We start from the raw sequence: 66,845 nt of genomic DNA on the forward strand, positions 1-66,845 counted from the left end.
TATAAGAACTAATTGAAACATGATTAAAGAATATCCTAATGGAAGTGCTTACTATTTCTTGCAACTTTCTGTCAACAATCCACAAATTGACTATACAGAAAAGAAAATCAATACCTGAACCATACCGCCAAGACCTTGCTTTTCGGCTTCTCAATGCTGTAAGCAGTAGGCCAAAGGACAGAACCAAAGCAAACATGCCATTTCCAGATCTCCATGAGGGTTGAAACTCAGGTGATGCTGGATTTGCTCTTTCCGGTACATTAAACTCATTTATGAGTCCCTATTAAGCCAAATTAGACAGCATCTTGAATCAATTGCCATCCAAATACATATGTATCACATAGCATGTTATTTTCCATTACTATACTCAACAAGTACATAATCATTAGACCTCAAAAATTTTATTTGAGATACTGAGAAAGCAGAAAAGTTATGCCTCTTACCCTAATAGCCTCTTGCATGAAGAGCATTGCCCGGCTATGCGCGTAAACCTGTTGATGATGGAGCAAGCTCCCAAGATAGCCAACAGGAACAAGAAAACTGCTGTCCACAAGCATACCCTGCACATACAATGAATTCACCAGGCAAATAAGCTTAAGAGTGTTTGCGGGAAAAGTTAAAACAAAGAGCATAAATGATTGACGAGAACCTGAAAAGGTACAGCTCAAATCTTCCATATGATTGAAAAAGCCGAAAACTTATTTTTTCGTGCAAAAGAAGCTGAAAGATTTTTCTTTTCCTAGCTCAATATTTTTTGAAGAAAGAAAATCATCCAAACATGTGAAAACAAACTTCTTTTAGCTAAAGAAAGTGATTTTATGACAAAATGAGTTAAACAAACACTTTTGAATCACAAAGTAAGAAGTCTATACCATCCACTCCACGCCAGAAAGAGCAAAGAACCCAAATCCGGTCTACTTTTAGCGAAATTGAACATGAATGTACACATAATCACAGTTGGTTCCGCAACTCCGAGAATCAACAGAGGCTGGCCTCCATCTGGAAATTGTTGGAACAATGCACATGATCACACTTGAGGCTTACAGCTTACCGCATTAATCTTTCTTAATTAATCCATTCAGCTATCATTAAACAAGACTCCACACTTGGATCAAATCCAACAAACATATGAGATCAGTAAGAAAATCAATAGAAACGTAACTAGGACTTTCATGTACCTGTATCTCTTTCCAATTGTTCTCCAAATGAAATATCTGGAATTGCTGAAGCAAAAAATATGTATGTAGTACCAAGTTAACATTCCATTTTTGTCCCAGAAAAAATATCAAAGTATAATAAATAAATAAAATAAAATAAAATAAAATAAAATAAAAGCGAGAATCTTTATATTACAAGAAAGAAGCACCTGAAACCAGCATTGAGACCACCAATCCAATCTTGCTTGTAACCCATGAATCTTCCTTGAAGATCATTCTTTATTCCACGAAATGGAACAAATATCTCTTCCATGGCTTAATAATAACCAAAGAAGCTAAATTTCCTTTGATGCTTTAATAGTTTCACAAGAACAAATTATGGGGTCATTCAACAGAACCAAAATGAAAACTGTGTTATCTCAATCAAGTGCAATGAGATTAACACTGAACAATGAATGGACAAGTAGAACACCAAACACTTCAACAGGAAAATGAACACAGCAACAGAAAAGAAGAAAAAGAGAGAAACTTTGAGACAGAGTTTGAGGGGGAAACTTCAAATATATAGAGGGTAATGCGCGACACAGAATTTCAAAAGGGATGGAAAGAAATGCAGTTAAACATTGCAAAACGAACCAACTTTGAGGAAAAGGAAAAAAAATGAAGAAACAATAAAACAGAAAAAGAAAGAGTTAACAACATTTTCACCAAGGACAGGCAGTCAATCATAAAAAATTAGGGTAAACTAAGAAAATGATAACCAAAAGTTTATTTTGCTAATAAAAATAACTTCTAAAAGGAATAGAATTTGTCTCCTCTAAAGCATTGTTAGCAAAATCGGATCGGACCGACCGATTCGACCAAAAAACTGATGAACCGAATTTTAAACCGATTCGATTCGATGATTTGACCGGATGAGATAATGAATCGGTGCAAATCGATCAAACAAACTGGGATTCGAACCCCCTTCATCAAGAAAAAACATGATACTCACAACCACCAGGCTGTTAAACTTGTTATCAATATATATGCAAATTAAAATATATATAAATATCTTTCAGCAAATAATTTATTTTTATTTAATTTATTTTAATTTTAGTTATAAACTCATTCATTCTTAAATTAATTATATTTTTATTTAACAATAATTATAAATTCATTTATTTTTTTTATAATTATATAATATCTATTAATGTTATTTTTCAATAAATACTTGTAGTATATAATAGTATAATAGATATAAACTAATTAATAAATTATTAAAATTCGAAAATAATAGTTATTTTAATATAAAAAAAATAAAAATATTTATGGTAGAGTAAAATTAACAAAATACTTATTGTTTCTGTTTTATATTATTTTAAAATAGTTAGATATTTTAAAAATGATAGTGAAAATATGTATTTTAATTTTTTTATTATATTTTATTTTTTATTTACATAGGACCGGGTCAATCGGTTCAACCAGTAACCTACCGATTAAATCAATAATCCAGTAACTCAGTAACCTGATCGATTTGATCACCGGTTCGGTTCTAACAACTATACTCTAAAGTTTGAATTTCAAGTGTGAGATTTCATAGGTGAGACCAACAACACTCTACCGTTAAGTTACCCTGGCCGCGGCCCCTTATCCAGTTTTGAGTTTTTCACAAAGGCAAACTAATAATTTTTTGAGAAAAGGACAAATAAGTCCCTGACCTTTTGTCCTGCAAACATTTTTGTCTCTGACCATTGAAAAATACCTTTTAAGTCCCTGACCTTCACAAAACTTGGACAGATCAGTCCCTCCGTCCAAATGCCTCCGTCAGGGACTGATCCGTCCAAGTTTTGTGAAGGTCAGGGACAAAAATGTCCACAGAACAAAAGATCAGGAACCTATTTGTCCTTTTCTCTAATTTTTTTCAATAAAAAATAATATTAGAAAAAGGACAGAAACCACAGACCACACATAAATGAAGTCAAATGAACTCTTCCTTCAACTGATTAAACCCTTCTTCGAGAATACACAGAAGTGAGTTTGATGAGCAGTGGCACGATCTCCGATGGCGAACGAACTGCTAATTTTGTTTCTAGGAACAATACTGTTCCTGTGTGTGGAATCAAAGTACATAGCGTATAACACCTCGCAGGGCGTGGTGCCTGGGAAGCTCAACGTTCATCTCGTTGCTCATACACACGACGATGTTGGTTAGTTGAATACCGTTGATCAGTACTATGTTGGTTCTAACAATTCAATTCAGGTACTTCTATTTTTTTTTATTTTTTTTTTCCAGTGAACTTTTGAAGAATGTGTCTGTTGATTGAAACTGATTTCGCAACAAAAGGAAAGGGAAAAAGAGATCGAATGATTGATTCACCATTGCGAGCGTTAAGGAAAAAAAGTTTATTTCAATTCCGAAGCGAAACCTAGCGTCTCCTGATAACACTCTATCCCTTTAATCCATTCTTTTGAACTGGTACCTTAGCTAGTTGAGCGATTTCTACAAGCTGAACAATTTGAGAAAGTGAAGTATCTGATCCAACATGTGTAGCTTTAATCAGTAAGCACCCATTCTCATTGATTGTTCCATCGATAATCTATTCAGCACATTTCAAGAAATTAAAAATGTTTCCCTAATTTAAAGTACTGGAAGTCTGATTAAAATAATCAAAGGTGCTAGCATATTTCTCTACAGAATGATATCAACCTCAGAATCCAGTGAATATTAAATAAACCTATGGCTAAACTCATCACAGAATGCATTTTATGAATTATCCAGTTATCTAATATCTGGTTTTGTTGTTTAGCCTTTTTATATTTGTTGAAATGAATGCGTATGTGTATGTTAGAATCTTTGCACTAGAGTGGCAGTAACTACTATAGTCTAAAACCAAATGCTTATATTAGAGGATGGTTATTTTGTTTGAATTTAATCTCCTTGATCACTCTGTTGTTCTGAGTAATTTTTTAAACAAATTTTGTGTAGGGGGCTTGTGTGCAAAATGTGTTGGATTCTGTTGTTCAAGCTCTTTTGGCTGATAAGAATCGAAAGTTTATCTACGTTGAGCAAGTAAGCTAATATATATTTTTTTAATTTGTATGTGTGTGTGACTTCATTTCTTGCTCATGTGACTATGTCTTTTTGGATTATATTGCTGCATCTACTTCCTCCTAGAGGAAAATATATAACTGGAAAAAGTTGGTTTTTTAGGTCCAACATAGTGCTGTTACAAGTTTTCTATTCATCCCTTTTTCTGCACTGGCTATATATATAACTTTTATTTCTTATTTTTATTTTGTATGTAGTCTATTCATGCAGGATTATTCAAATTTTGAGAGTCAAGGTTGCTTATCAGTTATCACCTAAACTAAGCCACTGTTTTATACCTGAACATGCCATGTGACTGTATGTTCATGTTCATTTGATGAAATAGACCCTTTTCAAACTTTTTCTTGAAATATTTCTTTCCTCAATGCAGGCCTTTTTCCAGAGATGGTGGAGAGATCAGAATGAGGCTGCTCAGGATAGTGTAAAGAAACTCATTAGTTCGGGTCAACCAGAATTCATGTAAATTCCATTTCTGATGCAAAATTTCGTTAGTTGAGGAAGTGTGACTCGCATTGAAAACTGAAATATACACCTCTCGTCATTTGTACGGTTGTCTCATATTGGAATCCCCTATGGGGAGTGTCCGCAAAAGCATTTCTGTTCTATCAAATGGTTTAAACTTTAAAGTACAAAATACGGTGAAAATTATAAAAGTGCATTCTTTTTCTTGAGTGATACATGGCTCTTCATGGCACTACTATTTCATGGTCACACTGATCCCTACTATTACTCCATGTGATCGATCATATAACTGCACTTATTGACACTAGAAAAAATAGTATACCCTGTCCATACAGCTCAAGAATATATGGATCTCAATATAGTTCTTCAATATCTAGAACACCAAAAAACAATATTAGCACCATCCGCTACCTCATTTGATAGTCTATTAACCAAGGTTATGTTTAACCAACCTCAATTGGGGGTATTCGGTAGCAATTTCAATTGCCATAACTTTGTTGAATTCTACAACACAAGATATAAGAACACAAAAAGTAAAAAAATAAAAAGGATTACTTTGGATTACCAGCATATAGGAAGAATATGAAAAGATAGAATTGCACTCGATCAATGAACTGGAATATTCGGAACCACAGACACAAAAGAAGTTCTAAGTTGAACCTTCATAAATTGGTAGGAACTCAAATTCCACTTCAAGATGATTCATAGTTCTTCAAGCAGATAGGGAAATAGAGAAAAAACACCTATGCAATCAGCACAAATGATTGACAGTACCAACTTAAAGACAATAAACTGTTACTAATCAACTTCCATAAAAATAAGAACTTATTCAATTAGCTTTCATAGCCGAGCTAAAAGACTAAAACACAACTCATCTGTTGATTGATCACAAGCAGCAATATTCATCTTCATCTTGTTCCCCTCCAAGTAGGCCTGCTCTTCCTGGTGCGGGCATTGGTATGAGTTTGCTGGCCTCGACAGGGTAAGCCATCGACATGCCTGATGCCTCTGTAGCACTGAATGCCCACCAACCTCCCCACATCTCTTTCAACACACTTTTTCTGTTGCCAAACAAAAAATGTTAACACTATCTGACTAACAAGAATTCATTTAAATAACTAACAAGTAATAACAAAGATCATTGATTATTGGGTACCAAATCATTCCCAATCAAGTACTTGGAAAGCAATTCGCGAAGGGAGTACAACTCTCTCTTGCTAAGATCTCTAACGTATTTATTTTCGACACCGAGCTCGCAGACAATGTGATGAGCCTTGGAACGCCCAATGCCATGGATATGCTGAAGAGCATACTGGAGGCGATTCTGATCAGGGATTTCACCTCCAACACCACCTCCTATGTTTATATTTTGTGCACGCACGCCCCAAACTTGCACCAACACAAAATTGGCGAAATCGTATTCCAATTGAGAAATTTAGAAGTAGACTCACAAGAACCCTAAACCCTTGAAAAATCATAAGATGGTGAATGTGATTCCGTGGAAGAGCCTTGCGAACTTACGGAAAGGTTTTGACGAAGGCGGAGAACAACATTCGTGGCATTGTGGAGACTCAACATGGTTTGGATTGGGATGGTCGCCAGTGAGGGTTTCCAACTCCACAGTTTGTTCTTTCCAATGGAAATTGACGAGACTGAAGGATGCGGTGACAAAGAAATTCAGAGAGACAAATTTAAATTTTGACGAATATACGATAAATGGTTCAGAGGTTCAACCGGTTTAATTAAATATTTCCCGAGAATCCACAACAAAGATAAGGGGTGTAATCACCTGGAAGATCATATGAGGATCAGATCTCTGGAGTTGTCGCTGGCGAAATCATTGGATTCGACGTTGATGCAGTCACCCACAGCCGGATTAGATCACTGAGATTGTCACTGCAGCAAGAACTCCACTATATACTGTGAGGACCCAGTGCAAAAAATAAATAATCTTCTTGCCTCTAACTAGTTTGTAACAAGCAAGAGCTCTGATTCGTCATCAACACATTGCTGACTAAGGCAGCTATATCGTTTATTTATACTTGTCATTTGACGTGTCAATTCCGCAAGGATCCATAAGTTTCATCTTGCCACAAATGCAATATGCTTCCTGCTGAGAATGTATAAAATTTCTTTCTCACCTCAATCCAACTCTGCCCAGGTGTTTTCTTTAACCCTTTTGATTTTGCTGAGACCCTAACCCTTGCTGAATCCTCCCATCTTCCACTTGCAGCATAAATATTGGAAAGCAGCATGAAGCTGCCAGTTATTTCTGACTTCAGGTTCAGAATGTTTGATTCTGTTTATTCTGCAATGTCTCTGTCTCTGTGTATTCTACATGAGTTTAGAAGAGCTCCCCAAACGCAGTCATTAGGTTCAACTGGCATGTTTCTAACAATGTCGCTTGCTTCTTGCAGAAGTCCAGCGCGACCAAGGAGATCAACCATGCATGCATAGTGCTCTACATTAGGATTTATCCCAAATTCACTGGCCATCCGATTGAAAAGGCCGCGACCTGCATCCAGTAATCCAGCATGGCTGCAATGCAAGCGGATAGAACAGCAACAAAAGAAACGTTATCTGGCTTCATTCCAGCTTCAAGCATCTCATCAAAAGTTCTTAATGATCTCTCGCCAAGTCCATGGATTCCATAACCACCAATCAATGAATTCCATGAGATTATATCTCTACCCTTAATATCATCAAATACCAAATGCCCTTCCTTGAAACCACCACACTTCATATACATGTTAATCAGACCATTTCCCACCAAAATATTGTCATCCATCTGAGTCCTAATAGCATAACCATGGAGCTCCCTGCCAAGATTCAATGCTGCTAACTCTGCACAAACTGATAAAACACTGGAAATCGTCACACAATTGGTGATTACTCTGCAAAGCTGCATTTGCCTAAAATGTTCAAGTGACTCCTCACAACGGCCCTTAGAAGCAAAGCCACAGATTACTGCACTCCAACTTATGACGTTAGGCCTCACTAGCAAATAACTATCCAATTTCTCCATCTTCATAAACAATGCATAGGCCTCATCACACAATCCTGATTCAGCATAAGCTGATATCAAAGCATTCCAGCTTACTAGGTTCCTGGCCTTCATCTCAAAAAACACTTTATGAGCATCCCTAAGATGTTCATGCTTCCCATAACCACCTATCAGTGCATTCTTTACAAACAAATAATCTTCATATCCACCTTTAACAACATACCCGTGGATTTCACTGCCCCTGTCAACATCAACCATATCAGAACACACAGATAACACCACAGCTAATGCTTCAGCACTGATTTCAACCCCCCTTGTTCTCATCAACTTAAACAACTCAAGGGTTTCATCATAAAATCCACATCTAGCATGGCTTGACAACAGTGAAGTCCATGTCACAGAGTTAGGTTGCAAACCTTCCAACTCCATCCTCTTAAAGATCCTAGAAGCACCAACAGGATCGCAACTCAAACCATGGTATTCCAGGAGACAAGGCTTCTCACAAGTATCCTATCAAACAGGTGGCACGCATATTCCATTTTCCCAAGCTTCCCATACATGCTCAAAAGTTCATTAACCACATGAAGATGATTCCAAAAACCCATTTGCAAAACATGACAATGGACAATATTGCAGAGACCAGTGGCACCAACATTGGAACAAGCTCGAATTACCAGAGGAAGAGTAAACCCATCGGGCAAAAATCCAAGCTTTCGCATGGCAACATAAAGCTGAACCGCAAATTCATAATACCCATAAGTGACATTGGCTCTGATGATGGAATTCCATAGAAGAAGGTTCTGGAGTTCGTCAAAAGGGACCAAACTGAACACTTTGCGTGCATCAGAGACAAGCCCAAAGCGTGAATATAGGGATATGAGCCTGGAGGCCAAGAAGGGGGAATGATGAGCATCCGCGACGAAGATTTGGGAGTGGATTTGGCGAGCTTGTTGGAGAGTAAGGGATTGCTGAAGAAGAGAATCGAAATAACCGAGAAGTTCATAGTGGTGGGTGACGCAAGTGTGGAAATGGTGGTAAGATATCAAAGGTTTGAAAAGAAGAATGCGATGGAAACGTGAGGAGCGAGAGAACAAGCAATCAGACACAGCATTGAGCATCACGGACCTAGCCAATGGCAGATGATGCCATCGCAGGTGAAAACAATGAAGGAAGCTGTAGCAACAATCCTATCCTACTATCTTCTTAAGGCCCCTGCTATGGTGATTTATGTGGAGAAAGTAGAAACCAACTTAAGTTTGACGACTAAATCCCAGACTGCTCCCGAGATTCATGTTACGCTATTGGGGCTTTTGTGTTTTTTCATTGTACTTCTGCGAAAGGGAGATGGCATCCAGAGGTTAGTGTCTTTTGCTTGTAGTCTTCTTTCTTTTCTTTTGTGTGTCAAAATGAAAAAACAAGAGGATAAAGTGGTTGAGGTTAAAGATGATCTTTATGAATGGGTTCACGCTGACGTTAAGTGTCATGCGTCTCTTTATCAGAACCTGAAAATGCTTGCTTCACTTAATGCTTCGGACTGAGTTCGCAAGAACGCTGGTTGTGGCATTGAGCTGATTGCTTGTAATGGGGAAGAGAGGGTCTGTGATAAAAAGGGGAAATTGGGCGTATTTTTATGTTTATACTTGTCTGTTTTCTTAGTTGAACTTAAAGCTTCCCTTCACCAACTACGAATGCATGGTTTTGGCTCAGTTGAACTGTGTCCCATCTCAGCTCCATCTTAATTCGTGGGCCTTTTTTTCATGGTTTTGAGGTTCTAATGTCGTTTTTAAATCACATTCCCTCATTGAACTTGTTCTTTTCGCTTTTTCAATTCAAAGGAGTTCGTAGAGGTCTCTAGATAAATTTGAGCAGCTATCCAAGGTGCGCTTTGTTTTTCTTGTTTAAATCTTCTTTCAAAAGTTTTAAAGAAATGTTTGTAAAAAATCATTCTTCTGAGATCGAGTATTCCTTTTTTCTTAATGATGAATTGGGTGAGATGTTTCCTCTTTATTGGTGTCCTGAGTTTATGCAAGTTCTTGATGCCTTTGAAAGATCAGAGGAGGATGATTTGATTTTGGAGTATCTGATTAGTGTGTTTTCTTCTGGGAAGTTACTGTCCATTGCCGAGCTTCTTAGGTTTGAGACGGATTCTGATAGGTTGAGTGAATACATTGGTGAGTGTTTTCGTTGGGTTTGTCCTGTGTTGTTTATTCTTATGTTGTGCTGATGATGTTTTCTACTCTATTTTTGCTGTTAGGTAGAAGGGTTCCGAGCTTGTCCTCGGCGAAGATGAGGTCGTTTTTGGAGAAGAAGGAAGGAAAAGATGCTTCTGCGAGTAAGGTTTTGAAAGAAGATAATGCTGATGTCGCTCAGTCGAGTGGGAAAAGTCCTGAGCCGAAAGGTTCACTGAAAATTCTTTCTGGTTTCGATGTTGCTGCCGGCTCTGGGGTCAGGAGTGGGGTTAGAAGGCAAATGCCACTGCACGGCTTTGCACCCGGGGGTTCCTCGGAATCTGTTTTTAGTGATCAGTTTCCTTTTTCTGCCCTGTCGGATAAGGTCGGCCAGAATGCTCATGATGTTTAGCTTTTGAAAGATGTTGGTAAATAGGTTGTCGGGCAATATATGTAGGTTGGTTTATATTTGATTTTTTTCCTTGGAAAATTTTGGTGTTTTGATGATATTGTTTTTTGGCAGGTTATTGCTACTAGGCTGCTTTGTGTTGGTCGTAGTGATGAGCTCTTGGGTGCTCAGGAAAGGAAAGATGCTGAGAAAATTAAGCGTCTTAAGAAATCGCTTTTTGAGAGAGATGAAGTGATTATTGATTTGACTAAGAGGATGAAAGATTTGGAAAATGGTGTTAGGTGTTTATAGGACCAGATCCGCTCCTTGCAGGAGCAGTCGAAGGAGTTTGACTTGGAAAAAGGTATGCTGACTGCTTGAATTCATGAGTTAGAGGATGGAGGCATAGTAATGTTTGTTGCCGGGTTTGACTGTGCTGTGAGTTAGGTGTCTGCTTTTTGCTCCTGACTTTGATGTCAGTCGATTTGACGTTACAAAAATAGTTGTTCGGGGAAATTTGGTTGATGATGAACATGGGGATGAAGCCCAGGATGAAAATGTAAATGATAAATGAATGTTAGTTTATCTTTGTAGACTTTGTTAAAGCTTTTGGATTGTTCATTTTGTATTTTGGTTATGAGAATGTGTAAGACTTTGTATGCAACATATCTTTCTATTTAGTATGAATGCATGCTTGTTTTGTTTAGATAGCATGTTTAAATGACGTCTAGTAGACTTGTTTCTTTGATTTTGAAGTGATCAGCCTCGTTAAAACCTCCCCGAATAAAACCCTTGTCATGGGAAAAACCTCGATGGTAGGAAAAAGAGTACCTCCCAATCTTCAAAAGGTTACAAATGTTCAAGTGTGATACAATCGTAATGAACCAATATTCCAAGTATTTGGTAGGTCTTCTCCTTCTAGGGTTTGCAACGAATATGCACCTCGGCCATGAACCAGTATAACTTGGAAAGGGCCTTCCCAAGTGGCGGCAAGCTTATCCTCTCCTGGTGGTTTTCAGACGTCTTCTAGGCGTCGGAGAACGAGGTCCCCTTGCTGAAACATCTGAGGTTTGACCTTTGTGTTGTATTTGCGTTGGATCATGAGCTGAATCGCCTCATGTCTTATCCTTGATTCTTCTCGTACTTCACCCAGTGTGTCCAACTCGGTTTTCCTGGTTTGGTTGTTTGTGTCTTCATCAAGATGATTCGTTCTGATTGACCCTTGGGATATTTCGACCGGGATCATTGTGTCGGATCCGAACATTAACCTGAAAGGTGTTTCCTTAGTCGAGCTTTGTGGGGTGGTGTTGTAACCCCAGAGGATTTTCAGTATCAGTTCTGCCCACTGTCCTTTAGCTATTGTCAACTTTTTCCTCAGAGCCTGCAAAATGACTTTATTAGCCGCTTCGGCGAGCCCATTGGATTGTGGGTGCTCAACCGAGGAGAAATGGTGTTTTATGTTTAAATTTTGCAAAAAAAGATGCTATTTTTTTATCAGTGAATTGTCTACCGTTGTCAGTGACAATGTCCATGGCAGTCCATACCGACATATGATAAATTTCCAAACGAAACCTTTTACCTTGTCCAACGTTATTTTGGCTAGTGGTTGGGCCTCTATCCATTTTGTGAAATAGTCGATTGCTACTAACAAAAATTTCACCTGTCCCTTGGCAATTGGGAAAGGGGCCGAGTATATCAAGCCCCCATCTATGGAAGGGCCATCCGATCTCTATGGTATGTAAAGTCTTGGCTGGGTTATGGATAATTGGTGAGCACCTTTGGCAGTTGTCACATTTTCGAACCTTCTCGAGACAGCCAATAGTACCCTGCTCTTAGTATTTTTGTTGCAAGGCTTCAGCCTCCAATATGTGTGCCACAAATCCCTTCGTGTGTTTCTTCCATTGCTAGGGTGGCTTCTTCATCTCCTAGACACTTGAGCAAAGGTCGGGAGAAGCCTCTTCTGTAAAGGTCGTCTCCTATGATGGTGAAGAAACTTGCTTTCCTCTAAAAGAGCCTCGGGCTTTTTCCTTCTCTGGCATTTTCCATGTTTTAAGAATTTGATGTAGGGTGTTCTCCAATTCTGTTCCTGCGACATGCTCATGACAAGGTTGTTGCATATGCTAGGTTGTTCTAATGTTATGTGTGACAAACTAGGTGGTATTCCCACTTTTCTAGATGTAGCTAGTTTAGATAACACATCGGCTCGATTATTGCCATTTCTATTTACATGCATTATTTCTAGATGTTTGAAATGTTGAGCTAAATATTTTACCTGTGAGTAATATTGTTCTAAGGAAGGTTCACATACCTAGAATACGTCGTTTACCTGTTGGACTACCAAAAGAGAGTCGCAGTAGACCTTGATGTTTTGTATTCCGCACTCTTTTGCTAGGTGCATGCCGGCTAGGAGTGCTTCGTATTCAGATTGGTTGTTGTTAACCGGAAACATGTACTTTATTGACTGCTCGGTTGAGATTCCATCTTTATCTTTGAGGACTATACCTGCTCCTTTGTCGTCCTCATTGGCTGCTCCGTCCACATACAGCTCCCATTCTGGGTGTATGTCTTCGTTTGATGTTAGTCCTGCTACGAAGTCAGCCAACGCTTGTGATTTTAGTGAGCTCCAAGTTTGATATTCCATATCATATTCTGACGGCTCGATGGACCATTTGATTAGTCTTCCAGCGAGGTCGGGTTTTATCAGCACCTGCCTTAGTGGTTGGTTTGTCCGTACTATGATCTTGTGGCTTTGAAAATAGTGCCTTAGTCGTCTCGCTGTGATTACTAGGGCGTATGCCAGTTTTTCAATGGACGGATACCGTGTTTCTGCGTTTTGCAGAATCTTGCTAACGAAGTATACTGGATTCTGTTGCCGACTTATTTCTTTTACAAGCACAGATAAAATTGAATTAGCAGATACTGAAAGATACAGATATAACGGGTTACCAGGTTTTGGTTTTGCCAGTATGGGAGGAGATGAGAGTATTTGTTTGAATTCGGCAAATGCGTTTTTGCATTTCTCTGTCCATTCGAACTTCTTTGATTTTCATAGTGTGTTGAAGAAGTGGTCCAATCTTGCTGCCATTGTTGGTAGAAATCTTGACAGGGCGACTAGTCTTCCTGTAAGTTGCTACACCTCTTTGATTGTTGATGGCGACTTCATATCCAAAATTGCCTTACACTTGTCGGGGTTTGCCTCTATGCCTCTGTGTGTTAACATAAATCCTAGAAATTTACCTCATTGAACTCCGAATGCGCATTTTTTTTAATTGAGCCGCATATTGTATTTTCTCAATTGATCGAACACTTCTTTTAGGTCGGCTAGGTGTTCCTCTTTGGTGTTTGACTTGACTACCATGTCATCCACGTACACTCCATGTTCTTTCTGATTTGTCTCTGAAAAACTTTGTCCATTAAACGTTGGTAGGTAGCACCTGTGTTTTTTAGGCCAAATGGCATGACCTTGTAGCAAAAGTTGCCCTGGTCAGTTATGAAGACTGTTTTATCTTCGTCAGTGGGGTGCATGGCCTGAATACGCGTCCATGAAGCTTTGTATTTGATAGCCAGAGGTGTTGTCTATGAGCTTGTCGATGTTCGGCAAGGGATAAGAGTCTTTTGGGCATGCTCGGTTCAAGTCAAGGAAATCCACGCACATTCGCTATTTCTCCGAGTTCTTTTTTACCATTACCACGTTTGCCAACCAAGATGTGAATTGTATTTCCCGATTAAACCCTGCGCTTATCAGTTTTTGTGTTTACTTTGTTGATGCTTTCGTCCTTTCTTTCCCGAGATGCCTTCTCTTTTGTTTCACTGGTCGAGCTTTAGGGTCGAGTGCCAGTCTATGACATATGACCTCCGGGTTTATCCCTAGCATGTCGGCCGGGGTCCATGCGAACAGATCGGCATTGGCTTGGAGTAGGTCTGTCATCTGCTGTTTGTATCCTGCAGGTAGAGTAGAACCAATGTTAGTGGATTGGTTCTTGTCTTCTATCAAGTTTACCTTGTGTAGATCATCTGCCAGTTTTGGTCTTTGTTCATGATTTATTTGAGGGTCCAATTCGACAAAGTCTGGTATATCGCTGGCGTTGTATACTGAGTTTATCCTTCTTGCCGATGTCTGCTGTATTTTGAGACCTGCGTTGTAGCATTGTCTTGCTTCTTTTTCTGTCTGAGTGCACTGTTACTATAGCTCATTTTTCTTAACAAAACTTAACACACAAGTGAATAGTGGAGACTATGGCTCCAAAAGCATTTAAAAATGGTCTTCCTAAAATAATATTATAGGGACTGAAGCAGTCAACAATTAAATATTGGATGTCCAAAGTTTTTGAGTGAGGGGGTTCCCCTAGGGTCTTCCTCATCCAGACATAACTTGTAACAAGGATTCCTTCCCCTGAAAATCCGAATAATTCACCGGAAGATGGTTGTAACACTTTTTCGTTCAGTTGCATCTTTTTAAAGGTTGATAGAAACATGACGTCGGCACTGCTTCCTTGGTCTAATAAGACTTTCTGAATTAGGAGGTCCCCGGTTGTTACCGAGATGATGACAGGGTCGTCGAGGTTAGGAGCTTTAGTCTCGAAGTCTTTGCTTGTGAACGTTATGTCGGGGATTCTGGGTATAGGTACGTCAGGGTGTGTTTCGTCCTGTACTGTTAGCGTAGTCCTGTAGCTTCCTTTCCTGGCCGAGCTTGTTTCTCCACCGCATGTGAACCCTCTTGAAATCTAATTGATGCCTTTTTTGTGGTTGACTATTCTGCCATTGGAATTTTTTGTCGTTTGTCTGTGGGTGTTCTACTTCGGCCGAGGTTGACGGGTCTTTACGTACTTGCCTGCCGATGTATTTGTCTAGCAACCCTTGTCGTGCCAGCCTTTCTAGTGTGTCCTTAGCCACCACGCATTCATCCGTGGTGTGGCCGAACTTTTGGTGAAAGGAACAGTGCTTTATTTTGTCGACATACCTTTGGTCTTGGTATGTACCTGCTCTGCTCGGCGGTTTTATCAGCTTGTTGTGGAGGATTTCTTTGATTATGTCTTCCCTTTTAGTATTAAACTTAGTGTATGAGTCAAACTTCGGGGCTAGTTTGAAAGGTTTCTTAGGGTCTCTGCTCTGGGACCTGTAGGGTTTGTCGTCTTCTTTCCTGAACGGTGGTCGTTCATTTCTCCGAGTTTCGCACAACTCTTCTATCTCGAGTGACCGGTGGCTTTGTCTCGGAATCCCTCCAATGTTTTCGGCTTTGCTATAGCGATGGCTTCTTGGAATTTTCCAGGTTGTAGGCCGCTCTTGATTGCGTGTAACTGCACCTCTGGATTAAGGTCGGGGATCTCCACGGCTGCTGTTGTGAAGCATGTCATGTAGTCTTTTAGGCTTTCGTGCTGTCCTTACTTAATTGTGCTGAGGTAGTCCAAGTCTCTTACATAGATCTTGGATGCTGCAAAATGATTGATGAACATCTTGGCGAATTCGTCAAAGCTGGTTATAGATCCTGTAGGCAGATTAGAAAATCATAATAAGGCAGCTCCATCTAAAAAAGTTGGAAAAGATCGGCATAGTATGGGATCGGAGTCGCTATTGGGAAACATCATAGATTCAAATTTTTTGACATGGACTTTAGGATCTCCGATCCCCTTATACGGTTTTAAAGTCATAGGGAGTGTAAAATTCTTAGGCATTTTGAAGCTCATTATTTCTTCGGAAAACGGGTTTGTTTTTCGTCTTCCGGTTTTGGGGGATGTTTTCCCTGTTTTTCCGTTGGACTCTGAGTGATGCTCTTCGTGATGATCGGCATTTGTTTTTTTGCTGTCGACCTTCCGTTCCCCATTGTTCTGTATTGCTGCTAACAGCTCAGCCATCCGTTGATTTTCTGCTAGGAGGGCGGCGTTAGCGGCCATGAGGTCGGCATTGGTTCATGAGTGTTGTTGAGTCTCTGAGAGATCAGTTATGCTTCCCTTCCTGTAAAGAAAGAAGGAGGTACAAGGCAGATATGGTTATGCTAGGAATTAAAATAATGAGGTGGGTGAAGTTAAACTCTTCGACCCCACGGTGGGCGCCAAATGTTCCTGCCAAGAGCTCGAGCCGAGGTTTAGATCAGTGGTGGCTTCAAGAGGTGCCTACACGGTTGTTCTGGCTAAGGAGCGTACCACCAATTGCAAGCCTCGTCCGAGCAGTCTGGAGTACTTGCAAAAAGGACTCCGATAATAATTAGAGTGGAATGATATATATAATTGATCATCGTGAATTGAAATTATTCTTGAATATGCATGTCCTACCTCTCTAATTATTCTTAAAATTGACAATAACAGAGAACAAATCCCAAAAACAAAGAATACCAAAATGGCAAAATCTGATAATAGCTAGCTAGTCTACAATACAACACGTCTAACATTTTTTGAGGGTAGAGGGGAAATAATTGCACTTTGATCCATTATTTTTTCAAATTAACAAAGGATAGTGAATAGGAGAAATAGTGAGGCGCTATTAGGAAAAGAGAAAGTATATGTAATAGTAAAAGGAAAGGAAAGGAAAGGAAGGGAAATGATGATAGAGAAGTCAAATAAAGCCAAGAGACAATAATAAATGGGAGGAGTTAAGATAAGAGGAACTTGTTAGAAAGCGCTCTTAATGAGATAAGTTTTAAAGTGGTCTCTAAAGTTGCACTCGAGTCTTATAGTAGTCCCTGAACTTAAAAGTTACCCATATTTGTCCTTGAAATTGCACTCCGAAACTCAGATTCGTTCTTCTGGCACATTCCATCCACCTAGCACCACCGGAAAACTGATCTGGACTCCTTCGTGACACGCTGACCATGCACTAAACTCTACTGACTACTCTTCAATGCATATGACCAACAGCAGTATAATCGACCTATCCTACTCCGTTTATAAAGGTATGATATCTCATCCTTAGAACAGATTGAATTCTCAATACTAACTTAAGCTTTGAAGTGTCTTTGCAGGTACACTCCCCCTTGTTTCTTGTTCACACTCTGCACGATGGGACATCTCTCCAGGCGTGAAGCTCGGACTTTCTCAAGTCTCATAGATCGACACCGAAGATAACAACTCGGCGCCGACTCCCAGAAGTCGAGCTCCCCTTCAGGTATCTACACAGGAACAATATTAATATTATGTGAATGACAGTTAAATTAGGAAAAAATAAAGATTCACTATTTATAAATTTAAGGATCAATTTGATTATTTTTGAAAGTCAATGACTATTTTGACAATTACTAAAAATTTTAGTTACAAAACTAAGTATCACTTCTATAATTAAATTGAATAATTTATCTATAATGGCCACTATATATAATTAAAATTATATACATGATCCTAAGTTATTATGTTGTAGCATGGTGCATGGTTATTTTGGAACAGGATTCGAAAGGAAATGTAATGTAGTATATAATAATAACGATGTAACTTTTTAATTTCGTAAATACAAGAGATAGATTTTTGTAAAATCATATAAAAATATAAAATTGAATTTTGTAAAACATTTTAATTAAACTAGAGTTAAATGAGTGCATAAAATGTTAAATACAAACATATAGTATGTGACTTTTAATTAACAAAATATATGCGTGCTTTCAATGAAGTTGTAATTTGTAGTCTCGTTCACATCTTTATGGAGAAGAGAAGAGAAGAGAAGAAAAGAGAGGGGTTACTAATATAGAGAAGAGAATGATAATTAAATTTGGGAATTAAAATTTTTTATTTTGATTTAGGGATAAAATTGTACCATAAAAGTTTACTAATCCACGTCAACTAGCGGTTACCAAGTAGATGGAATGTGCCGGAAGGACAAATCTGAATCTAGGAGTGCAACTTCAAGAATGAATATGAGTAACTATTAATTTCAAGAATTACTATGAGTCTCGAGTATAACTTCAGAGACCACTTTAAGATTTAACTCATTCCGAAATTGAATTGGATTTCATTTTTAAGAGAGAGAAATTGCAAAATGTGCACTGCCATAAATACTAGATTGGTCCAAAGAAATAAATTGACAAGTCAAACTTAAAAATCAAGAAGGGAGTACTTTATAAAAGAAAGTTGATGAAGTATTCAAGGGGACAAGTAATTTAATAATTCATGACATAAATGGTTCAAGCTCTATCTTCCTAGGTGCTTTTTAATTTATTACGTTGGTCCCCAAATTTAATTACAACAATATAAATAAATAAACGACTAATGGCTCAGTGATCCAACATATTTTGGAGCTTGTGATGGTTGGATCGTTGGATGGGTAGCTTCTCCAAAAATAACTTAGAAAGTGACCAGACGAGACAAAAAGCAAATGGTGTGCACCCAAAAGAGAAACTTGAAAAGTGAACCACTAGTGTGTTTGGATTATAGTTTATAAATAGGAGTTTAAATAAAATTGATTTTGCAAACTTGATTTTGATGAAAAGTAAGTTTATGTTAAAGTGATTTATGTTTGGCAATCTTTGCATTAAAATGAATTATAGTAAAATAAATGTTGTTTGGATTATACTACTCAAAATCACTTTTAGATAAAAAATTACTAAAATAGATACCAACTTAAATGATTTTTGTATATTATCTTATCATTTTAATTTAGATAATTGAATAGATCTTATTAATTAATTCTATAATAAAATTAATATTTATACACTAAAATAAAAATAATATATAAAAATTGGCAAAATATATTTTTAACTAAAACTAATAAAATATAAATTTTAGAGAGTACTAAGAATAATTAAAAAAATTAAATATTTATCTTGGTAGTAATTGAAATAAATCAAAAAAAAATTTATGATATTTTTTATATAGTATATTTTAGTACTCTTAGTACTTTTTTTTAGTATGTTATAATTTATTATTATTATTATTATTATTATTTATAATTAATTTTTTGTTTAATTTACTTTACCTAATGGAATAATAAATCATATTATAAAAAGATAATAAAAATAATACAAAAAATTATAATTATAAAAGTGTATAACATTAAATAAATAATTAATAAAAAATAAAAATAATAAATAATAAAAAAAGATAGTTCATGTAAACAAAAATAATAAGAATTTCATAAATAATATAATAACATGCATAAAGGATAAAGTTGGTAAAAGGTAAATAAAGATGGAGTATTGATGGCTAGAAGTCCGTTGATAAAACGCAAAAGCTTAAAATTGTAACTTCTTGAAAACCATAGTTTTGAAAGCAAAATCACTTCTGCGTTCATGAATAAAAAATTTGCCAAACCAAAAATTGAAGCTTTCAAGAAGGTTAAACGTGCTTCTTCTCTTATAACGTGTTTGCCAAACACACCCTTAAGTGAGTCATAAAAAAGGGAGAAAGAAAGTTAAATAAAGATGATATTGATAACAAGATCCCCTCAGCATAAGAAAGATTGGTGTCTATTCCACGTCATTTTTGGCTTTTGCACCTGTTTTTAGTAATGGTTTAGCTAAAAGATATTATAGTATTCAGCTTGGTATTATTATTTACGTGTTAATAGTTAAATGAACTTCTAAAAATTTTTTTATTTTATTTATAATAAATTTTGTTAATTAAATTAGTCTTCAAAAAATTATAAATTAATTATATTTATTCTTTTATTATTCTATTAATAATTTTTTGTTAATTAATAATATAAAACGTCAACTGATAATAGATATATATAATATCTAACATGTTTAGTTAGACATTAATCAAATATGATTATAAAAATATATTAATTTATTAAATTGAGATTAAAATTTATGTAATTAGATAAATGAACTAATTTAATAAATTTTTATAAATATATTTTATCAGCGTCTAGTTCAACTTATTAAAACCAAAGAAGAAAGGAGAATGGAAGTAAAAATTGTATGCTAACAAAATAGTGAGTTTCATTCTAGAAGAATGTATTATGTGAGAATAAGACAAAATAGAATGAATTAACAATTGGTTGGTTGGGCTGATCTTTATATTTTATTTGGACTGTTTGTTGTTTATGTTCGAATAATTAACGCTTCAATCGTGGATAAATTTGAAAAATGATCCACCCTTAAAGGATTAATTTAACTATTAATTTATTATTTTATTTTGTATTATTAGGAAATAATAAGGTAAGTTATACAACACTAGCGATTAACAAATTTTAAGATGATATGGTTCTTCTAAAAATTGAAATACACATTGGGTCTAAAAGCAAGAGACTCTTTTTCGGCTTTCATTCCATGCAAGACATTTGAGTATAATTGCTTGATTGGCGAGGATTTGTGATTTTGAAAGATGCTTGGAATAGTTGAATATAACAGTACTAGTGGAAGTTTTTGGCATAACATGATCAAAAAGGAAAATTTTCTCAAATAAAAAAATTAGTAGAATAAATAAATAAAACATTTAATCAACTGAATTTATAATTTTCATTGTATCTAAATCTTATTATCTTGATTTAAGAATAATCAACAATTAATTTTCTCACTTAGTTTTAGAGAGTCTTTTTTCCAAAATCCAAACACAAGTATTCAAGACCTAAAAGATATTTTTTTTTCCATAATATATTTTGGGCAATAAAAATTACATTACAAATGATAAGGGAAATTGGGTTAATTGCTGGATTAAGATCAAAATGAAACTTATTGCATTTTCGAACTCATGTCTCATGGCTGAGTGATGGAGCTACATTGCCAAAAATAGAGTTAGCACAACCTTGGGTATGTGAGTCAGTTGGTGGGACTGCGGCACATGTTATATTCCCTGCAATTCACAATAATTGTTTGTCCAAATGAACAATTATTTTGAAGCAGAGGTAATATATAACAGTGCAGCTTTGGCTACATATCAACTTGATCAAAGTTAATTGATCTATCATCAAAATCAAAGTCTGATTGATGAAGCCTGCTCCTGGCCAGTCTGCTCATCATTGCAAGACCTACAAAAATGAAAAAGACATGCAATTACATCATCTACACAGTGAGAAGCTACACTTCATCTCCAACCACATTGAAAAACCTGAGATTCTTTAATCTTAGAAATTTAAGCTCATTTAGCTCTGATACCATATCTTCCAGGGTTACCTCTAACTTAGAAATATTAGAGACAACATATATAGGAGAAAAAAAGGAAAGAAAAAGGAGAGGGAGGATAATGCATTCATGGACAAAAAATGAAGTGGTCTCAGAATATAACCTTTCAAAAATTTCATTGCAAGGGAAGGCTATGTAAAAGATGGCACAAAGTTATACATACCTTCAATCATCTTGTAGAGTAATGACCACCAACTGTCCGAGGATATTTGGTATCGGTCTAAAGATTCCTCGATTTCTCTATCATGCTTCCTTTCCAAAACCCCCTGCAAAGTTATCACAGCATCCCTTGTTTTCTTGAGTATGCTATTCTCTTCTTCCACTTCCAATCTTTTCAGGTCATTCTGTGATGAGGTGAGACTGACGGCAAGGGCAAATTGAGCTGCAGCAGCCCAGCGAGACGAAGCAAGCCATTTTTTCTGGCCATCATTATGCTTACTCTCTTCCCTATCTGACTTACTCCTGAATGCTAAGCTGCGTAGATATTGGGCATTTGCGGCTCCTGTACTTTGCACCATCTTAGAGAACGAACTGCCTTCATTTGATAGCAGTTCTTCAGGGGTATCATATTCAAGAACCTTTAAACGTAAGAAGCTAGCATCAGTATTATTTTATGTTGTATAATTAGCATTAGTATTACTTACATTAGTGCCAAAGGATAACCATATTATAAGATTTAACCAGCAGTACCATATAAATACAATGCTTACCTTATCACCATCAAGCAAAAGAATCCGATCACAGTCTATGATGGTGTTAAGACGATGAGCAATGATGATCATGGTGCACGATTTAAATTCCTCTGGAATTGTTTTCTGTATGAGGGCATCTGTTCTAACATCTACTGCTGCAGTGGCTTCATCAAGTACTAATATCTTTGATCTACGCAATAATGCCCGAGAGAGACTCAACAGTTGCCTCTGCCCAACACTGAAGTTCTCGCCTGCCTCAGAGACCTAAACAAAGTACATTTTCATAAATATTATATTGCTTTCAATAAAACATCACTTATTGACCATTGTAAAAATACTCAGCAATAGAAATGGTTCTGTACAAAAAAAACCACTGTGTAATCAAGAAATCATAATTTACCTCAGCATCCAGCCCCAAAGAATTCCTCCGAATGACATCCTTCAAATGTGCCCTCTCCAGAGCCTCCCAGAGGTCAGCATCATTGTGTTCATTAAAAGGGTCAAGATTAAACCTTACAGTTCCTATAAAAAATTAAATTAAGCTTAATATAAATACAATTACATTAATTCAAAGATTAATATGCTTCACAATTTACAGAGTAAAAATTATAAAAATCAACAACACAATCATATATCTAGCAAAGCAAAACATCACTTATTATTGCTTTCCAGTCTTGACATCACAAGTATTCCAATCTTCACTCAAGTAGATCAACGAATTTCTTAACTTTCATGTTAACATATTTATCCTTATTTTCTCATTCGTTTTTTTCCCTTACTGTATTTTATAAAAATCAAATTATCAATAACCTTTAATATGTGGCACTAAAAGGAGTTAGAATTCCCTTCCTGCCAAAACAGATCTCTTAGCTTTAAAAAATTCAAGATCTACAGTCCATTTTACTATAAGTAAAAATAATAATAATAATAATAAAAACAGAAATAAGTCCATTCTTACAACATTATTGTTCAACATACTCTTCCCTCTGGTCAGTTGGTAACTTGGAAACAAAATAACAGAATCCCAGCCTAAGTTGCCAATATGAAAATACGATGGAAAATATTATATCTTAAATATACCTGAAAACAAAACAGGGGACTGTGGTATAATGCCAAGAACTTTACACAAATCAGAGACCCCAAACTTTGCAATAACACAATCATCAATTAATATTCTTCCTCTTTCCAATTCCACAATTCAAAATAAAGCATTAAGCATGCTAGATTTTCCAGCTCCTGTCCTTCCTACAATGCCAACCTTATCGCTTGGAAAAATTGTGAAATTCAAGCCATGAAGGACAGGAGGAAGTTCAGGCCTGTATCGAAGTACAACATCCTCAAATCCGATTGATCCAGATGAGGGCCAGCCTGGAGGGGGGCGACTATCCTCAATGATGGATGGTGCCTCTGAAGGCAAATCTATATAAGTGCCAACACGCTCAACAGCATTTAGACTATTCTCAGCCAAACTAGCAAGCCTGAACACACCAGTAAGCAAACTGTTAACGTTCAAAGCATAACTAAGTAGTAAACCCATGGTGGATGCAAATTCCTGCTGGTTCTCGGCCCTCCCATTCTACATTACCGCAAAGGCTGCAGTAAACCATATCATGAGACCTCCCAGCGTTTCTAATCGAATTGCAAGCCATCGATTTCCACTCATGTTCACCAGAGTGAATTGTATGTTGTTGTCCATCGACTTTCCATTGATATCAGCCATGCCGTCATAAGCTTTGTAAGCACAAATTGTTGATAGGCCATTAAGTACTTCTCCAAATTGTGCATAAACAGGGGATCTACTAATTGAATCTAAGCACTTTACTTCATGGGCGGTGCTCTATACAAATGAATAAAATGATGCTCACATGAGTTGCTCAAATTCAATTTCACAAACAGAATAATAAATTCTACTACTGAAATTTGTGAAAAACCAGAAAAAAAATCAAACAATTAGTGAGAAACTACTAAAAATATTTTCGTGGTTAACAGTCCTAATCTAGAAATTATTTCAACTCACATAAGGGTCAGAATTTGGGTGCATTAAACCAATCATCCATAGCAAAATTGCGTAAGGTACAAACGCTGGTTTAGTAACAATCATCCATGGCAAAGCAATAATAATAATAATAATAATAATAATAATAATAATAATAATAATTGCAAAAGGTACAAATGGTTTATGATATAAAAGGTAATTAGACCAAACTGCTTCATAGTTATTGATGATGGATACTAAAAACTATATGTCAACTTCAGCTTATCAGCACTACACAAAAGTTGACCATCTTAAGTCACAAAAAATATAGATAGGAATAAAATTAGAGGAGCTTAATCCATGTAACGTGAGGGTTTACATTTTATTTTTTAAGTTCTAACCAGAAACTTATATTCAAACACATGAATATGCATAACAAATTGACAACAAACAGTTCATAAGTAATGCAAATAATAATATAATGCTTTCCATTTGCCAGAAAGCAGTAAGAATGGAATATATGTACGATTTGTTCTTTGTCAGAATGCAAATCTGAGTTGATTGCTTGATTTCCTATTACTGTGAAAAGTTAAATTTAACCAACAAACAAAATTCCATCATCCTGGAATCTGTTGTCTCTCATGAGTGCTGTCAAATGCTTCAAAGAATGTGAAATTTCAGCATCATTAGGATGTGATATATCACCTGCAACAAATGAGTTTGTCTTTTGTCCTACAACAATCCAGCTACACCCAGGCATCTTTTGGATTTCTTTTTGTATCATAGTTCTCCTCAAAGATCTAACTTCATTCCAATGTCCTGATGCAGCATACATATTAGAAAGCAATACATATGGGGAAGAATTGTTAGGTTCTAACTTAATAAGGTTCTTAGCTGCTCGCTCTCCCCTTATGTCATCGCCATGAATTCGGCAAGCTCCCAATAAATTGGCCCAAATCATAGCATTCGGTTCGACATTTAGTTTGTCGATGAACTCTTCAGCTTCTTTGAGATTACCCCAACGACCAAGAAGATCCACAATGCAAGCATAGTGATCAGCCCTGGGTTCAATGCCATAACAGTTCACCATGAGATCAAAAATTTGACGGCCCTCGAAAACCCACCCTGCATGGCTGCAAGCAGTGAGCACTCCGAGGAATGTGACATCATCTGGTGTAACACATGAGTGAGCCATCTCATTGAAGACCTTCAAAGCGCTTTCTGCATGACCATTTTTTGCAAATCCAACTATCATTGAGTTCCAAGAAATCAGATCCTTTTTGGTACCCATTTCTTCAAAAACTTGCACAGCACTTTTTACATCCCCACATTTAGCATACATGTCTATGAGTGCACTGCTGGTTAACTCATCCAAGTCAAAACCAGTATGGAATATTAGAGAATGTATCTCTTTCCCATCTCGCAATGCAGATAAGAGAGCACAAGCTCGAAGAACTGAAACAAATGTTGCTTGGTCAGGGAAGATACTGTTGTCCCGAATTTCTCGGTATGAATTTATGGCCTCGTAACAGCAATCATTTTGAGTATAACCAGAAATTAAAGCAGTCCACATAACAATGCTTTTAAGGTTCGAATACTCTGAGAAAAGTAAGTTGGCATCTGCAATCCTTTGTGAGTCCATATACATGCCCAACAAAGAGGTACCTAAGAACTCACTACCACATAAAAGACCCCTCTTAACTATAGCACAGTGGATCTGCAACCCAAGATTTACCTGAGAACCCTTACAAGCATCTATCAGGCTTGCAAATGTAATTTCAGATGGCTTGAGCCCCAATGCCAGCATCTCACTAAAAAGATTAATAGCTTCTTTTATATTTTTCAAAGCATATCCTGAAATCAGAGCATTCATGGATACCACACTCCATTCAGGCATTCTAGAATAGATTTTTCGTGCATCTTCAATGGAGCAGCATTTAGAATACATGTCAATAAGAGAACTTCCAACAAAAAGGTTTGTTTCTAATCCCAACTTAACTGCCAGGCAATGGAACTGCAATCCTTCTTCTAATAGATTAACATTTCCACAAGCGCTAAGTATACTTGCCAAAGCTACTTCATCAGGTACTATGCCATGTAACCTCATTCTGTTGAACATTTTGAAAGCATCAGTTTCCTCTTCTTCATGCACGTATCCAACAATAATGGCATTCCAAGAAATGTTATCTCGGGTTTTCATGCGCTCAAATTGTTTCCTAGCTTCCTTCAAATCCCCAGCCTTGGCATACATATCTACCAATGCATTGTTCACAAATAAATTGTTTGCAAAACTTCTCTTGATAACAACTGAATGCACCTGACGACCAATTTCTAAGCTTTCAAAACAAGCACATGAACTCAAAATGCTAGTGAAGGTAAATTCGTCCGGTTCAATGGTACGTCGTGTCATATTAAGGAATAGCTCCAATACATGATTGAAATAACCATTCTGTGCATAAACTCCCAGCATGGCATTCCAAGTGACCATATTTTTCTCAGACATGACATCAAATACTTGCTTTGCAGCATCTAACATTTCGCACTTCCCATACATACTGATCAAAGAACTTCCCACATATATACTAGAACCCAAACCTTGTTTGATAGCCTCTCCATGGACTAGTAACCCATAATCCAACGCAGCTAAGCTGGCAATCGCACTAAGAACACTTGCCAGCGTGGACCTTGAGGACTTTATACCACACTTCCTCATTTCGAGAAAGAACTCAATGGCCTCCTTATGATGGCCCCTCTTAGCATGACCAGAGATCATCGCATTCCATGCCACAACATTGCTAGTGTGCATGTCTCGGAACAATTTACAGGCATCATCCAGCTTACCCAAATTCACAAGAGCATTGAGAACAGTCACAAAAACCACCTGGTCAGGAGAGCAGCCAGCTATCTGCATTTTGTCAAACACCTGGAGGGCGTCCTGCGGCAGCCCGGCTCGAACATAACCAGAAATCAAAGCTGTCCAAGAAACAGTGTCCAAGTGGACTGTGGCGTCAAATATGGCGCTAGCATGGCGGAGAAAGCCGCATTTGGCATAGAGATTGATAAGAGCACCTTGGCAGAACGGATTGGATTCAAAACCTACCTTGATCACGCAGGAGTGAAGCAGTGTGCCGAATTCAACATTCCTGAGCTTTGAACAAACAGAGAGAGCTATAGCGAGCGTGAATTGGTCAGGCAACTGGCCAAAACGCATCATAGAAACGAAACAACGGAGTGCATTTTGGAATAACTTCTGCCTTGAGTACATGGAAATGATAGAATTATAAGCGGATAAATGTCTTTGACGGGGATGGAGCCGGTGGAAGAGCCTCTGAGCGAAAGGGACATTGCCGGCAGCGGCGTAGAGATCGATGGTGGCACTTGCGAGGAAGCCATCAGAGGAAATGTCGTGTTTGATGGCGTGTGCATGAACAACTTTGGCCATTTCCCCGTCGCCGTGGTTGGGAATATTGTCGAACACATGGTAGTCGTGATGGTGATGGGGATTAGTTTTAGTTTGTTGTAAGCGGAAGCAAATGCGGAGAAGGTCGTCGTAGACTTGTGAGATGGAAGGAGGAGAAGGGGAAGGGCAGTGCTGAATGATGAGTGAATAAGGTCTTAAGAATAAGAAACCTTGGACTTGAAGTGCAATTGCAAGACGCATTGACAAACAAACAAAACCACCTTGTTAATGCTTCTATTGCATAGATGCGTATTGCGTGCTGTGAAAATGAAAGAAAAGAGTTGGGTAAGGGTCCTATTTAAAGAAAACAGTTAGCGGCTAATCACATTTTAGTCCATATAAAATGTTGTATCACTAATTCACTATATGTTAATCTTATTATTTTAAAAGACTTAAATCATAACGCAAAAGACAAATTTTATAATCTTCCATAAGGACTAAAGCAATAACATTAAAAGATAAACTTTGTAACTATTTCAAATTAATAGGTTAGGTAATGACAACAATTTTAAGGACGGTGACACTTACATTTCAGTAGTATCTTTTTAAGGAGTATCAAAAAAGGATGGTACTAAAATAATTACAATAGAAGTAAAGTTAATCCCCTATTTTATAGGCGCCAATGCAATTAGAACAATAATTTAGGCTTTAAAAAACATATTGGAAATGTGCATCTAATAGCTTCAAAGTTCGACCAGACAATTTAAGCTTTAATTACAATTAATAACTTCAAACCTAAAGGTCAAAGAACTGAGAGAAGGAAGCTACTTCAAATGCAATTAGACCAAAAACTATAAAAAGCTTATAAAATTGATTCATATTCAGTCTTTCCAAGTTCCACTTAAAATAAAAACACAAAAATACTCAAAAAAAAGGGGCATAGTGATTATTCCTATTTCCAAATGCAATTATTAGATAATGTAACCCTATTACAAGTACTCTATAAAATTTTCAATCGAGTCATTACCATGCTTAGGTAATAATAATAGTTTTGTCCATAGTTATCAGACCGGCAATCAATTCGGTCATATGACTGGGTCACCGAATCACTGGTTCAACCGGTAGATTACTGATTCACCCGGTTGACCCGGTCATAGTTAAAAAAAAATTATAAAATTATATAAATACAATTAAAATTATGTATTAAAATTTAAAATGTAAGTCTTTACAAACATAATAATAATAATCAAATATTAATTTTGTTCATATTTATGTCTGAATCTCTATAGACAAATAAAAGACAAGAAATGCTATTCCAATAGAAGTTTTGTTCATATTTATGCCTAAATCTCTTTAGAAATATTACATAACCTATATACTCCTTCAGTTGTGGACTTGTGGCCACCTAGAGAGATAAAAACAGCTAATAATGTTATATATACTGAAAAGAAAAAAAATTAATACTCCATCTTGAAAATGGCCTAACTAAAAATAAAAGAGTACAAAAACACCTCGTTCAAAGATAAGACTTTAGAGACCATTTAAGATATAATGATATATACTACAAAGTGAAATTACACCAACAGACATGTTCAAAATGATCCAGCATTTATATAAATTTATTACCAATAAATCTATAAGGAACCTAAAGAAAGATAACAAATTTGTACAAGAAGATCCTTACTAAACTGAATGTCCGAGAATTAACAAGTAAATGATCCCAAAACTACACCCAACAACACCTAATGCAGCATAAAATCACAATCCAGTTCAAAACAGATCCAATTACAAGAAATACAAACTTCAAACAGGTAACCAACAATTCTACACCAAAAATCCAAAGGCATAGTTTGAACTTAATAGGATCGGATCAGATCTAATGATCTCAAATCAAACTACAAACAAAACAAATACAAAGTTTTGACTCAAAACCAGAATTTATAATCGGAAAAATACTATCAAAGAAAATATATGGAAGCAACAAACAGCATTTAATTTGATTTCCATTTTAGCATTCGGCAACAAACATTACAAAACAGCAACAAGTAATCCCTAATCACACTAAACCTGAAATCAATAAAGCTAACATAGCATAATCCCTAATTACAAAATAGCAACAAGTAATCCCTAATCCCTAATCCCTAATCCATTTTTAGCAGCAGCAAGAAAATTTCAGCAAAAATTTTAGGAATTAAAAAAAGAGCAGCAGCACAAAATCAATTATTTGATTTTCATTAATCCATTCACAAATCAGCAAACAGAGCATAAAAGGAAGGGAAGAACTGAAGAAGTGAAAGCAATGCCACTAACCTTCGACGGAGACACGGACGGCGACTGGTGAAATGACGGCGAGCTGCTCCAAGCCTTGAACAGAGAAGCCAGGGAGGACGGGGACAGCGGGAAGGAGGACGCCGAGCTACAAGAGAGGGCCTGGGCTACAAGAGAGGACGTGGAGGCGCCGACAGCATGGACGGCGGTGGCAGTACGGCAGAACCGTTGCAGGGAGAACCTAGTGTTTGGTTGGGTGATTTTGAACTTTGCTGGGTTGGTTGGTTGGTTGGGAATGAGCTGATCTTTAAGGTTGTGAAAACCGAACCGGTCAACAAACCGGTAAGGTGACTGGTTCACTGGTTCAACGGTTCGACCGAGGTTCAACCAGGGGCGGTTTAATTAAATATTAAATAACATTGAGTAAGCTCCATATTTTTTTCACATTGCTGCTTCAATCTCCCAAAGTAGCATCAAAGACAACATCAAATCCTCCTGCTCCTGGAACTCCAGCCAACAACACTCCTTCCAAGTTCAGTGTAGCATCTAAAAGTTTTGTTTGTGATTCTGGTTCAATCTGCATGAACTGCAAAGACACAGTAGTTATTAGCAGCAGATACCATTTATAATCAACATCATTCAGACAGAAGAAGCATAATAATAAGTGTAAAATCAATGAAAAGAACTTACAGGAACACCTGCAGCCTCATCTAATCCCAAGCATAGCTTCTTTTGCACCTAACAATGCTTTATTAACTGCTTTCTTATTGGGTTTAGAAACTTACTCTATCCACTGTGAGAATTGCATTTTCAACATCAACACAAAAGAAAAGCAAAAACATGAGAGCCTGAAGTGCAAAAACATGACCAAAATTAACTCAGAAAAAAATACAGAATCATTCAGCAACAAAAAATCAGTAAAGCCAGTTCAAATTAACAAAATCAGTAAATCCAGTATTAACAAAATCAGTGCAAATTAACAAAAGTATTAACAAAATCTGCAAATCATCATTCAGCAATTCAATATTATAATAACAGTGCAAATTACAAAACAAGCAAAAATAATTCCAAGCAACAGTGCTTACTGGCGGTGAGGGAGGAAAGGAAGTGACGGTGACGGAGGAGCGGGAACTACGAGAGAGAGAGAGAGAGAGAGAGAGAGAGAGAGAGTTCGAACAGAGGAGACGATGACCGAGAACGATGAGAGGAGAGGAGAGGAGAGTAGGAGACCTTCCTACAACGGCGGCGAAATGAGGAAGGATGAGAAGAGGGATGGCGGTTGCGGGCTGCGTACAAACTTCCGCCGAACAGAGCTTCCAGCCTTCCACACGCGACACCGCACCCACCGTCTGTGCGGAGGAGAAGAGTGGCGATGACTTCGAAGAGAAATGGTGGCTACGGGCTGCTTTCGAAGTTCGGAGGAGAAGAGTTTGGCCGTTTGGGGACTAGAGTTCTCCAATTTTCAGAGAGAAAGAGAGGGGTGGGGTCTGGGATGGCAAATACGGGTGGGGCAGGGAATGGTTTTTTTTTTTTTTTTTTTATAAAAACTTAAACGGCACCGTTTTGAGGTTGCCACAGAACCGGAAATCTCTAAAAAAAGCCGGCCGGTTTTGCTAATTTACCGATTAACTGTCGGTTCGGCCAGTTTTTTACCAAACGATTTTTATAGTCGAGTGAACCGATTAGATGACTGATTTCCGATTATTCCGGTTGAACTGACCGGTCCGGTTCGATTTTAAAAACCATAATTTTATTTGGGCTGATTGTTGTTTATGTTCGAATAATTAACGTTTCAATCGTGGATAAATTTAAAAAATAATCCATTCTTCAAAGACTAATTTATCTATAAACTCATTCTTTCATTTTATTTTATTTTATTTTGTATTATTAGGAAATAATAAAGTAAGTTACACAACACTAGCGTTTAACAAATTTTAAGATGATATGGTTCTTCTAAAAATGGAAATATAAAGATAATTTTCACATACTGGGTCTAAAAGCAAGAGACTCTCTTTCGTCTTCTATTCCATGTAAGACATTTGAGTATAATTGCTTGATTGACGAGAATTTGTGATTTTGAAAGATGCTTGGAATAGTTGAATATAACAGTACTAGTGTAAAATTGTGGCATAACAGGATCAAAAAAGGAACTTTTTCTAAAATAAAAAAATTAGAAAAATAAATAAATAAACATTTAATCACTACTGAATTTATAATTGTCAGCGTATGTAAATCTTATTACCTTGATTTAAGAATAATCAACATTTTATTTTCTCACTTCGTTTTAGAGAATTTTTTCCAAAATCCAAACACAAGTATTCAAGACCTAAAAGATATATTTTTTTTTCTCTAATATATTTTGGGCAATAAAAATTACATTACAAATGATAAGGGAAATTGGGTTAATTGCTGGATTAAGATCAAAATGAAACTTATTGCATTTTCGAACTCATGTCTCATGGCTGAGTGATGGAGCTACATTGCCAAAAATAGAGTTAGCACAACCTTGGGTATGTGAATCAGTTGGTGGGACTGTGGCACATGTTATATTCCCTGCAATTCACAATAATTGTTTGTCCAAATGAACAATTATTTTGAAGCAGAGGTAATATATAACAGTGCAGCTTTGGCTACATATCAACTTGATCAAAGTTAATTGATCTATCGTCAAAATCAAAGTCTGATTGATGAAGCCTGCTCCTGGCCAGTCTGCTCATCATTGCAAGACCTACAAAAACGAAAAAGACATGCAATTACATCATCTACACAGTGAGAAGCTTACACTTCATCTCCAACCACATTGAAAATCCTGAGATTCTTTAATCTTAGAAATTTAAGCTCATTTAGCTATGATACCATATCTTCCAGGATTACCACTAACTTAGAAATATTTGAGACAAAATATATAGGAGAAAAAAGGGAAAGAAGAAAGGAGAGGGGGGATAATGCGTTCATGGACAAAACATGAAGTGGTCTCAGAATTTAATTTTTCAAAAATTTCACTGCAAGGGCAGGATATGTAAAAGATGGCACAAAGTTATACATACCTTCAATCATCTTGTAGAGTGATGACCACCAACTGTCCGAGGATATTTGGTATCAGTCTAAAGATTCCTCGATTTCTCTATCAATCTATCATGCTTCCTTTCCAGAACCCCCTGCAAATTTATCACAGCATCCCTTGTTTTCTTGAGTATGCTATTCTCTTCTTCCACTTCCAATCTTTTCAGGTCATTCTGTGATGAGGTGAGACTGACGGCAAGGGCAAATTGAGCTGCAGCAGCCCAGCGAGACGAAGCAAGCCATTTTTCTGGCCATCATTATGCTTACTCTCTTCCCTATCTGACTTACTCCCGAATGCTAAGCTGCGTAGATATTGGGCATATGCGGCTCCTGTACTTTGCACCATCTTATAGAACGAACTGCCTTCATTTGATAGCAGTTCTTCAGGGGTATCATACTCAAGAACCTTTAAACATAAGAAGCTAGCATCAGTATTATTTTATGTTGTATAATTAGCATTAATATTACTTAAATTAGTGCCAAAGGATAACCATATTATAAGATTTAACCAGCAGTACCATTTAAATACAGTGCTTACCTTACCACCATCAAGCAAAAGAATCCGATCAGTCTATGATGGTGTTAAGACGATGAGCAATGATGATCATGGTGCACGATTTAAATTCCTCTCAAATTGTTATCTGTATGAGGGCATCTGTTCTAACATCTGCTGCAGTGGCTTCGTCAAGTACTAATATCTTTGATCTACGCAATAATGCCCGAGAGAGACTCAACAGTTGCCTCTGCCCAACACTAAGTTCTCGCCTGCCTCAGAGACCTAAACAAAGTACATTTTCATAAATATTATATTGCTTTCAATAAAACATCACTTATTGACCATTGTAAAAATACTCAGCAATAAAAATGGTTCTGTACAAAAAAAGCCACTGTGTAATCAAGAAATCATAATTTACCTCAGCATCCAGCCCCAAAGAATTCCTCCGAATGAGATCCTTCAAATGTGCCCTCTCCAGAGCCTCCCAGTCCCAGAGGTCAGCATCATTGTGTTCATTAAAAGGGTCAAGATTAAACCTTACAGTTCCTATAAAAAATTAAATTAAGCTTAATATAAATACAATTACATTAATTCAAAGATTAATATGCTTCACAATTTACAGAGTAAAAATTATAAAAATCAACAACACAATCATATATCTAGCAAAGCAAAACATCACTTATTATTGCTTTCCAGTTTTGACATCACAAGTATTCCAATCTTCACTCAAGTAGATCAACGAATTTCTTAACTTTCATGTTAACATATTTATCCTTATTTTCTCATTCGTTTTTTTCCCTTACTGTATTTTATAAAAATCAAATTATCAATAACCTTTAATATGTGGCTCTAAAAGGAGTTAGAATTCCCTTCCTGCCAAAACAGATCTCTCAGCTAATCAGCTTTAAAAAATTCAAGATCTACAGTCCATTTTACTATAAGTAAAAATAATAATAATAATAAAAAAAGAAATAAGTCCATTCTTACAACATTATTGTTCAACATACTCTTCCCTCTGGTCAGTTGGTAACTTGGAAACAAAATAACAGAATCCCAGCCTAAGTTGCCAATATGAAAATACGATGGAAAATATCATATCTTAAATATACCTGAAAACAAAACAGGGGACTGTGGTATAATGCCAAGAACTTTACACAAATCAGAGACCCCAAACTTTGCAATATCACAATCATCAATTAATAGTCTTCCTCTTTCCAATTCCACAATTCAAAATAAAGCATTAAGCATGCTAGATTTTCCAGCTCCTGTCCTTCCTACAATGCCAACCTTATCGCTTGGAAAAATTGTGAAATTCAAGCCCCATGAAGGACAGGAGGAAGTTCAGGCCTGTATCGAAGTACAACATCCTAAAATCTGATTGATCCAGATGAGGGCCAGCTTGGAGGGGGGCGACTATCCTCAATGATGGATGGTCCCTCTGAAGGCAAATCTATATAAGTGCCAACACGCTCAACAGCATTTAGACTATTCTCAGCCAGAAAACTAGCATATAAGCAAAGTATATTTAGACAGACTTCAAATCCATACGTTCTACTATCTAATGCCGGATACCGTTTAGGGTTTCAGAAAGTAAATAGAAGCCAGTGCAAGCAAGAAAACAATGTTAATACCTGATAGTAGAGATATGCTCCATAAAACAGTACCAACAACGGCATTGTTGCCCACAAGGACATTGTGCTGACAATCCCTATCAGGACGAATGTTGAAAGGAGCTGAGACACTTGACCCAGAAACATATTGACAAATGGGGCAACATTACGATCAATGTCACCTAAATCCTTTGCAAACCTGTTGATTACTCTTCCAAGTGGATTTGTATGAAAAAAAAAACCATAGGAGCTCGTAATTTGGAGTGAAGCATGGCTTCATGCAACCTTCTGGCTGCATATAGACTTGATATGATCAACCAATAAGAATTTGTTAAAGTCACCATAACCTGAAAGGGAAAATAATGAGAAAAATACCAAATTATCATATTCCACAGATGTAATTCAGTAGGAATGCAGTCATTTAGAGTAATATGGATTCTCATGGGACAAAAAGCAGACACTGCACTGGTACAGATGTGACAGAAAATGAATGAGAACTTATGCAAAAGGAATAATTACACCATATTCTTCAGTCATGTTACAAGAGAGCTATACCTGAGCAAATGATAGAGCTGCATATATCAGATTATAAAATCCAGGATCATAGCCCACTGAAGCACTCTGATCAGTCCAATGGCTCAACCATGTGCTACTTGAAATTCGTAACACCTCTGTTAAGAAATAGCATCCAAAGAGTATTACAACCACCCAAAGAACTCCTAATGCAGTCTTGTATCTGAAAGGACAACAATAAGATTCAAGATAGTATGATAAAAAGGAGGAGCAAATGGGGAAAAAAGACCAAGAAAACAGGATCACTACATAAATTTGCAAAATAATACACTTTTCAATAGATTTCCATCAGGATTATGCATAAGCAGAGCATGGCAGTGGGGAGAAAGAAGCATATTCACAATGTAAATGTTTGTGCATGTACATAAGCACATCTAATAATTTGACGGGGTATCAAAAGGAGACACCCAGTTGTTAGTAAATGATTACAAACCACTAAATTGCAATCAATACAAAACTATTTGCATGAATCATGTTACCTTGCTAAAACTTTCATACTGACAACACCTGTTTCCCGTTCTTCCAGTTTAATAAGGACAGATTTTCCTTCTTTTGCCTTACTACCACTCTTTGCAGTATCATCAAGTTCTCCATTGGCCACTTGTTTTGAAGAGGACTTCGGATCAGCAGTTTCAGTATCTACCTTTTCTTCTTCACACTCCTCCATCTTTCCAGCATTTTCCATAAGCTTTTGGAACAATGGCCCCTGGTTAGAGAGCTTCTCAAATGTTCCCTCCTCTTTCACAGTACCTTCATGGATCAAAATGATTCTATCCACCTGTGAAAGGAAATGCAGTTGATTTGTAACAAGAACTCGGGTCTTCCCTCTCAATTCTCCCTTGATGCATTTATCAAAAACCTGAAATGACATGCAGTGGAAAATACTACACAACGTTAAGATAATAAATGGAACCCAGTTTACAGTCAGCAATAAACGGGGGATCAATTGCATACAGTACCCAACAACTATCAGAACATGGTCAGCAACTATTTCGCTATTAGAAAGTATGATCAAAGGTACTAAGATTAGGCATTGCAAGGCTTTTGCGACTTGGATAGTTTAGGTGTGCCTCTTCCATGAGGCAATGTTTTTTTTCTACCTTAGCAGCACTGTTGTCTTTTTCTCTCTCCGTTTTCTTTATTGTTGGAGGCACGTGCCTAGCATACCTTTAGGTAACAATTGGAGGAATTTTAAGAAGGATTTAGAGAATCAGTGGACTAAGTTAAAAGGCAATACTGAAGCATGTCAATCACATGCATCATTCATAATGTGTTACTTTGCAAAGTACAAACATGTATATGTTAATATGCACCATATCTTGTGTATAGAAAACATTCCTGTTAATAACAGCGGGTATGTAAAGTAGAATCACTCAGCATAACCTGTTTAGCGACATGCGCATCTAGAGCACTAAGGGTATCATCAAAAATGTACTCTCGGATTTGGAGTAAACAGCTCTAGCCATGGATACTCTTTGCTTTTGACCACCACTGATGTTCACACCTCTTTCTCCAATTTTGGTAAGATCACCACCCTAGTCATTGATAGGCATGTTAGAGAAAGGACAAGCAAATGCCACCAACTTTTAACAAAGAATTTGACACATTATATTCCACTTAAATGCAATAAGTAGTGCATATACTCACAGGCAGTAACTCAAGGTCATGTCGTAGTTCAGTCACATCTATTGCCCTTTCATATCTTATTGGGTCAAAGGCAGAACCAAATAAAACATTATCCCGCACCTGCAGAAATAACTTTTATAAGCCACATATCATATCATAATGGCATGCTAACAGCCTTGAACCTTGTTACCCTTACCAAAACCATAAAATCAATTCATAACTAGTAAGAAATTTTTCGCGACTTTAAATTTTTTCAGACTTCATTAATTTTATATTTTTTGAATTGGAACACAAATTATTCCACGTGCATCAGAAAAGTGAGAGCCCTGTCCAAATCATCTTGCTATATCGCTGGATTTTAAGATTACACGAAATTATCATAAAGATAGCAAGATCTCTTGGATAAGCTCTCCAATGTCTCCTCCCAACAACTTACACAAAAGATAGCTTGAAATAAACTTGAAAAATATATTATCTGTCCATAATTCTTTTTTAACCTAATTCATATGCAAACCATAATTCCAAATTAAAAGGTTATAGTAGCAGCAATGAGAAAAGTTATAGTGCTTGTGGAAGTGGTCATTTGTAATGCATCTGAAGAAACAGTTGTATGAGTCAATTATCAGCTGAGCATACCAATAGCAATAGATATATATGTTCTGTTAAAAAAATTAAGAATTATTAAGCATGTTCATCACTATACGTGATTATGAATACTATTAACTTACAGTTGCATTAAAAATCCAAGAGACTTGGGGTACATAAGCAACTGTCCCTCTCATAACAACAGTTGAACCTACAACTGCAGGAAGTTCTCCAAGCATTGCAGATACTAGTGATGTTTTCCCTTCTCCTGTACTTCCAACAACTGCAACTAGGCTACCAACAGGTATATCCAAGTTTATGTTTGCCAATGTAGGCCTTTCTGCCTGAATAAAGAAAACAAAAGATTTAGAGCTACCGGGAAGATATATAATACAAGTACAATAATATCATACAATTCATTTCAATTCTGGCCATAGAAGATAAAAATTGCACACAGCAAAAACGTAATGATGAACAGATGTCCTTTGTGCAAGTCAACTATGCAGAATGATGAAATATGCAAGCATACAATGACAAGACCATGGACCTTGGAATCCCAGGAGAAGTTTCCGTTTTTGATTGAGATGGCTGGTAATCCTGGCTCAAGCGGTGGATTTGGTAAAAAGTATTCTCTCTTCTGCTAAGAGCAAATCCTCCAAACGCTTCAATGATACATTTGCATTAACCGCCTTAAAACAAAAGAAAAATCAGTCTTCAATCAGCAACAATAATACTAAACAAGTTTCCACCCGCTTTGGCCATTATAAACTAGAGAAACTAACACTCTTTCTGCTATTTTAGAAGAAACAAAACAACAATAAGTATTTAATAGAAAAGCAAACACTAATAGAGGATATTACAAGAATGAAGGGTGCATTATGTCATTATCCTGCTGGTAAATCAACAAAACAAAAGAAAATTACAATGGAGAATAACCTGAGTTATAATATTAGGAAGCATGAAAAGAGGAAACTGAAGCACAGCAAACAGAGAAAGTGATGTAAAAGCTCTTGCGGGTGTCAAATTCCCTCCAAGTAAGGTGAACATTCCAAATGAAATCACAGTTACAAAAACTGGAATATTATTCAGTATGAATCCATTTAACTGCCAAAAAAGAAAAATTACAACAAAAACAGCTGGAGTCAGTAAGAACATGAGAAAAAGTTGTAACATTGGATTTACGTTTTCCATGCTCAACACTTGAATTTCAAGAAAAATTCAAACAGTGCAAAGCCAAATATCAGAAATAAAGCATTTTCTTTTGTTCATGATGATTGGACATAATATGATTTAAATAAAATGGTGACCACATTCATCAAGTAGCTATCTAGTTTCTGACAGGTATTTAGAAAGGTCAGTCTAAAAAAGTGCATCATGAGGTCAGTTGAATTCTACTATGTTTATGACAGCCGTTACCAGTGAACTTAAGTGTCTACTAGTAGTAGTATTGTACTTGATTTAAATTAGAAAGTATAACATTGATAGATTTGGCTAGAGTTAAATCTATCCTTTTACTTTCAATATCTTAATACAGTGCAGGCCACCATTCGTTCTATTATACTATCTTAATGGATGCACATGAATGCAATACAGACATGAATTTCGTAGGGGGAGCCAAGATAAATAAGCTGAAGTCCAAAAAATGATTGGAACATGAATATTAAATATTGGCTTTGTGTCATACCGCTCCAAGTAATGATGCTTTTCGAAACCATGATAATTCATCATCTCGGACATTCTGAACTTTAGACTGGAAACTACTCTCCCATGCATAACATCTAAGCCATGTCAGAAAAGCCAACAACAGAATGGTTAGAACTTGATATTTAACTAAATTTAGAAAAAAATTATTATAAAGTTCAAAAGAACATACTTTACAGTGTCCATAGCTACCAAAACTTCATTCATAAGGCCAATTCTCTTGTCTGTACGTTGTAATCCTTCCTTAGACAACTTCTGCATTCTACTGATGATAAATGTCTGCTCCCACAAAATGCAACATTAAGTTCAGGGAATCTTATAAAATTAATTCAAGTTTTTCAATATGGTTAACAACCCAGACTATTAGCTTATGAATGAAGTTCTTAAAAAATAAGGTTATATCCATTACCACCTCAGTGCATTAATGCAAAGAGACTAGAGAATAAAAGATATGCAGAGAGGAACAGAAGCCGTAAATTGTAATAAGAGTGCATTTTAACTAACAGATTCAAAGCAGTGTAGGGGTAAAACAAACTAGAGAAATCAGGTGAACTCCTGTACCTGTAATGGAAACATAAGGACTAGCATCAAAGCGCCCAAAAGGGAAGCAACTCCTAGTTGTTGATAAAGAAGAACCATGGCAATGGTAATGTGGAACGGAGCTGACCACAGAGTATGAAGTGACTGACATATTTGCTGTTTGGGTAAAAAAAAAATCCAGACGTTAATTGCAAAACAGTAGTATTAAAACATCAAACATATTCAGAGAATGTTTGTGGCATAAGAATATAGAAAATGCATAAACCCTAGAATTAAGCTACAATAGTACAGTGACTAAATAATCTAGAGTCTGTCCCTTGCCACCCAATTTAAAATAGCATTTAACCTTAAATAATTGGATTTTAGGTACAAACGAAGAAACTTTTATTCGAGAGGGCATGTTACTGTTATCAAATCCAGTATTGGTCCCATATTAATAACTTTCAAGTAGTTCTTTGACACCTTTAAGCAGCAACTACATGAACAGCAAGCAAACAATAGAAGGAAACCATGCCTGAAGTGCTTTGGCATCAGTAGTCATCAAGTTGGTTATTTTTCCAGATGCAAATTGCTTTCGAGCTTCATGGGTAAGCCTTAATGATTTGCGAAATACAGCAGCTACCTACAACGAAGAAAATAAAAGGGAAAAATTGAATAACAAAATCAGTATTTTGAGTGTGATTGAGTGACCAATGAATTCTACTTGTTTGAGCATGTAAGACATTCTGTTCCAAGCCTATTGGGATTTCACTTATAAAATCATCGTTGGCAACTAACTTTATGAGTTAAGCTTTTAGGTCAAGCAATTCTTTGACAACCTACTAGGTGGGAATTAAAGATGTAAGACACAAAGAAATGAAACAATAATAAAATTACCAGTGTTGATCTTAGCCGGAATCCAACACGCATGACATTCTGAAAATATTGAGCTTCACATAACACCCCAAAGACCTATCAAACAGAAATTCAGATAGGAAAGAATCCTAATTAGTAAAATCTACATGTTTTAAATTATTTGCCCCAGTTTATTCAAAAAACGGATGGCGTCTTCAATGTTTATGAACAATCCAACTATGCAGAGCAATTAGAAAAGGGGTACAAGAAATACATTCAAATTTAAATCGTTGAATATGAAGCAACCTGCGGTATCATTAATCACAGAAAATTAAGAATACAACATTATCATCTACAATTTAATCAGATTTTGTATCATACCACTCCAACAAATATTGAGAAGGCAAGAACGTATCCAATCCAGGCTGGATCACCATTTTGCATAGACTGCAGGCAATTAATAGGACACATCAAGTGATAGAGAATTGTTAGAACAAAATAATAATGAAGAATTTGTTAGAGCACTATAACTTGTACTAGAGGTGGTTAACCAGTGATTTCAGTAAAACAGTAACTGACCTCTAGCAGCTGATTCAATATTAGTGGGCCCAAAAACTGGGAGAGATCATTTCCAATCTACATATTGTAAACAGATTAACAAAGATATTAAAATTGACAATGCATTTTGACATACAGCAAAGTTTAACACATGTAAATATTGAAAGCGACCAAATGAAATGATTATATCCACAGAAGAAATAGAACATTACCTTCCAAAATCCTCCCCACCAAAACCTGTAAAGCACAAGAAAACCGAAGCACAAAGATATATGAACGCATAAACACAAATGAGATACATGAACAAAAATAAACAAAGTCGGGGAAAAAAAAGAAGCAAAGAACATTCAGTTATATATTGTACAATAAGTGGTTTCATCATCACGAACTAATTTTACTACACAGAAGAAGATAGAGGAGTCTAAGTTTGTCGGCCAAGATTAACTTATCAGTGCCAAGCACCATTTTACTTCAATATCTGCCCTCTCATTATGAGCCATTATTGATGGTCTCAACTCTCAACTTATGCAAGTGATCATAAAGTAACACCAAAAACCATTGTCTATCTTCTACACTCTATCATGTTCAACACAAATCGGTCATACCTCCCACCAAGGCTTGCATTCAATGCTCTTAAAAGCCAAGGTTTCAACCTCCGAGATTCTTCTACCCAACATCTCTGGAACCTACAGAATCAAGAGGCACTATAAAGCAAACATGAAATACAACAATTAATGCCAAAAGAAAGCTTAAGTAAAGCGAAAACTCATACTTTTCATTCAGCGTCTCAGTCCAATCCCATGTATCTAACTTCCATATACCTTTCTCTGTAAGGGGTCTTTCTGAACTTATCCGTATATCAAAAGAAGGATTAAAATCTAGAACATACTCATCCCAAACAGCGGCAATTAATAAGAACACAGCGGCAGGGGACGATCCAGATTAGCAAAGAAGGAATTCAGCATCAACAGCAAGTATAGAGCAGCAATAACAACTTAAATTCATACATTAAAGCAAGAATAAAGCAACAACAAAATTGTCATCGCTGCAACACAGTGCAGAAATTGCTCATATCAAATAACAGACCTCAGCAAGAACAAAGCAACATAAACACTATGCAACATCAAGAATCCAGTTTCAAACAAAGAAAATTTTCCATTCCCAAACACCAGCAGCAATCACAATTAACAGACCTAAATCAACTATCCAGTCCAGATTCTCTAACACCCTAATAACTAAACATGCATCTCTAACTAACCTAATTTAACAAAAATTAAACTAATTAATCAATCCTAACTTAACAAATCAAAGGAAATTAACTAAAGAAACCAGAACAAAATGGAAACAGGGGTCGAACCTGGGAGAAGCAGAAACAGAAATGGAACTGGACAGGGAAGGAAAGTGGGGCGAAGCAATGCCGGCCAAGAGGCGGCGGGTCAATCAGTGGTGCAGCGGTGGTGCTCAGAAACAGAAGCGGCGTTGGTGCTCGGTAGCGCCGCGTTGAGAAACAGGGGTTGCCCCTGTTCTTCCCTCGAACAGAATAAGGGAAATGGAAATGATGTGAGTGAAATGTGGTGGAAGGGGAGGGGATGTGGTGAAAGGTGGTGGTGGGTGGAGGGGACGCCGGCGGCTACGGTGATGCCGCGGCGGTTGTGACGGCAGGGGGTGTGAGAAGGGATGAGAGGGAGAGAAAGAAGGAAGGAAACGGGGTGCGGGTGGCGGCACTTGGTGGTCGCCGGTGGTTGTGGTGGTGGAGGTTGAGTGATGATGGTGGTTGACGGTGGGGAAGTTGAACGTGAGGGAAGAAGAGGAAATATGAACGTGGGGGAGGGGGTGGGTGGTGGTTCGTGCGAAGTCATAGGGGTGTTCATTCATGGGATTCGAACAGCATATTCGAGGTATCTATCCGAATTTGATTTAGAAATTGCGGATATCGATCCTTGTATATTTGATCAGTATATTCACAAATTTGTAAAAATAAATAAATAAATAAGTAAATATTTTTTTATGTATATGTTGTATGATTTTATTTTTATTATTTAAAAAAAAATATGTTTAATAATATTTTAAGAGTATACATGTTTAAAAGAATAGAAAAATAGTATTTTATTGATTTTTTAAATAAAAATATAATTTTAAAAATATTTATATATTTTTACGGATATATTCGAGATTCGATATGCAAATGTGTAGATCGGATCGAATCGGATCCAAATTTAAAAAGGGGTCCTACACATACAAGCAAATAAAGTTTACAAGCCTTACAAGTTGGTCCAGCCCAGAAATAATCTACGCGCACTCACTCTCTTTGAATGGATCGTCAATCCCACGCGCGTCACTCAACGGTTACGCTTCGCAAAAAGCGCTCGTTATGGCGCACTCTTCCTCTTCTCCTTCGAAAAAAACACAAACCGTCAAGTTTCGAGGAACATTCCAAACTGAAGAGATGTTCGAACTCGTTGCGAAGATTAGCAGAAACCATCAACAAAAGATAGAACTCTCCATCAACAATCTCCAGAAAAAACGAAGAAATATTATTCAAGGTACGTTACTGTTTTACTCATCTTGTAGATTTTCCACATTTCTGTTTCTGATTTCGAAATCGAAGAACTAGGTTTTAATGTTCTTCTAGGTTTTACTGATCTTCTTGTTCTAAATCTCATATTACTGTTTTTACTGTTCTTCTTATTATAGGTTTTACTCTTCTTCTAAGTTCCTCTAGATTTTACTATTCTTCTAAGTGGTTCTAGATTTTACTGTTCTTCTTGTTCTAGTTTTTCTCGTAACTGATTTTTCGCTGTATATTGCTTAATTTGTTAGTTGTATATAGCGTAATTTATATGGGTGTATATGGTTGATTGTTGGGTGTATATGGCGTAATGTGTTGGGTGTATATGGTTGATTGTTGGGTGTATATCGCGTAATTTGTTCAGTGTATATTTCTGAACTCATATAATTTAATATACTCAACTGTTGCAACTGTTCTAATATTGCTTGTCCTTGGGTATATATTGCTTGACATTGACACATTGTAATATTGCTTGAGCTTGTATATTTATCCATGTTTGAGTGAATTGAACATCATTTTGAACTAATCTCATTAAATACTTATGAAATCGGTTTGGGTGTATGTGAATGATCTATGGGTGTATCTGACTGACATATGGTGTATCTGACTGACATATGGGAATTTAAGATTCTATCATAATCATAGACCACAAACATGGTAATTGTGTAGAATTAATCTCAATTAGTCAATCCTAACATCGAGAATTAGTCAAAAGGGTATAATTGATCTCAATCCACAAGTCTTAATCAACTCACTAATTAACTTAGTGAAAGACTAGCGTTAGTGGAAACTAAATCAACTAACAATCCTAACACAATGTAGAATGGACATCCATAATTCAAGTTCACCTAATTACCCAATTCCACGCCAAGAATGTGAAAAATTATACAAAAATTATAAGAGATATTTTATCAAACACCTAGCATGTATAAAAGAAAAAATATCATAAATTGTATTAAAAATAAAATCTATAACTACCAATTGCAATAAAATGATAATAACAACTCAAATAAGCATTAAAGAACTATAAAACATCAAAATTGCATTAAATGAAATTAAAAGTAACAAGAGTGTTCATGAAACTAAAGTAGCATGAAAGAGAAATTAACAAAGTAAACTAAGATGAAAGACAAAAGAACATGAAAATGTAAATAAAACTATACTAAAATAAGAATTAAAGGCTGAAATTAAAGAGAAATTAAACTAAGAAACCCTAAATTCTAGAGAGAAGGGGGAGCTTCTCTCCCTAGAAAAACTAAGCTAAAACATGTAAAAACATAAACATAAGTGCTCCCCCCTTCATCCTTCTTCAATTTTTTTTTTGGTAAAATGCCGGGGCCTAAACCCAAAAGAAAACTACAAAATAGAACCAAGTCGAGGTAAGGTTACCCTCTACAATCATCATCTAGGATTAATCTAAGATTATAAAGAGGACTATCAATAAACTGACATCCTGATGGTGATTTTAAACTTTCTTTGGCCAGCCAATGCGCACATCTGTTGCCCTCTCTGTATATATTTTCTATTCTTAGTTCCCAATTCTTTTGCATCAAGTTCGCAATGCTTCTCACAAGAGGTTTAGGATGGGAGTGCAACCCCTCCTTCTTGTTAAGTATAGTGACTACTGTTGTTGAATTTGACTCCACTATAATCCTTCTTAAGCCTAGATCCCAAACAATTTTTAATCCATGATAGATGCCCCACATTTCTGCCCGAAATGCCGAACAGCATCCTAGATTGGCCATAAAACCAGCCACCCATCTTCCTTGCTCATTCCTAATAACACCCCCGCATCCTCCTGCATTCGGATTTGTTGATGCTGCACCGTCCATATTAAGTTTTATCCAATTTTCAGGTGGGTAACTCCACGCTACATGGACTTTTCTGTGCCTTCTTCCTTGAGGGGTTAGGCCAGATTTTTCGAAAGCTATCTTAATAGTATAAGCATGGTTCAGAACTATAACATGTTCATTGTGGGATGTTTGGTAGGGTGGTGAGAAGAGTTCTTTATTCCTCCATTTTCAAAGTCACCAACATGAAACAAGGAATTGAGTTTTCCAAGTTTCTTGGTTGGTGGCGATTCAAGCATTCGTTGTGAGGTTCCAACGAAGCCCAAGTATCAAAGGGAGCTCTAAAGAAAAAGTTGATATGAGTGTGATGTATGATTCTTACCCATAACCTGGATGTCGTTGGGCAATCTCGTAAAACATGTTGTATAGTTTCAGGCACTCCTTTACATCGATGGCAGCTAGAGTCCAAACTAAGGAAATGCGCTCTCCTTTGTGCTGTGAGTAATTTTTGGTGGGTAGCCATCCAAGTGAAGCATTTAATCTTTTCGGGGCCTTGCCATTTCCACACACTGTTCTAAATCCAATCTTTAATCCCTGCATCATTTTTCAGAGCCTTGTAAGCACTAGCCACTGAAAAGTTTCTATGTTGAGTGAACTTTCATTTCTTCCTATCTTGTCCGAGACTGTCTGTTGGGGGAGGATAGCTTGAATTTTTCTAATGGTGTCCTCATCAAGGTATTGTCTAAGAAACAGGATGTTCCAAGAGTCTTCATTTAACTTTGCTTCATAAACTTTCATGTCTTGCAGCATTTCTTCAACCGGTCTGATGACATAATGGAGAAGGGATTCATCTTTCTCTAGCCACGTATTCCATGATTCCCACTGGCATATGCAATGAAATTGAAAAATTGCAACATAAATTTATTTGGGGGGAGGTAGGAGAGCAACGAAAAATGCACCATATTAGCTGGGAACTGCTATGTAAACCAAGAAGTATGGGAGGCATGGGCTTTAAATCACTCCATGCTTTGAATAAAGCTTTCTTAATGAAGATTCTCTAGAGACTTAACCAAGACCAAGATTCCCTTTGGACTCGAATCCTCATCAATAAATATGGAAGGGAATGTGATTTAACTCAGCAAATTATATGTAATAACGCAGATTCTTCACCCTTCTTCAATTTGGCTTGAAATAACTTCAGAAATAAGTTGGATTAGGCTTTGGAAGCCCAGAATTTTTCCCCAGCAAATTGCAATTAATGACCTCACGTGCATGCACTCGTGCGTACGCACGACCTACCGTGCATACGCACGGTTGCGCAAAATTCCCATTATGTGTACGCACCAAAAGTTACGCGTACACATGGTTGCACGAGGTTGCAATTGTGCGTACGCACTTATCGCTGTGCATACGCATTCGTGCTGCAGCTTCTAAACTCCATTTTCTTCATGATTTCTCCTCTTTTGAATGCTCTTTCCTCACTACTTCAACCGATACTTGCCTTGGAAACCTGAAATCACTTAACAAATACATCAAGGCACCAAATGGGATTAAAAGAAATAAAATTTAGCAATTAAAAGGTCTAAAAAGCATGTTTCTCTTTCAAGCACAATTTAGGAAGAAATCATGAAACTATGCTATTTCAATGGATAAATGCAAGAAAAGTTGATGAAATCCACCCAAATAGAGCAAATAAATAACATTAAATATGGATTCATCAGATACTGGAATGATGAACTCAAGAAGCTATGCAACAAGTAATTTAAAGTTATAGAGATAAGATTGAAAAATCTCAACTTTAATTTAGTTCTTGTTCCCTCCAACTTAACAATTAGAGCCCCAATAGTGAGATTCCCAGGAATAGTGAATCTCACTTACCACATAAGAATCTTCATTTTTCAAACATCAAATAAAAATATATAAAAAAATAAAACTTTATTAAAAAAATTTTGAAAAAGGGGATAAGTACCTGTTTGCGTTCCCTGGACCAAGCAGCTGCGGAGGAGGATGAGCTTTCAACGGCGGGCACCTGCAGGAACCGATGAGGAACAGGATGATGATTATAAAGAGAAACAATAGAGATGACGTCGTCACCAATGACGGCAGCATTTTTTGAGAGGAGAGCCTTAAGGGTCATTTCTTCGAACGGGTGGTGCTTATGGTGAGGTGGGTCTCTTTGAGAGGGGGTTAGGATTATGTCTTTCCAGACATTATGGACAATTCTGGGCGGAAGAAGAAGGGATGAAGAAGGATTTGAGGGATGAGAGGTGGTTGTTGTTGTGGTGAGGCATCGCGTCTGAAACGAATTCAAAGGAATTTGGATGAAATCGAGAAATTGAATTGAAACATGAAGGTATCTGGTGAGAAAGAGGGTAGGGGAAGAAGTGGAGGGCCATCACGAAGAGGAAGAAGGCAACAAGCAGCTAGGTTTAGTTCTCAAGTTTATATGGGGGTAATTTTAAAATATAAAAAATTTGTATCTTTTATGGTAATTTTTAATAAATTATAAATAAATTAAATCTAGACCATTAGAACAATTATTAATCTAATCCAATGCGTTAAATTTTATGGTGCATTAGATAAACTTAAAATACTTGAGCTGATTTTAGACAAACTCTTTTTTCAATAGGACCCTTACCCATTTCCTTTCTTTCATTTTCACAGCATGCAATACGCATCTATGCAATAGAAGCATTACCAAGGTGGTTTTGTTTGTTTGTTGATGCGTCTTGCAGTTGCACCTCAAGTCCAAGGTTTCTTATTCTTAAGACCTTATTCACTCACCATTCAGCACTTGCTTTCCCCTTCTCCTCCTTCCATCTCACAAGTCTACGACGACCTTCTCTGCATTTTCTTTCGCTTACAACAAACAAAAACTAATCTCCATCACCATCACGACTACCATGTGTTCGACAATATTTCCAACCACGGCGACAGGGAAATGGCCAAAGTTGTTCATGCACACGCCATCAAACACGACATTTCCTCTGATGGCTTCCTCACAAGTGCCACCATTGATCTGTACGCTGCTGCCGGCAATGTCCCTTTCGCTCAAAGGCTCTTCCACCAGCTCCATCCTCGTCAGAGACATTTATCCGCTTATAATTCTATCATTTCCATGTACTCAAGGCAGGGATTATTCCAAAATGCACTCCGTTGTTTCGTTTCTATGATGCGTTTCGGCCAGTTGCCTAACCAATTCACGCTCGCTATAGCTCTCTCTGTTTGTTCAAAGCTCAGGAATGTTGAATTCGGCACGCTGCTTCACTCCTATGTGATCAAGGCAGGTTTTGAGTCCAATCCATTCTACCAAGGTGCTCTTATCGATCTCTACGCCAAATACGGCTTTCTCTGCCATGCTAGCGCCATATTTGACGCCGTAGTCCACTTGGACACTGTTTCTTGGACGGCTTTGATTTCTGGTTATGTTCGAGCCGGATTGCCACTGGACGCCCTCCAGGTGTTTGACAAAATGCAGATAGCTGGCTGCTCTCCTGACCAGGTGATTTTTGTGATTGTTCTCAATGCTCTTGTCAATTTGGGTAAGCTGGATGATGCCTGTAAATTGTTCTGACACATGCACACTAGCATTGTTGTGGCTTGGAATGCGATGATCTTTGATCATGCTAAGAGGGGCCATTATAAGGAGGCCATTGAGTTCTTTCTCGAAATGAGGAAGTGTGGTATAAAGTCCTCAAGGTCCACGCTGGCAAGTGTTCTTAGTGCGATTACTAGCTTAGCTGCGTTGGATTATGGGTTACTAGTCCATGGAGAGGCTATCAAACAAGGTTTGGATTCTCGTATATATGTGAGAAGTTCTTTGATCAGTATGTATGGGAAGTGCGAAATGTTAGATGCTGCAAAGCAAGTATTTGATGTCATGTCTGAGAAAACTATGGTCACTTGGAATGCCATGCTGGGAGTTTATGCAGAGAATGGTTATTTCAACCATGTAATGGAGCTATTATTTGATATGACACGACGTAACATTGAACCGGAAGAATTTACTTTCTCTAGCATTTTGAGTTCATGTGCTTGTTTTGAAAGCTTAGAAATTGGTCGTCAAGTGCATTCAGTTGTTATCAAGAGAAGTTTTGTAAACAATTTATTTGTGAACAATGCATTGGTAGAGATGTATGCCAATGCTTGGGCTTTGAAGGAAGCTAGGAAACAGTTTAAGCGCATGAAAATCCGAGATAACATTTCTTGGAATGGCATTATTGTTGGATACATGCAGGAAGAAGAGGAAACTGATGCTTTCAAAATATTCAACAGAATGAGGTTATATGACATAGTACCTGATGAGGTAGCTTTGGCAAGCATCCTTAGCGCTTGTGGAAATGTTAAGCTATTAGAAGCAGGATTAAAATTCCATTGCTTAGAAATTAAGTTGGGATTAGAAATAAACTTTTTGTTGGAAGTTCTCTTATTGACATGTATTCTAAATGTTGTTCCATTGAAGATGCACGAAAAATCTATTCTAGCATGGCTGAATGGAGTGTGGTATCCATGAATGCTCTGATTTGAAGATATGCTCTGAAAAATATAAAAGAAGCTATTAATCTTCTTAGTGAGATGCTGGCATTGGGGCTCAAGCCATCTGAAATTAAATTTTCAAGCCTGATAGATGCTTGTAAGGGTTCTCAGGAAATTCCAGGGTTGCAGATCCACTGTGCTATAGTTAAGAGTGGTCTTTTATGTGGTAGTGAGTTCTTAGGTACCTCTTTGTTGGGCATGTAAATGGACTCACAAAGGATTGTAGATGCCAACTTACTTTTCTCAGAGTTTTCGAACCTTAAAAGCATTGTTATGTGGACTGCTTTAATTTTCGGGTATACTCAAAATGATTGCTATCACGAGGCCATAAATTCATACCGAGAAATACGGGACAACAGTATCTTCCCTGACCAAGCAACATTTGTTTCAGTTCTTCGAGCTTGTGCTCTCTTATCGGCATTGCAAGATAGGAAAGATATACATTCTCTAATATTCCACACTGGCTTTGACTTGGATGAGTTAACCAGCAGTGCACTCATAGATATGTATGCTAAATGTGTGGATGTTAAAAGTGTTGTGCAAGTTTTTAAAGAAATGGGTACTAAAAAAGATGTGATTTCTTGGAACTCAATGATAGTTGGATTTGCAAAAAAGGGGTCATGCAGAAAGCGCTCTGAAGGTCTTCAATGAGATGGCTCACTCATGTGTTACACCAGATGATGTCACATTCTTTGGAGTGCTCACTGCTTGCAGCCATGTAGGGTGGGTTTTCGAGGGCTGGTGCACGAAATTGTGATATCTAGGCTCGAATCCCTGGCAACGTGAGCAACTTGGTACGCGTAATCGTGATTACACTTTAATTATGTAAAATTCATGGCTCTTTCTTTCCCTGGAAATGGCGCCAAGAACATGGTGCCAATACCATGGTTCACAACTTCGATACAACTAACCAGCAAGTGCACTGGGTCGTCCAAGTAATACCTTACGTGAGTAAGGGTCGAATCCCACGGAGATTGTTGGTATGAAGCAAGCTATGGTCACCTTGCAAATCTCAGTCAGGCAGATATAAATTGATAATGGTGTTTTCGAATATTAATTAATAAAATAGGGATAGAGATACTTATGTAAATCATTGGTAGGAATTTCAGATAAGCGAATGGAGATGCTTTTCGTTCCTCTGAACCTCTGCTTTCCTGCTATCTTCATCCAATCAGTCTTACTCCTTTCCATGGCTGGCTTTATGCAAGGGCATCACCGTTGTCAGTGGCTACATCCCCTCCTCTCAGTGAATAATATACTCACGCACCCTGTCACGGCACGGCTATTCATCTGTCGGTTCTCGATCATGCTGGAATAGGATTCACCCTCCTTTTGCGTCTGTCACTAACGCCCAGCACTCGCGAGTTTGAAGCTCGTCACAGTCATTCAATCATTGAATCCTACTCGGAATACCACAGACAAGGTTTAGACTTTTCGGATTCTTGAATGCCGTCATCATTCTAGCTTGCGCCACGAAGATTCTGGTTAGGATATCTAAGAGATATTCATTCTAGCTTATTTCATGTAGAACGGAAGTGTTTGTCAGGCACGTGTTCATAGGGGAGAATGGTGATGAGCGTCACACATAATCATCACCTTCATCACGTTCTTGGGTGCGAATGGATATCTTAGAAGCGAAATAAGATGAATTGAATAGAAAACAGAAGTACTTTGCATTAATCTTTGAGGAACAGCAGAGCTCCACACCTTAATCTATGGAGTGTAGAAACTCTACCGTTGAAAATACATAAGTGAAAGGTCCAGGCATGGCCGAGATGGCCAGCCCCCATGGTCTAAGAACAATGCGTTCCAAGATGGTTTACACTGATCAAAGATGGTTCAAAAGATGCCTAATACAATAGTAAAAGGTCCTATTTATAATAAACTAGCTACTAGGGTTTACATGAGTAAGTAATTGATGCATAAATCCACTTCCGGGGCCCACTTGGTGTGTGCTTGGGCTGGACTTTGAGTGTTACACATGTAGAGGTCCTTCTTGGAGTTGAACGCCAGCTTTTGTGCCAGTTTGGGCGTTCAACTCTGGTTTTGGATCCTTTTCTGGCGCTGGACGCCAGAATTGGGCAGAAAGCTGGCGTTGAACGCCAGTTTACGTTGTCTATTCTTGGCCAAAGTATGGACTATTATATATTGCTGGAAAGCCCTGGATGTCTACTTTCCAACGCAATTAGAAGTGCGCCATTTTGAGTTCTGTAGCTCCAGAAAATCCACTTTGAGTGCAGGGAGGTCAGAATCCAACAGCATCAGCAGTCCTTCTTCAACCTCTGAATCTGATTTTTGCTCAAGTCCCTCACTTTCAGCCAGAAAATACCTGAAATCACAGAAAAACACACAAACTCATAGTAAAGTCCAGAAATGTGAATTTAACATAAAAACTAATGAAAACATCCCTAAAAGTAACTAGATCCTACTAAAAACATACTAAAAACAGTGTCAAAAAGCGTATAAATTATCCGCTCATCAAGGGCCGTCAAATTTTTTATCTCATGGTGAACTGTTATGGCATTGAACCCATGGTTGATCACTATGCTTGCATTGTGGGTGTTCCTGGTCGCTGGGGTAATCTTAAAGAAGGTGGAGAGTTCATCGACAATCTAAATATCGAACTGATTGCTATGATTTGGGCCAATTTATTAGGAGCTTGCCGAATTCATGGTGATGACATAAGGTGAGAGTGAGCAGCTAATAACCTTATTAAGTTAAAACCTGATAATTCTTTCCCATATGTATTGCTTTCTAATATGTACGCTGCATCAAGACATTGGAATGAAGCTAGATCCTTGAGGAGAACTATGATACAGAAAGAAATCCAAAAGATGTCTGGGTGTAGCTGGATTGTTGTAGGATAAAAGACAAACTCATTTGTTGCAGATGATATATCACATCCTAATTATGCTAAAATTTAACATTCTTTGAAGCATTTGACAGCACTCATAAGAGACAACAGATTCTAGGATGATAGAATTTTATTTATTGGTTAAATTTAATTTTTCACAGTAAGAGAAAATCAAACAATCAACTCAGATTTGCATTCTGACAAACAACAAATCGTACATATATTCCATTGTTCCTGCTTACTGGCAAATGGAAAGCATTATATTATTATTTGCATTACTTATGAACTATTTGTTGTCAATTTGTTATGCGTATTCACGTGTTTGAATATAAGTTTCTGGTTAGAACCTGATAAATAAAAAGTAAGCTCTCACGTTACCTGGATTAAGCTCCTCTAATTTTATTCCTATCTATATTTTTCTTGACTTTTAACACTTTAACAATCCACATAAAATAAGTTAGAATCTTATTAATTTGTGACTCACACTGCAAGAAGCAACAGTTCCTTACCTCCTTGTTGCTATGATGTTGCACTGATTTATTTGTTTTCTCACTACATGTACATGGTAATTTAATATAATTAGGAGCCATATATATATATATATATATATATAATTGAAGATGTCTCCTTCTATTTTATTCTTCCCTAATGTCTCATATTAAATATTAAGAATGGGGAATAATATAGGAAGGGAGTATGGGACACACCAAATTTTGTGAACAAGGTCCCATATACTTATATTTATGCTAGCGGAGTTTGTCACAAAGAGGAAGTGGAATCACTGGACAAAACTGTTACTAATATTACCTAAGCATGGTAATGTCTCAAAATTAAAAATTTTATAAAGTACTTGTAATAGGGTTACATTATCTAATAATTGCATTTGGAAATTGGAATAATTTTTATTTTAAGTGGGACTTGGAAAGACTGAACATGAATAAATTTTATAAGCTTTTTATAGTTTTTGGTCTAATTGCATTTGAAGTAGCTTCCTTCTTTCAGTTCTTTGACCTTTAGGTTTGAAGTTATTAATTGTAATTAAAGCTTAAATTGTCTGGTGGAACTTTGAAGTTATTAGATGCACATTTTCAATATATTTTTTAAAGCCTAAATTATTGTTCTAATTGCATTGGCGCCTATAAAACAGGGGATTAACTTTACTTCTATTGTAATTATTTTAGTATCATCCTTTTTTGATACTCCTTAAAAAGATACTACTGAAATGTAAGTGTCACAGTCCTTAAATTATTCTCAATACCTAACCTATTGATTTGAAATAGTTACAAAGTTTATCTTTCCATGTTATTACTTTAGTCCTTAAGGAAGATTATAAAATTTGTCTTTTGCGTTATGATTTAAGTCTTTTAAAATAATAAGATTAACATATAGTGAATTAGCGACACAACATTTTATATGGACTAAAATGTGATTAGCCGCTAATAGTTTTCTTTAAATAGGACCCTTACCCAATTTCTTTCTTTCATTTACATAGCACGCAATACACATCTATGCAATAGAAGCATTAACAATGTACTTTTGTTTGTTTGTCGATGCGTCTTGCAGTTGCACCTCAAGTCTAAGATTTCTTATTCTTAAGACCTTATTCACTAACCGTTCAGCACTACCCTTTCCATTCTCCTCCTTCCATCTCACAAGTCTACGATGACCTTCTCCGCATTTTCTTCCGCTTACAACAAACTAAAACAAATCCCCATCACCATTACGACTACCAAATGTTCGACAATATTCCCAACCATGGCGACGGGGAAATGGCCAAAGTTGTTCATGCACACGCCATCAAACACGACATTTCCTTTGATGGCTTCCTCACAAGTGCCACCATCGATCTGTACGCTGCTGCCGGCAATGACCCTTTCGCTCAGAAGCTCTTCCACCAGCTCCATCCTCGTCAGAGACATTTATTCGCTTATAATTCTATCATTTCCATGTACTCAAGGCAGGGGTTATTCCAAAATGCACTCCGTTGTTTAGTTTCTATGATGCGTTTTGGCCAGTTGCCTGACCAATTCATGCTCGCTATAGCTCTCTCTATTTGTTCAAAGCTCAGAAATGTTGAATTCGGCAGGTTGCTTCACTCCCGCGTGATCAAGGCAGGTTTTGAGTTCAATCCGCTCTGCCAGGGTGCTCTTATCGATCTCTATGCCAAATGCAGCTTTCTCCGCCATGCTAGCGCCATATTTGACACCGCAGTCCACTTGGACACTATTTCTTGGACGGCTTTGATTTCCGGTTATGTTCGAGCCAGGCTACCGCAGGACGCCCTCCAGGTTTTTGACAAAATGCAGATAGCTGGCTGCTCTCCTGACCCGGTGGTTTTTGTGACTGTTCTCAATGATCTTCTGAATTTGGTTAAGCTGGATGATACCTGTAAATTGTTTCAAGACATGCACACTAACAATGTTGTGGCATGGAATGCGATGATCTCTGGTCATGCTAAGAGGGGCCATCATAAGGAGGCTATTGAGTTCTTTCTCGAAATGAGGAAGTGTGGTATAAAGTCCTTAAAGTCCACACTGGCAAGTGTTCTTAGTGTGATTTCCAGCTTAGCTGCGTTGGATTATGGGTTACTAGTCCATGGAGAGGCTATCAAATAAGGTTTGGGTTCTAGTATATATGTGGAAGTTCTTTGATCAGTATGTATAGGAAATGCGAAATGTTAGATGCTGCAAAGCAAGTATTTGATGTCATGTCTGAGAAAAATATGGTCACTTGGAATGCCATGCTAGGAGTTTATGCACAGAATGGTTATTTCAATCATGTAATGGAGCTATTCCTTGATATGACACGACGTAACATTGAACCGGACGAATTTACCTTCACTAGCATTTTGAGTTCATGTGCTTATTTTGAAAGCTTAGGAATTGGTCATTAGGTGCATTCAGTTGTTATCAAGAGAAGTTTTACAAACAATTTATTTCTGAACAATGCATTGGTGGATATGTATGCCAAGACTAGGGCTTTGAAGGAACCTAGAAAACAGTTTGAGCACATGAAAACTCGAGATAACATTTCTTGGATTGCCATTATTGTTGGATATGTGCAGGAAGAAGAGGAAACTGATGCTTTCAAAATGTTCAACAGAATGAGGTTACATGGCATAGTACCTAACGAGGTAGCTTTGGCAAGCATACTTAGCGCTTGTGAAAATGCTAAGCTATTAGAAGCAGGATTGTAGTTCCATTGCCTGGCAGTTAAGTTGGGATTAGAAATAAACCTTTTTGTTGGAAGTTCTCTTATTGACATGTATTCTAAATGCTGGTCCATTGTAGATGCATGAAAAATCTATTCTAGCATGCCTGAATGGAGTGTGGTATCCATGAATGCTATGATTTTAGGATATGCCCTGAAAAATATAAAAGAAACTATTAATCTTCTTAGTGAGATGCTGGCATTGGGGCTCAAGCCATCTGAAATTACATTTGCAAGCCTGATAGATGCTTGTAAGGGTTCTCAGGTAATTCCAGGGTTGCAGATCCACTGTGCTATAGTTAAGAAGGGTCTTTTATGTGGTTGTGAGTTCTTAGGTACCTCTTTATTGGGCATGTATATGGACTCAACAAGGATTGCATATGCCAACTTACTTTTCTCAGAGTTTTTGAACCTTAAAAGCATTGTTATGTGGACTGGTTTAATTTCTGACTACATAATTTGTGACTCACACTGCAAGAAGCAACAGCTCCTTGTTACTATGATGTTGCACTGATTTATTTGTTTTCTCACTACATGTACATTGGTGATTTAATATAATTAGGAGCCATATCTTATATATATTATTATTGAAGATGTCTCCTTCTATTTTGTTCTTCTCTAATGTCTCTTATTAAATATTAAGAAAAGGTACATCCAAGTTGTGGAATAAATAATACAATGAGGGAGTACGGGACACACCAAATTTTGTGAACAAAGCCCCCACATGCTTATATTTATGCCGGCATAGTTTGTGACAAAGAGGAAGTGAAATCATTGGACAAAACTATTATAAATATTACCTAAGCATGGTAATGATTTAAAAAGATACTACTAAAATGTAAGTGTCACCGTCCTCAAAATTGTTGTCAGTACCTAACCTATTGATTTGAAATAGTTACAAAGTTTATCTTTCCATGTTATTACTTTAGTCCTTAAGGAAGATTATAAAATTTATTTTTTGCGTTATGATTTAAGTCTTTTAAAATAATAAGATTAACATATAGTGAATTAGTGACACAACATTTTATATGGACTAATGTAAGACCCAGAACTTTTGAAAATTCTTATTATGATCAAGTCTCAAATCATATAATTATTTATAGCCTTAATTTCAGAGATTATTTTATAAAAGATAATTAAGGCAAGTTGTGATTTATTGAATTTGAGACAAGTTATGATTTATTATCTAATTTTATAATTATTGGATTATTTTCTATATTTAAATTATAAAGTTGGTAGTTGTGAAATAATAAGGATTTCTATATGATTTGGATTAAATAATTAATATTTTAAATATTAATACTGTTATTTTGAAAAATAGAGAAATTAATTATATTATTTCTAAATTTTAGATTTGGGCATTTTATGGAAAATAATTTATAAAATTGGTGAGCAAATAGTAATTTCTATATGCAATTAGTATTGGATTTAATGTGGGTTTTAATTATTATATTATTCTCAATTTTATGTGAAATTACCAGAAGGTCCCTAACCCTAATTTTTGAAAATGAAATCCTAATCCTGAAACCCTACCCCGTGACCCGGTTACATTCTCCCCCAACCCAGCAGCAGCAACACAAATGCTCCCCCTTTCCTCAAACCAAAACACACAGCAGCTCCAGCCTCACTTCACCCTCTTCCCTGCGCATCCCACACCCATTGATAGTAGAAGGGAAACTTGGCACCGCCAAACAGAGAAGGAAGGGAGAGGGAAGAGTTGCTCGCGCCATCACCTGCTGCTGCTACCCAATCCGCGCCGCCATGGTCGTCCCGTCCACAGAGCCATGAATCGCGCCTCTGTCACCGAGAGGAGGAGGGAGGAGACGCGTTGCTGGAGGAGCCACCCAGTAACTGTTCCGTCGTGCAGCCACTACGGCCCATGCCGCCTTCGTCGTCTGACGTTAGGATTTTTGCCAGTAAAGAATGTCATAAAAACAGTCGCGTTGTAGATATAGTCTCTAAACCGACAGAAATCCCTTCGTACAAACGTTTTGGTTGTCACAAGTAACAAACCCCTTTTTAAATTGATAACCGAGTATTAAACCTCGGGTCGTCTTCTCAAGGAATTGCAGGGAAGTATGTTCTTATTATTGGTTATAAAGATTGTAAATTGGGGGTTTTGGAAGTAAAGTGGGAATATGTTATATGACAAGTAAAATAAAATAATAATAATAAAATCTCTTGGCAAGGTATAAGAAATTGGAAGTCCAGACTTAGTTATCCTTATCAATAACAATGAAAGTTGAATCTTAATTCCACTTAGTTAACCTTTACTAAAGCAAAGGAAAGTCAAGGGGCAAATTGGTTTGATCTTCGAATCCTATTTATTTCCTAAGAAAAGCTTGGGATTATTGAAGTTCAACTCAATTGGCAAGATAACAATTAACAATTATGCTATTAAGTTGGATAATTCCTGAGTTACTGAGTTCTTAACCAAGACCAAAAGGGAAAAAGTAAATCTATTGGAATAAGAATGCCTTCAGATGGGAAGCAAAAATCATGTAAATAAAAGAAAGCAATATTAAACTGAAATACCTCAAATTGCATTAACAAAAGAACTTAAATCTGACATAGACATGCATGGAAAAATAAATAAAAGAACATTGAACCTGGATTGAGAGTCATTCCTAAAACTAAGAGAAGTCCTAAATCCTAATCCTAAGAGAGAGGAGAGAACCTCTCTCTCTAAAAAACTACATCTACTCCTAAAATTTGTGAATGTGTAAGCCTCTCTATGAATGGATGCATTTCCCCACTTTATACCCTCTAATCTGTGTTTTCTGGGCCACAAACTGGGTCAGAAACAGTCCAGAATTCGCTGGTTTCGAATTTTAATGCGCTGATTTTCGTCACTGCGACGCGGCCGCATGAATCACGCGGTCGCGTCGTCTAGCGTCAAGGGAACTATAACATATTATATATCAAATCGAAGCCCCGGATGTTAGCTTTCCAACACAATTGAAACCGCATTGTTTGGACCTCTTTAGCTAAAGTTATAGCCGTTTGAGTGCAGAGAGGTCAGGCTGGACAGCTTAGCAATTTCTCCAACTTTTTGCATTCCTTCCACTTTTGCATGCTTTCTTCCCATCCTCCAAGCCATTCCTACCTTATAATATCTGAAAACACTTAACACACATATCAAGACATCTAATGGTAATAAGAGAGGATTAATATTAACAATTATAAGTCCAAAGAAGCATGTTTTCAATCATAGCACATAATTAGGAAGGCAAATGCAAAACCATGCAAATAGTATAAATAAGTGGGTAAAGAGTTGATAAAATCCACTCAATTGAGCACAAGATAAACCATGAAATAGTGGTTTATCAACCTCCCCACACTTAAACACTAGCATGTCCTCATGCTAAGCTCAAGAGAAGCCATAAAGGTGAAGAGGAATGATAGAATGTATGAAATGCAATCCTATCTATATGAATGCAACTAAATGTGAAATGATTCTACCTACTTGGTTAAAAAGTAAATAAGCTCTTCAAGACAAACATAAATCAGATTTCACTAATTCAAATTATACAGTAAAAGACAAGTAAACTTGTAAGAAGATAGCTTATGAAAGCAGGGAACATAGAATTAAGCACTGAACCCTCACTGGTAGTGTATATCACTCTAATCTCTCAAGTGTATAGGGTTTTTCACTCTACTCTTCTCTAGTCATGCTTTCTAAACCTTGTTCTTCATCTAACCAATCAACAAATATTTAATGTACCAATGCAAACATCATGAGGTCTTTTCAAGGTTGTGATGGGGCTGAGGTAAAGGTGAGGATATATGTATGGGCAAGTGAGCTATAATATGAATCTTTAATTAACCTAAACTCTCACCTAATATACATATACTCTATATAACTTTAAAATCATACCTAACTACCCATAATTCTCACTTTTGTATAATTCCCATACTCATGTACCAAATTCTCTTTAATTTTTATCACATGTGCATTGATTTTTTATTAAACTTAATATTGGGGTAATTTTGTCCCCTTTATTTATTTATTTTTTTCTCTCTTTTTTTTAGAGAAATAAACATAACTTATCAATGCACATGAATTTTCTATTATTTTTCTATTTTAGGTTTTTCATGAGTAAGTTCCCAAATTCCCAATATTCAAATAAATTAGAAACATGATACATTCGCTTATTAACCCATGTTCCCACAGTTTTCCCACACTTAATTAACACACTATCTTAAGCTAACCAAAGATTCAATTGAGATAATTAGTTTGTTTTTCGCTTAAGGCTAGTTATGTGGTAAAATATAGAATAAATGGGGATTAAAAGGCTCAAAGTGGCTGACAAGGGTGATTTAAAGGGTAGGCTTATTTGGGATAAGTGAGCTAAAATCAAACAATGGCCTCAATCATATGCAAGCATGTAAATACACTAAATAATGGACATATAGATTGGAACAAAATATAGATTACAATTATAGAGAAGGGAAACACACAGGAATAAAAATTTATGGTTAAATAATGTAACCATGTAAATAAATTCAAAATCTCACAGGTTGTGTGTTCTTTGGCTCAAAAACCATGTTCCAAATACAACTCAAACAAATTTAACACAAAAATTTTGGTTTTAAATTAGTGAAAATTTTCAAAAAAAAATAGGATCTTAAGAAGAAACTTATTATTTTAACCAAGCAGTAACTAAATGCAAAAATCAAATAAACATGCAATTAAATATGCAAATGCAACAATTAACAAAGAAAATAAAATATTGGTGTTTGAGACAGGAAAGTACTAACCCATGGAGATCGGTATCGACCTCCCCACACTTAAAGATTGCATCGTCCTCGGTGCATGCTAAGATGTACAAGTGGATGGGTTGCTCCAACTGATGCCTTTCTCTATAGATTGTGCAAATTGACTTGCCTGTCTCCCTATGTAAACGTCTTCCGGTTCTCTTCCGGGTGGCCATCCTGAAAGAAAAAAGGGAAGAAGAGTAACCCAGAAATAAAGATAGGAAAATAAATAAAACATGAGTTGGTTAATGCCAAATAATAAGGGTCTCAATTACATGGTAGCTACAACATGCAAGTGAGAAAACAATAGAAGCCATGGCATACCAGTGATGCAAAATTTGCAACCATGGGAAAAAAGGTGGGTAATGAAAGACAATGTAAATTCATGTCAATGCAAAAAGAATATCAGTAATATAAAAATTAGCATTGATTTTAAATAATATTACCCAATCAGAATTAAACAAGTCACTAAGCACCAAGAAAATACCAGAAAAGAGGTAACAGTTGAATAAGAATATGTGAACACCAATAATAATTTTTAGAAAAATAAAAATATGCAATGAATGAAAGTATGCAAATAAATTAAATAAAATAGAATGGAAGTGAGAGAAAATAAGAAAGGAAGAGGAAAGAAATAAGAAAAGATAAGAAGAATAAGGATTCGGAGAAGAAAAGATAAGAAAATTGGCACTAATCTGGATAGGTTGTGCGACGCTGGCAACGCGGTCGCGTGGGTGACGCGATCGCGTGGTGCGCGATAAGGTTGGGCGATGCGGACGCGTGGGGCACATGATCGCGTGACTCGATTTGTGCTAGTGGCGCGAGTGCAGCCTCGCAGTCACACAACTCTCTGTTCGAAACTCTCTTTGCCAAAATTCTGGGTGATGCGGTCGCGTGGTTGACGCGATCGCGTGAATGGCCTTATCTTCAATATGATGTGGACGCATGGGGCACGCGTTCGCGTGGTGAGGCTTGGGCTTCCAACACGATTCCAACCCAACTCCAGCTCAACTTTCGGCCATGCACCCGGTTGACGTCGATTTTCAGGTCACGCGGTCGCGTGGGAGGCCATTATTCACAGGTGACGCGGTCGCGTCAGCGACGCGGTCGCGTCAGCGACGCGGTCGTGTGGGGTGATTTGTGCCATTGGCACACCTCCAGCGCTGCTCCTGCGAAACTCTCTGTTCGTTTTTATTTTTCTCCCATCTCCTTGCGACGCGGACGCGTCGCTGATGCGGTCGCGTCGCGTGCTCGCTTTTTTTTTTTTTGTAATCTGAAAAATGCAGAATACAGTGTTAATATGAATGTGATACAAAACTCCAGGTTCAATATAACAAAATAAAATAAAATTCAAAAACAAATAAAAAATGAAAAAGGACGATCATACCATGGTGGGTTGTCTCCCACCTAGCACTTTTAGTTAAAGTCCTTAAGTTGGACATTTGATGAGCTTCCTGTTATGGTAGCTTGTGCTTGTACTGATCCAGGAATCTCCACCAATGTTTGTGATTCCAATAACCTCCAGGGTCCCAAACTTGGCGCAGAAAGCCTTTAAGTAAGTTAAAGCAAGTGACAAGGCCCCAAGAGTACTGATTTCTAGATTGAATTTCGGGGTCCCAGACCTTGCCTTTGCACCCATCTTCTTGTTGATCATCATTTTTCCACTTGGGTGGTGAACAGTCAGAATTCTCACTGAGACATCCAAACAGCTTCCTAGACCCATTCAGTTGAGCTTTATACCAACCTTTGCGTTTAAACTTAAAGCTTCCAACCATAATGAACCTTGCAGGACAATTCTTACCACTGACCATTTTCCTCTTACTCTTAATGCCACAAAGAGCTCTAAGTTGACCATCCGTCTCCAGTAGCCCATATTCAAGTGGGATTAGAAAGCTATGGGATATGAATTTTACCCACTTGAATGTTGTGAAGGATGATGGCAACTTAGGAGGAGGTGTTTTTAATGAAATTGCAAGCTCCACTCCCTTGTGCTCTTCTCTGATAATTACCACCTCTTTGCAAGCTTCTTCAATTTCAACCTCTTCCTCTTGGTAGCTCTCTTTCAATTCAATCTCCTCTTCATTACTTTCCAAGGGCATGGGAGGTTATGCTTCTTCTTCTTGAATCTCCATCTCTTGATCAACCTCTTCCAAGTCTTCAACTATGATATGCTTTGGAGGTTGTACACCCTCCTCAGCATCAATTTCAACCGTCTTGGAAGGAGGCTCTATGTCTTGACTTTCCCATGGAGGTTCTGCATCTCCTAAGTCTTCAACCACTTCTTCTTCTTCTTGAACAATGACAGTTTCTTCTACTTGTTCTAGTACGAATTCATTCTCTGTCTTGTCCACTGGGGTTTCTGGTATCTCCTTCATGCTACGCTCTTCACTAGACTGTCCACATGGAGCTGTGGCCGATCCTTGTATATTTGAGCACCTAGAAGCCCATTGAATTAATGCTTGCCCCAGTTGTTGAACGGTTGCCTGACATCGATCCACTGTTTCCTTGAGACGATCCTTTGCCTCTTGATGCAATCGGCTTTCATAAATAGGATCATAGTGCTCTTGGATTGATGGATATGGAGATGGTGAATATTGAAGTGGTGGTTCTTGTGAGTAATTGGGTTGGAATTGGGGTGGTTTTATATATAGTTCATATGGCTCACAAGGTGGTTGGTATGGTGGTTGAGGGTTAGGGTCATATGGAGGTGAATGGCGGAAAGGGGCTTGTGAGTTTGGTGGTCCAAAGTTATGTTGAGGAGAGGGTTCATAGGCATATGGTGGTGGTTGTTGATAATCAAAAGAGTGCTCACCATAGCCATTGCCTTGATATGCATCACAGAATGGTTGTTGATAGTCCATTGGAGGTGGTTGTTGCCATGAGGGTTGATTAAATCCTTGTGGCTCCTCCCATCTTTGATTCTCCCAACTTTGATGCATATTTTCATTATAGTTTCCATTCCTAACAACAACATTGGAATCAAACTTAAAGCGAGAGGGGTGAGAATTCATAGTAACTAATAAAAATTTAAAAACAAAAATAAAAACAAATTGAAATTAAAAGGTTATTTAAAATTTGAAATTTTTTTTTAAATTTGAATTTTGAAAATTGATTTTTGAAATAAGATAAGATAAAAATTTTAAAATAAAAATCAATAACCTCTTAATTTAATAAAAATAAAAATAAAAATAAAAACAAATCAAAAAGCAAATATTTACAATAACCAATAATAAGGCACACGTTTGCAATTCCCCGGCAACGACACCATTTTGACGTTAGGATTTTTGCCAGTAAAGAATGTCATAAAAACAGTCGCATTGTAGATATAGTCTCTAAACCGACAGAAATCCCTTCGTACAAACGTTTTGGTTGTCACAAGTAACAAACCCCTTTTTAAATTGATAACCGAGTATTAAACCTCGGGTCGTCTTCTCAAGGAATTGCAGGGAAGTATGTTCTTATTATTGGTTATGAAGATTGTAAATTGGGGGTTTTGGAAGTAAGGTGGGAATATGTTATATGACAAGTAAAATAAAATAATAATAATAAAATCTCTTGGCAAGGTATAAGAAATTGGAAGTCCAGACTTAGTTATCCTTATCAATGACAATGAAAGTTGAATTTTAATTCCACTTAGTTAACCTTTACTAAAGCAAAGGAAAGTCAAGGGACAAATTGGTTTGATCTTCGAATCCTGTTTATTTCCTAAGAAAAGCATGGGATTATTGAAGTTCAACTCAATTGGCAAGATAACAATTAACAATTATGCTATTAAGTTGGATAATTCCTGAGTTACTAATTTCTTAACTAAGACCAAAAGGGGAAAAGTAAATCTACTGGAATAAGAATGCCTTCAGATGGGAAGCAATAATCATGTAAATAAAAGAAAGCAATATTAAACTGAAATACCTCAAATTGCATTAACAAAAGAACTTAAATCTGACATAGACATGCATGGAAAATAAATAAAAGAATATTGAACCTGGATTGAGAGTCACTCCTAAAACTAAGAGAAGTCCTAAATCCTAATCTTAAGAGAGAGGAGAGAACCTCTCTCTCTAAAAAAACTACATCTACTCCTAAAATTTGTGAATGTGTAAGCCTCTCTATGAATGGATGCATTCTCCTACTTTATAGCCTCTAATATGTGTTTTCTGGGCCGCAAACTGGGTCAGAAACAGTCCAGAATTCGCTGGTTTCGAATTTTAATGCGCTGATTTCCGTCACTGCGACGCGGCCGCATGGATCACGCAGTCGCGTCACCTAGCTTCAGAGGAACTATAATATATTATATATCAAATCAAAGCCCCGGACGTTAGATTTCCAACGCAACTAAAACCACATCATTTGGACCTCTGTAGCTAAAGTTATAGTCGTTTGAGTGCAGAGAGGTCAGCCTGGACAGCTTAGCAATTTCTCCAACTTCTTGCATTCCTTCCACTTTTGCATGCTTTCTTCCCATCCTCCAAGCCATTCCTGCCTTATAATATCTGAAAACACTTAACACACATATCAAGGCATCTAATGGTAATAAGAGAGGATTAATATTAACAATTATAAGTCCAAAGAAGCATGTTTTCAATCATAGCACATAATTAGGAAGGCAAATGCAAAACCATGCAAATAGTATAAATAAGTGGGTAAAAAGTTGATAAAATCCACTCAATTGAGCACAAGATAAACCATGAAATAGTGGTTTATCATCGTCGCCAGGGGAATGCCAGCGCCGCCAGTGTCGCAGTCGCATGTGGATGCACCGCCGCACTCAGTTACCATCGCATCCTGCCATGCTGTCACCACAGAGCCGCCGATCCGCCGTCGAAGAGAGAGAGAGAGAGAGAGAGAGAAAGAGAGAGAGAGACTGACGGGAGGTTGAGGCGCATGGAGGGGGCGAAGCCGACATTGTCACCGCCGCGTGTGGAGTCGCCGCTGCCGTGCTGTCGAGAAGGCTGTCCAGCCACACAGAGTAAGAGGGAGAGAAAGCACGGGAGCAGAGAGAGGGGAGATCTGCACCAGCCACCGCCGCTCTTGCCGCCGCAGGTGTCGTTGTCGGAGAAGGGAGCCGCATCTCTGTGATTTTGACCGCCGGAGATGGTTCTATGACTTCCAGGACCACGGCTGAAGCTCTGGGCTGAGCTTTTGCCACTTGAGACCCTGCTGCTGTCGCCGAAAAAGTTTGCCGGTAAGGGTTTTAGTTGAGGTTTCTGCCTTTTTGGATTTCGAGAAGGTTTTAATGCTACGTAATTTTTATAGTTGATCCACAAGAGCTTCTGACCGCCGCCGGAGCTGTTGCCGGGCTGGCTCGAAATTGCAGCTGCCTCATTGTGTAATTTCGGTAAGAAATTATGTTTCGAAAAGCCTCGCATTAGTATTCGGTTGTGTTTGGTTAATGAATATGAGTTTTGGTAACGTGAGATCGAGTCCTGATTATTATATGTTGCGATTAATGTTGCTATGGTTATTGCGAACGTGGTTGGGAGCTGAGGTTTTGGTTGCCGTCAGTTCGGATTGAGGCGGAAAGGACTCTGTGAGACTTTTGGGTTATGGATTTGCATTTTGAGGTTGGGGCGCTTTCCAAAAACTATATTCTTATATATTAGAATTATTACATATGGATACTGATGTGAGAGAATGTGTATTTGGTGATTGTATCGGCCTTATGTATGGCTTGATTTGCCTTGGTTGGTTACGAACGTCTGTTGATTGAATTGTTGTGTGGTTTTGTGAAACGAAATGCTTTTCAAGTTGATTCTTTTAAAGCTTTGAGATCGAGTTTAATCCGTTGAGAATTGATTTGAGTTAATTTTATTGAGAATGTGAAAAATAGAATCCACTCTTGAATTCAGCCTGGCTTGCTTTAAATGATCTGGTTTTTGATGAATGATTACTGAAC

At 37.2% G+C, this 66,845-nt stretch overlaps 2 protein-coding genes, 2 long non-coding RNA genes and 5 pseudogenes across 4 annotated transcripts; 4 read left to right on the forward strand and 5 right to left on the reverse strand.

Annotated features, from left to right (window-relative positions):
• LOC112776497 (probable boron transporter 2) overlaps positions 1-1,563 on the reverse strand; it is a 4,218-nt pseudogene extending 2,655 nt beyond the window's left edge.
• Positions 1,564-3,093: 1,530 nt separating this feature from the next.
• Positions 3,094-4,925, forward strand: LOC112775767 (uncharacterized). The gene is made up of 4 exons (XR_011876945.1): positions 3,094-3,346; positions 3,433-3,699; positions 4,126-4,209; positions 4,619-4,925. It is a non-coding gene; the product is annotated as an uncharacterized lncRNA (long non-coding RNA).
• A 419-nt stretch (positions 4,926-5,344) lies between these two features.
• Positions 5,345-8,832, reverse strand: LOC112778229 (putative pentatricopeptide repeat-containing protein At1g17630; annotated as a pseudogene).
• On the forward strand, positions 6,868-10,978 carry LOC112775766 (uncharacterized). The gene is made up of 4 exons (XR_011876946.1): positions 6,868-6,992; positions 7,128-9,071; positions 9,969-10,306; positions 10,406-10,978. It is a non-coding gene; the product is annotated as an uncharacterized lncRNA (long non-coding RNA).
• Positions 10,979-20,752: 9,774 nt separating this feature from the next.
• LOC112778230 (ABC transporter C family member 2-like) lies at positions 20,753-42,650 on the reverse strand (annotated as a pseudogene).
• On the reverse strand, positions 24,424-31,161 carry LOC140182456 (pentatricopeptide repeat-containing protein At3g09040, mitochondrial-like). Its single transcript, XM_072228748.1, has 4 exons — positions 30,735-31,161; positions 30,340-30,442; positions 29,692-30,235; positions 24,424-27,700 (listed from the first exon to the last, which is right to left on the reverse strand). The coding sequence occupies exon 4, from the start codon at positions 27,640-27,642 to the stop codon at positions 24,577-24,579; it is 3,066 nt and encodes a 1,021-aa protein (XP_072084849.1). The 5' UTR covers positions 27,643-27,700; positions 29,692-30,235; positions 30,340-30,442; positions 30,735-31,161; the 3' UTR covers positions 24,424-24,576.
• LOC140173113 (ABC transporter C family member 2-like) lies at positions 31,897-34,791 on the reverse strand (annotated as a pseudogene).
• Positions 42,651-48,264: 5,614 nt separating the features above from the next.
• LOC112778231 (pentatricopeptide repeat-containing protein At3g09040, mitochondrial-like) lies at positions 48,265-50,887 on the forward strand (annotated as a pseudogene).
• Positions 50,888-52,634: 1,747 nt separating this feature from the next.
• Positions 52,635-55,895, forward strand: LOC112778232 (pentatricopeptide repeat-containing protein At3g09040, mitochondrial-like). Its single transcript, XM_072228379.1, has 2 exons — positions 52,635-52,816; positions 54,582-55,895. The coding sequence occupies exons 1-2, from the start codon at positions 52,635-52,637 to the stop codon at positions 55,597-55,599; spliced, it is 1,200 nt and encodes a 399-aa protein (XP_072084480.1). The 3' UTR covers positions 55,600-55,895.
• Positions 55,896-66,845: the final 10,950 nt, after the last annotated feature.

The sequence above is a fragment of the Arachis hypogaea genome, chromosome 19, assembly GCF_003086295.3.
Source record: "Arachis hypogaea cultivar Tifrunner chromosome 19, arahy.Tifrunner.gnm2.J5K5, whole genome shotgun sequence".
In the NCBI taxonomy this organism is placed as follows: Eukaryota; Viridiplantae; Streptophyta; class Magnoliopsida; order Fabales; family Fabaceae; genus Arachis; species Arachis hypogaea.

Coding starts and splice junctions, on each gene's coding strand:
- LOC140182456 (XM_072228748.1), bottom strand. CDS start 27,642: ATGCGTCTTGCAATTGCACTTCAAGTCCAAGGTTTCTTATTCTTAAGA.
- LOC112778232 (XM_072228379.1), top strand. CDS start 52,635: ATGGTGAACTGTTATGGCATTGAACCCATGGTTGATCACTATGCTTGC. Junction 52,817..54,581: donor ATTCATGGTGATGACATAAG/GTGAGAGTGAGC, acceptor CTTATTCTTAAG/ACCTTATTCACTAACCGTTC.